Source organism: Lutra lutra, chromosome 10 (assembly GCF_902655055.1).
Source record: "Lutra lutra chromosome 10, mLutLut1.2, whole genome shotgun sequence".
In the NCBI taxonomy this organism is placed as follows: Eukaryota; Metazoa; Chordata; class Mammalia; order Carnivora; family Mustelidae; genus Lutra; species Lutra lutra.
Window position 1 is genome coordinate 113,864,020 of NC_062287.1, and position 68,453 is coordinate 113,932,472.

Sequence of the window (68,453 nt, forward strand, 5' to 3'; positions counted from 1 at the left end):
GGCAGTGCCAGGAGGGGCCTATGTCACCCTGGCCAGCAGACCCCAAGTTCCCTGGCTGGCTGTGGACTGAGGGGGCCATGGGCCCCTCATTGGACCGTTCCGCTCTCCTGGCCTCCCTGGACTCCTTCATTCCTTCCTCTGCATCTGTCCCACAGTGTTGGTGGGTCTCCGCCCTCTGGAGCACGCTGGGGCTTGGGGACAGACTACTCACACGCACTGGCAGTGTGAAAGGGCAGATTCAGGTCAGCACTGGGAGCAGGGGGGACCCTGACCCCGGAGAGTCCTCGGGAGACTTGAGGCCAAATTCCTGGCCCCAATCGCTGGACCTGAGCTGGGTGGACGCAGTGTGTTCTGAAGGGCTCCACCCCATGGGGCCGCAGGCCTGCTGCATGGGCCTGTCCCTGTCCCTGGGGCAACCTCACGGACCACGCGCACCTGCTCGGCCCAGAAAGTCAGCCCTTTGCACCCCTCCTGCCTCCCTCCTGGGCGCTCCGTGGGGACTTAGTGCTGCTGAGTCCACACTCACAAACCGTCAAGCTGGTAAAGTTTTTGTTAAGTGGTTTTTGCCTCAATTAAGAGAGAGAGGGAGAGAAAGGGAAAGCCCGGCCACCCCATCCCCTCTGGCTGAGGCAGAGGGTGCAGGCATGGAAAGCACCCGCTCGGGACGCCTGGGTGGCTCAGTTGGTTGGACGACTGCCTTCGGCTCAGGTCATGATCCTGGAGTCCCGGGATCGAGTCCCGCATCGGGCTCCCGGCTCCGCAGGGAGTCCGCTTCTCTCTCTGACCTTCTCCTCGCTCATGCTCTCTCTCACTGTCTCTCTCTCAAATAAATAAATAAAATCTTAAAAAAAAAAAAAAAAAAGAAAGCACCCGCTCTGCTTGGCACATGACTCATACCGGCCGCCGTCCACACGAGAGGACAGGACCGCATGGGGCTGCAGATCGAGAGGCCTGGGGACTTGGGGGCTCGGCAGACACGCATCCAGGCGGCCGTGGGTGGGACCACTCTCCTTCTCTCGTTCACCAAACACAGGTTGAGCTCAACCATGCAGCAGGCACCGCTGTGCCCAGGGAAGCGCTCGTTCTGCCCAGAGCCCTTGACCCACAGGGGGGGCTTCCTGGGGAGCCATCTGAGCAGGTGCTCTCGGCAGAGGGGGCCTGCCTCTGGGAGGCTGGCCCCAACCGTGGCCTTTGCTGCGGGTTGAGGTGGATTAGCGGGTGTTTGATGACAGCGCAGGACGACAAAGCCGAGGGCTCCGGCCCCGGGGCTAATCCAGGATCTCCACGGGCGCAGGGCACAGCGGTTCCGGGTTCCCTGGGGAAGCCTGAGTCATGGGCTGCGGTCCCGCAGGGTTCACAGGCCTGTTAGCCATGTACTTGGCACCAGGACAGCAAAAGTCACGTCGGAAAATACGGTCTCTGGTCCCCTCCTCCCTGGGAAAACAAAGGCCTGGTTCATCTGTGCCTTCAGGGACATGCCCGGGGTTGGAGAGGCCAGGTCCTTGCGGGAAGGAGGAGAAACATGACTCAGCCGCAACTGAGCCTTGGGCCATCGGAGGCTGACCAGTGACCCAGCAGCCACTGCTCAGGCCTCAGTCATGACGGGGCTAGGGCGCTGGGGGCCAACAGCTGGACTGAGGGTTTCCAGATGCCCCCTTCTGAAGGACCCCCCCACGATGCCCCAGGGCCGACCTCAAGGCCTGGGCTCTCGCCCCTGCTGGCAGGTCGGGCCTGGTGGGCAGAAGCCCGAGGCCCAGAGCTAGGTTTCCCCAATGGCCAGACTGCCTCCCACGCACCGTCCCTGGGGCTGGGCTGCCCGGCAGAGCACATCCCAGACGAGGCCCAGGAGGACAAAGGACAGGCAGGGGGTGACCCCGCCCCTGGACCTCACAGCTCAGGGGACAGGATGGCAAGTAGTAGTCACACAGGTGGTGACCAGAGCAGTCAGCATAGAGTCTCAGACTGCCGCCGCCCCAGGCAGCCCCGGTGCAGGGCACTGGACCGCAGGATACTGGGCTCAGGGACCTTGTCCTGCCAGGGGAATCCCAACAGCCACCCACGCAGGCCCACTGGGCTGGAGACCATCCCTTTGCTGTTTAACGACCGCTGTGTGGGTCGCTCAAAGCAGAACTCCCTTCGGGGCACCGGTGAGGCAGGGGGGAGGCCACTGGTCCACCTGCAGACCTCACACCCACCCTTTCCAGGGCCCCCATGACCAGGCCCACAGGAGCGGCCCGGGGAGGGCAGGACCTCGCTGGCCCTCTCTGTCGTGTTGCAGGACAGGGAAGCCTGGGGTCACCAGAGCAAGGCTTCGGGTTTACGTGAGCAGTGAGGAGCATGTGGTCTGCCCCGCCCGGCCTTCGTACAGCCCTGGCTGCGCCTGGGGCCTGAAGGAATGGTGGGGGGCTGCTGGCAGGTCAAACAGAGGCAAGGGCCCCAGATGTCAGGTCACGGCGTTTGGGGCCCAAGCAGCCCTGCCTCGCCTGCTCAGCTGAGGCCAGGAGGTCCGTCGGAGGGACAGCCCCGGCTTGCCCCTATGCCCAGCTTGCAGCCATCTGGGGCAACGTGGAGGGGCAGAGCCTGCCGGCCACTGTCCCTCCCCAGCAGGGCCACCGCCCCCAGAACGCACAGGGTTCGCTCTGCCTCGGCCCCCACCGCCCACGAGGGGTGGCATTGGTGGGGACAGGCCAAGGTCAGGCATGCCACACAGGTTCCTAGCTGCCCTCGGTGCCAGGGCAGAGGACGGACGCCCCAAGGTGCAGGCCGAGGATGGTGGAGAACAGGCCACACAGCCCTTCCTACAGAGCCCCCGGCCGCCACCCCTGCCACGCCCCGGGATCCGGTGGAGACGCTGGGGAGCACGGTTTCCACAGGTCTGACACTCACCATGCCCCTGTCATATGACCCACGGGGCTGCCACGAGCGGAACAAGCCGCCGGCATCCCCAGCATCCCAGGCAGGAGCCGGACCAGCAGGGCCCCCAGCCCCAACCAAGCCAGACCTAGGATGGAGCCAGCACAGCCCCCAGCCCCCAGCAGGTCACACTGAGTGGCACCCGCAAGCTGCTGCCTCCGGGTCCTGGGGCCCGTCCCCTCCCATGGCCGCTCGCCCTCCTCTTGGCGAGTCACCCCGTGGGCCGGGCCTGTGCCGGGCAGCAGGGATGAGGCCGCAGTGGTCCCCGAAGCCCCCTGCCCTATCTCCGGGACAGCTCGACCCCAGCCAGGCCGGGCCACTGTCCCCTTGCACTTGGAAGGGACCCTGGGTGAGGACGTGTTGGCGCAGCTGGGAGGGATGGTCCCAGAGCTGGGGCTTGCTGGGGGCTGTCCATCCCCATCCCCTGAACCGTGGGGTCGTCCACACGGTGCTTCCTGTTTGCACACGGGGCCTGGCCAGACCGCCCCGTTCGGTTCTGAGATTGATGGATTTTAATGAAACCCCACCTGATGACACACTCGCTGGTTAGCACCAACATGGGGACTGGTCTAGGAGACAGACACATAGAGACGCAGAAGGGCGGAGAGACAGAGACCGAGGCTGCTTTGCTGGGGGGCAGCTGAGTGGGGGGGAGGCAGCAGGAGGCCGCGGGGACGAAGGCCAGTGAGGGCCTGCCACTTCTCCCAGCCTCATCCCGGCCAGGCTCCCAGCTATGGAGGTTGGCGGTCGGCGGCGGTGCCCGTGGGCCGAGGGGAAAGATGTGTATCGGGGTCATAATGGCAATAACCAGCCAGGGCCATGGGCCAGACACCCCGGCATTTGCTCCTCCCAACCTCCTGCACGCAGCTGGGTCAGAGGCTCCCACAGCTGCCCAGCCCAGCTCCAGCAAGGGCCCAGCCGGGGGGTCTGCTCAAGGGGACACATCAAGGTGGGCCTGAGAGCCTGGGCTTGTCGCTCCTTCCTCCCTAAGACTCTGGGATCCCCCAAACAACTGAAAAGGGGCTTCCGACAAGCCCACGTGGTCCACCCACATGCCGGACTGTCCCTCAGCCTGAACACGGAGGGACATGCTGACACCTGCCACAGCTGGATGGACCTGGGGGACGGGATGCGGAGTGAATATGACACAGAAGGACAAATACTGCAGGACCCCACCCAGATGGGGTCCCTAGAATCTCCAGATTCGCAGGTATAGACAGTGGACGGTGGGCGCCAGGAGCCAGGGGAGGGATGGGGTCGGTGTCTCAGGGGACAGAGAGTGGACGGTGGGCGCCGGGGGGCAGATGGGTGTCAGTATCTCCTGGGGACAGAGTCTCCATTTGGGAGGATGGCAAGTTCTGGACACGGATGCTGGGACGGCTGCACAACAGTGTGAATGTGCTTCGTGCCCCTGAGCCGTGGGCTTAGAGACCATGAAGATGGTACATTTTTTGTATATTTTACCACAATCAGAATTTTTTAATTTCCTGAAGAGGAACAACAATGGGGCAGTTACGGGGGTACTACCCCAGCAGGAAAAGACAACAGGCCTCAGAAGGGAGGGACCTGCTGTGTGGGGTGTGGTCTCATTTGGATGCTGCTTTCACACAGGAGGCCACGGTGAACACCGGTGTCCTGGTATGGGCTGCCTGTGCTGGAAGCCCTGTCTGGCACCCTTCCCCAGGAGGGTCTTGGCCAGCAGCACTAAGTGGGGTCACAGCGGGGCCCACACTCACTGCAGGGGTCAACCCCCCGGGTTCTCAGCATGGGTCCAGGTCCCTCTGGGGTCCTCAAGCAATGGTGGGAGTTGACTCTGCCAGCAGTAGGGGGCAGCTCGGGCAGTGGAGGGGGGCAGGCACCTGGGGTCCAGGCTGCAGAAGGGGCGGCGTCCAGGCTCCCTGGGGAGGGGGCTGGCCAGAGCTCAGGGACGAGGGGCAGGGAGGGGGCATGGCGGCCCCATAGACCACTGCTCACCTTGCAGAGCGGTGGCAAAGCCCGTGTCTGTCGTGGGCAGGCCAGGAGCGCCTCGCAGCCGTGCAGGACAGTGGACAGTGGCTTGGAGAGCTCACTGAGCCCAGACAGGCAAAGTGCAGTGAAGCTGCACTGGCCCGGGGACAACCCAGTGACCGGCTCGGGCCGCCGGGAGGAGCATGCTGCCTCTCTGGGGCCCCCGCAAATAAGCCGGCTGACAAGTGAGAGCAGAGGTGGACGCACCCGAGCTCCCGCTGACCATGAGGGGAGGGCGCCCAGGAGGAGCAGGGCGGAGGGGGGACCACGCTGGCCACAGGGCGTGATCCAAGGCCACACTCCCGTTCCCGCCAGCTCGCCCTCTGTGAAGTGAAGGTGAGGGTCGACCCCCCAGCTCGCCACGCAGACCCAGTGGTTCTGCCCTTGGCACAAGGCGTGAGCGGGTGTGCACTCCCCCTGCCCCGTCCCCGCCTGTCCCCGTGAAGCGCCTGGGATGTGCGGAAACCGCGCGGCCGGCTCTCGGTTCGGCTGGCACCCGCTCCTCCCTCCCGCGTCGTCGTGGCGTGGGGCAGCCCGTGAGGGTCCGGCAGTGCCACCGCCTCCTGCGCTCCCTCCTGGGAGTGACTGGGACACGCCACGAGGACCGTGACCGCGCGGTGCCCGAGAAGCACCGACAGATCCACCAGCCACGAGAGGGTTCCCGCTCCACCCACATGTCCATCGGGAGAGAAAGCGCTCCAGGTCCCCACGCTGGAGACCGGCCGCTTCTTGTCCGACGACGTCGCTCAGGTCTGCTCGGAGGCCCACGGGTTTCTCCTGAGCCTGCGGGTGCGACGCTGCCCGTTGATGCGAGCCACCAGCTCCCCCTGCCGCTCCCCCACGGCACTGCACCTCCCGGCCGGCACACGCGGCCAGGAGTGTCCTTGGATCCTGAGAAAACCCCACTTGCTTGGGATCGTTGGGACACACGGTGCGGGGGGAGCTTGGTACGCAGCAAACCCTCCCCAACCTGAGTGCTTGAACCGTCAGAAGGTAGCGAACAGTCTTGGCCGATTTGGGCAACGGTCAGACTCCTCTCGTCTGGAAGTAGGATTCACCGGCCATAAGCCACCTCGGTGACAGCTGTCTGGTAAATGCCAGCCGTGCTGTCCTGTGCCCACCACGGAGCGTGTCCGCGCCACCCCGCGGCCGGTCCCCGCCCCAGGCCCCCATCCCAGGAAACCATGGCTCCGCCCTCTGCCTCCGTGCTGTGTCCGCTCCGGACCCCTCAGCAGGACCCGCGCGGTCGTGGGTCGCCCGGCGCCTGCGAGAGGCACCCGTGGTGCACGCCGGCACGAGCCCGTGTTCCCCACTCGGACGGCCGACCGGCTCTGACTCCAGACGGACACTCCCCCCGGAGAGCGAGGCGGGGCGGCAGCTGGGCGGGCAGCGTCTTCTGCTCAAGGAAGCGCTGCTCAGGGTTGGTTCTTTCCACGGAGGCCCCATGACTGAGGGCGCGACGGTGGGACCCGGGGGTCCCCTCACCCGTGGTGCCTGGCAGAGCCCAGGAGGAGCACCAGCGTCTGGCTGGACATCGCGTCCCAACAGGGTGGCCCCAGAGCCCCTTCGCGCTCTGGGGCCGGGCAGGGGTCCGGGCTCTGCCACCTCCCTCTGTGGTGAAGAATGAGCCCCCGGGAGGCCTGGTGGGCAGCAGGCTGGCCACTGTCCGTTTGTGGTCATGGTCACGATCCCACTGGGAGGGGAGAGGCTGGGAGGGCGTCCCAGGCCCTCAGCAGACCGAGGCTGGGGTGTAGCTGGAGTCTGAGCGGGACAGACCTCTGGAGGCCGCACCAGGCCCGTGAGGCCCGCCTGCTGAGAGCGTGAATGCCCCTGCCCCTGCCCCTGCCCCTGCCCCTCGGGACGCGGTGGCCTCCCCCAGAACCGGGCGCAGCAGCACCATGAGGCACGCATCTAATCTAGGGGACGCGTGTGGACAGAAACGTAGGCCAGTGTGGCCAAGACAGGCCCTAACCTCTGGACACCATGTCAAGCCCTGGGTGGCCTGGCCCCTGTCCCCAGAGCTCCTCGGGCAGCAGCAGGGACAGCGTGGCCCAGCATCTGAGCTTACAGCAGGAGCAGCCGCCACCTGGCCCTTGATCCTGGTCCCGCATCCCCACCGAGCCCCAGGACACCGCAGCTCAGGGACATGGCCGATGAGGAAGAGAGAAGAGCCGGACGGGACTGGAGCCCCTCCCTCACTGCCTCTCACCCCCACTTCCCCTGCACCCACCCTCCTCCTCTGAAGAGGACGCTCCAGCACCTGTCCGTCTGGTTCTGGGCAGAGGGACCCCAAAAAGAGCATCCTGGCTGGGCCGGCAGGGCGAGGGTCTGGGGGACCTGGGGCCCCTGCTCTGCTGAGCCCTCACTGAGAAGCCCCAGCTTGACAGAAGGGCACCAGGCTGGATCCCCCACACACGAGATCGAGCACATCTGAGGCCGGGCCCCTGTGGTCTGCTGCACCCAAAGGCTGCGAGAGGCAGGGCACAGAGCCGCATCTCCAGTGGGACCCAGGCTGTCAGGGCACAGGAGGAAGGCCCACGGCGGGGTTAGGGTGGCCTCCACACTGGGGTCTCCACACGGACCCCTCCCTGGCTGGAAACCAGACCTGGAGCAGTGCAGGGCCCCCACAGAGCAGGCTCGGGGACCCTCTGCCGGAGAGCCGAGGCCGGGAAGCAGCAGAGAGAGGGCTGGGTGGGCACGGCCAAGGCGCTTGCTTCTGGGCAGAGGGCATCCCCAGCAGGGCCCTCACAGACACAGAGGGAGCGGAAGGGGCATCGGCGTCCTGTAAGATGCGAAGAGCTCCCCCAACCCACGGGCTCGGGCAGGGCCAGACTGCCGTGCAGGGCACACAGCATCCATGCGTCTCTCCGGGGAGCGCCTACCCGGCTGCCCCTTGCCCGCCACTGGTTGCCCAGAGCCCCCGCCTCACAGCTGGAGAGCCAGGAGGTGGATGAGGATGCTGGCCCGAGGCTGACCGTCCTCCCAACCGGATGCAGGCCACGAGCCCCACCCCGTTCTTGTCCTGCAGGTGGTCCGGCTGGAGGGGCTCAGCCAGGCAGGGCAGAAGTGACCCACCGCCAGGATAGGCCAGGAGCCCGGCTCCGCGTCCACGGAACACACCACGCTCCGGGAGCTGCGGGAGCTCAAGGCCCTGGAGGCCCCGGGGCTGGGGGTGGGGACCTTGGAACAGGTGCGGGCCGCAGGGGAGACACGATGACCGACGACCACTTTACAGAAAGGCTGGTTCTGACGCTCCCAGAGCCCCCGCGCGGCCACGCAGCAGAGCCTGGGAGCCCCCACCCCGCGCCCTTAGCAAACCTCCTGCTCCAGGAGGCCACTTGGCGGCTGCAAGGCCGGTCCAGGCCACCAACCCCCGGAAAGTCCATAGGTCTTGGCCAGGGACCATGCAGGCTCCTGCCATCAGCAGAGGGAGCTGTGCCGGGGCTTCTGGGCCCCACCCCCAGGCCAGGAGGGCCTTGGACTGTCCCCCGGGTCCCAGGGTTGTGGGTCCCAGGGTCACATGCAGACGAATCCTGACCGCCCATCACAGCCCTCCCTGGGTCGGGCAGGGGCAGGTCGGGGAGGGCTCAGCTGGCTCCTAGGGACGCAGTGAGTGCAGAGGAGGGGGGCTCCGGTCTCCCCAGTGCAAGCCCTCACTGGCCTCCAGCATCGCGGAGCCCACCGTGGGCACCAGCCTCCCGGAGAGCCTCCATTCGGTCAAGGTAAACTGCAGTGGACTCGTGGGGGGACACCCTGGGGGCCTCCCCTCAGGCTCTGGGGGAACACGCAGGTGACTTCACCCCACGCCCTCGCCTGCCGGTCAGGCTGGGGGTCTGCCCCCTCAGAACACACAGCGGGCCCCCGCCCGACCTTGTGAGCTCTGGCTCAGGTCCAGCTCTCTCCACGGCCACCCAGACAGCCCAGCAGCCTGGCACTCTGTCGGAAAAGGACCAGAGGAGCCCCTTCCTTAAAATTCCCATGTTGGTGGCTCAGCTCCCACAACCGCCTCCCAAATACCCACGGGCACACACAAGGCCAGCCCCCCGCCGGCATCCGCAGGGCCAACCTGAACTTCCACAAGTGGGGTCTAGGGGCTGGTAGCCCTGTGGGCACGCCCAGCAGGAGGAGACCCTCCAGGCCTGCCCCGGTCGTGGACCAAGAACAAGGCTCTTCGCGTCCGAGAGACCCCGGGCCAGGCACGGCCCCTCGCGCAGGTGCAAACGCGTGCACATTCCCACTCGAGTCACACGTGCACACACGCCCCGAGCCTATAAGACACCACACAGCCCTTTTGTGCAGTCAAAACTGGAAGTCCTCCCAGAGGGGCCACCTGCTCTGCCCCGGCTGTGCGACGTGCCAAGAGCAGGACAGGACAGGGCTTCCGCAGGTGACCTGGGGAAGGCGGTCACTGGGGTTGTCCCCCCGGGCCTTCTCACCCGCTCGCCCCACCGCAGCCACCCAGAGCCCGGCCCCCACTGAAACACACCGGCACAGCGTCTGCCCGAGTTTATTTGGGAAAGCGAAGAATCAAACAAAGACTCAGAAAATAAATATCGGCCAAGAGGAGGCCGCTTGGTGAGGGAGCTCAGAGGCCAGCGGGAGGGCAGCGGGTGGATGGCGGGGGGTGGTCCTGGCGGCGGGACCGCACTCAGTCCCTCCCCGGGTGCAGGCCCCGGGGGCTGGCGCGCCGCTCGCGGCCGGGGGCCCTGCGCTGAGCCCGCGGGAGCCCGCACACGGTGTCCTGGCAGGAGCAGCTCTCGATGTGGGTGTAGCTGTGCTTCCGCGAGCTGCCGTCCGGGCAGCTCAGCTCTACCTCCCGCTGGCTGGTGCGCCCCTCCTTGCAGCAGGAGCACTGGTGGTCCAGGGCCTGGGCCTCGGCCGAGTACCTGGGGCGGGGGGGAGAGCCGCGGTGAGGAGCCGCTCCCAGGCGTGGGGGCCCCGCCCCGCCCCCCCAGGGCCTGGGCCTCACTTGACGGAGGTCTCGCAGGACCCAGAGCAGGAGTTCATCACGACTTTCTTGGTGCAGCCGGAGTGAGAAATTTCCTTGGTCACGGGGACGGTGGAACAGAAGATCCTGGTCTCATTCCGAGGGATGCCTGGCAGGAGGGGGCAGAAGCTCTGGGAGAGGGTCTGGGGGAGCTCGGGGCAGGGGTTCTCCACACCTTCAGGGGCCCACGGCTTCCTCCCTACCGCTGCTTCTCCCTCCCCAATCGCGCCCGGCCTCGGCTGCCCCCCAGCCCGCAGGGCACCCCGGATGATGCCCTCAAATTCAGTGTCCAGTGGACAGAGGCAAAGACGCCATCCCCCGGCCTCTCCCGCTCCAGGGTCCCGGCCGGACCGCCCCGCCCGGCCGCTGGCGCTCACATTTCCTACAGCATCCATTCGGCATGAACACGATGGAGCCCTGGAGGGAAGGAAAGTGAGCCTAGGACCCAGCACCGCCCCCCAACAGTGAGCAGCCCCCTCCTGCCACAGGGTGTGGAGGGACGAGGACGGACTGGCCCTGGGGATCCCCACTCACTGGGAGGCAGATGCTGGGGTCGAAGTCAGGGCAGGTGATGTTGGACACGGAGGAGATGAGCTGGTTGTGGACGTTCACGCAGCTGAAGAAGGTGCAGTTGTTGGTGGGGTCGTGACGTATGTCCCCGGGCTGCAGGGCAGAAGGCAGTGTGGTAAGGGACAGCAGGACACCCGGCCGGTGGGCCCCGAGCCACTGGGCAGGGGACACCCAGGAGGGGCCCCGGGACAACTTCCAGCCTGCAGTCCACAGACACATCCACACCCCCGGCACCTGCCGATGGGCCCTCGTGCAGAGAAAGGTGTTTCTAGATGTGATAACGTTAGAGGTCAGGAGAGTAGACCATCGTGGGTGACATGGGCGGCCCTTAATCCAGCCACCAGTGTCCTTGCAGAGAGCAGGGATCCACGGGATGGGGGGCAGACAGTGCACGGATGTGGCCACGAACCCAGGGCTTCCTGGAGCCCCAGAGGCTGCAGAGGCAGGAAGGTCCCCCAGAGCCTTTGCCGGGAGTAGGACCCCCCGTGTGGAGAGGCAGGACGTGTGCGCTGCGAGCCGGCAGGGCTCCCTGCGCACCTTCAGGATGATGGTCTCCGTGCCGGGTCTCTTGACGATGCAGTGGGTCTGCTGACACTTGCCGCAGCACTGCCCGGGCACGTCCACCAGCTCGAAGCCCTGTGGGACACACACGCTCAGGTCGGGGCGGGCAGGAGAGGCACCGGGAGCCGGGCGGGGGCCGTCAGGGGCAGGGGTGGCTTACGGGGCTGCAGTTGTCGTCGCAGGGCACGTGGGTGCAGGAGATGACATTGAGCTTTGTGCCGCCGTCCGTGCGGTTGGTGCAGACACAGTCCTCGCACTTGGAGGAGTACACTGGAGACCCCGGCTGGGGGCCCAGGGAGGCCGGTGAGGCCGGGCCCTGCCCACGCCTCCCGCCTGCTGCAGGAGGGTCGTCCACAGGCCCGACGCACAGCGTGGAAGTCCCACGGCGGGCACCCCCGTCCCCCGGGCACTCTGCCTGCCCCTCCACCCGGGGCTCACCTGGTACTCAGCCTTGGACCCCCCCTTGGCCCAGGACCACCCCTCAGCCCGGGACCGCCCCTCGGCCCGGGGCTCACCTGGTACTCAGCATTCCCGTGAACACACACCCCCTTGGGCACTGGAGGAAGAGAATGGAGACGGGGGTGAGGTGGGACCACCTGACCCCGCAGCCGACACACAGGCCCTCAGGCCTGGGCTGGGCGTATGTACCATGTGAGGTGACCCCCCGCGGCTCCCCGACCGCCAGGCCCCACTGACCACAAGAGTAGGACGGGCAGCACTTCCCGGGTCTGGTCTCGCTGCTCACGTCAAAGCCCAGCGGGCACTTGGGCGGCTTCCCCTGGCACAAGCTGGTGTTGCACTCTGTGGGGGACGGAGGACGCGGTAGGAAGGGCAGGGCCTGCAGGCTGCAGCCCCCTTCCACACGCAGCTCGGGGGGACGCGCCCTGCTGGCCCAGCCCCCGCGGGCCCCCAGGTCAGAGGCGCGTGCTCGGTGGGGAGGTGAGGACGGCGCCGGGGCCCTTACTGCAGGACGTGATGTTACAGCAGGTGTCGGCGGGGTTGACCTCGGTGAGCGGGTAGGTGCCGTCCTCCGTGCACGTGACCGGCTCCTGGTGGCACTCCTTGGGCTCGCAGATGATGCCGCGGCCGCCCTCCAGGCACACACAATCCTTGCAGTCGAACTCAAAGTGCTCTCCGAACTGGGGGGAGAAAGTAGGCGGGCTGGGGTCACAGCGCCTGCCCCCTCACCCCCCTCTGCACGCGCTGGGGCTGCCAGCCAGGCGAAAGCACTCAGCCGGGAGTGGTGCCGAGGGTCCTGGGGGACACCTGTGCCCTCCCCGCCTCCCCGCACACGGGGCTGCATCACTGACACCACAGCCATGACCCACTCCTAGCATTTACCCCCACGGGCCTGGCACGTGGCAAATCGTCACATGTGTGTAGGGGGTTCATGGGATAGAACTAAGAAATCCACCACACGTGGAAGACACGGACAACACCGCCGTGGCCAAGATGTCATGTTGGGTTTGGACAGAGCATCTGACGACCGAGGTGTGGGTGGACAGTTGGACAGACAAAGGGATAGAGGATGGCTGGGTGAGGGCGTGGATGGGTAGAAGGAGGGAAAGAAAGAGAGGGAAGGAGGAAGGGGGGATGGAGAGGCAGGGTGGGAGATGGGAGATGGCTGGGGGGTGGGAGCACCCAGGGGACACCCCTGCTGGCTCAGCCTTCTAGGACTTGAACGACAGGACTCAGGGTTTGAGACTCCCAGGTTCCTGTGTGCGACCTGCTCTAGCCCCCAGACTCCGGGTGTGTGGGTGAGTCCCATCCCAGCACCAGAAGGAAGGGCCGACCTTTCTGGGCACGTTGTCAGGTCCCACACAGCCTGAGGAGGAAGAGAACACAAGTCCGTTAGCGGAGCCCAGAGCCACAGGACCCGGGGGGCTTCGCCGAGCCATGTGGGCAGGCGCCGTACCACACATCTCCACACAGACGTCGAACCCCGGGGCGTAGTTCATGGTGCCCTCAGGACAGAAGCAGCCTTCCACCAGGCGGGCATTCTTCTGCGCTATGGGCCTGGAGGGGAGGACATCACGAGATGGGTGTGTGCACAGGCAGGGGCCAGGCACGCGGGACCACGACACCCCGACAGCGTCTGCCACCCTGACGCACGCCCGTAGGGCGAGCTGGCTCTCCCTGCGTACCTTAGAGCAGCTGCACTAGACTCGCAGGAGGGCTCATCTGCAGGGCGGCAGGCCCGGTACTCCCTGTGAGGCGGGCACGTCATCACTGCGGGAGGGAGAGGGGATCAGAGGAGCCGGAGTCTGGAGGGAGGGCCCGTGGGACCCCTGGCAAGGGACAGGCCTGCCCAGCCTCTCCTGTGCCCACCGAGGGTGACCAGCCGCCCAGCGCTGCCCACCTCAGCCCCCCACGCCATCCCTGAGCTGGGACGCAGGTGCCCAGGTGCCTAGCCAGGTTGGCTGGAGCCCCAGGCCCCCGGCACCCCCAGCCCGCCCTTCTTCCCGCCCCAAGGCCCAGGCCTGCATGCGCTCCCTGCCCACCCGGCCCTCCCGCCCCCCCGTGTAGCTTCAGGCCAGACACGGCATCCAGGGAAGCTGGAGACCCGTCGGGTCCACGGGCCACAGGTCTGGGGCGGGGGGACACGCACAGCAGACCCCGTGGGTGTGGTTCCTCCAGTCGACACAGATGTTGGCCTGGGCACAGAGGGCGGCGTAGGCCTGCAGGCTGGCACACTCCAGGCCTGAACCGGGCACAAAGCAGCTGTCGAACACGCAGGCCTCGTAGTAATGCTTGGGGGGCACCACGGCGTGGCACGGGGCAAACAAGCTGTGGGGGAGGGGTGGGTCATGCTCCGGCCAGCCCTCCCCACCCACCCAGTGCCTCCACCCGGAGGCCCTCTTGGAGCCTGGCTCAGCTTGCATCCCCCCAAAACAGGCGCCCATGGGAGGACAGTGCCCAGGGAGTGACTGCGCAACCTCAGGAAAGGGGGGCGGCCTGGGGGGTGAGGGGGCTCCAAGCTAGGTGGCTGCCAGGTGCCGGGACCCCCACCTGCAACCCCAGGGAGTCCCCCAGACTCAACTCGCGCAGCTCTGGGGACAAGGCCCTCACTCGCATGGCCGCTCGCTCTGGGCTTTCTCCCGGATCCCAGCCCTGAGCGCTCTCCCTGCAGCCTGCAGCTCAGCCAGTCCCACCGAGGCAGGAGAGATCAGGAGGTCAGAAAAGGCGCGGGGCTGTGTGACAAGACAGCTCAGCCCCGTAGACATGAGAAGCCCCGGTCCTGGGCCCTCCGCAACCTAGTACCTGCCCACGGCACCCTGACTGCCCCGGACGTCCCGGCCCCGTGCTCAGCCCTGGGCCTCAGCTCCTCTTTGCAGACGGGGGTACAGCACGAGAGGCCACCGCTCCCCGAGACCCCGACCCCGACCCTGCAGCTCGCAAGGGACCAGCAGGGGCACCTGTCTCTGATGAGCTCGCAGAGAGGAGAGGCACAGTCCTTGCGGGAGGTGGTGCTGGCCCCTGGTGGCGTGATGGCCGGACGCTTGGTGGTGACGCTGGTGTGAGGACAGTGTGGCTTGGAGGGGTCATTCACCACCCACTGGTCAGCCGCCAATCCGCAATCGGACACGATCTCCCCGCTGGGCAGCGTGCAGTCGTCTGCCGTGTCATTGGTGCACGTGCCTGTGTGGGGAAGGAGCCCACGTCGTACACACCCGCCCCCGGACCCTCCCCTTCTCCAGCCTGGGGCCCCCGGAGACCGTCAGGCCGGGGCCAAGGGCACCGATGGGACAAGACTCCCATCGGCCTCTTCCCAGGGGGCCCCGAGCTGGGAGCAGGAGAACCACGGTGGGGCCGGCAGGAGCTCTCACCCAGCCCCCACCTCCGAGCCGCCCTCCAGAGGAAGGAGCCCATGGGGCCGGGGCTCACCGCACTGGCCCTTGGTGTTGTTGCCAAACAGGCGGTGGGGCAGCGTGATGGAGAAGGAAAGTCCGTTGTAGGTGATGAGGGCGCCCAGCTTGGAGATCTCCACCACGTAGTTGATGCCCAACTGGTACACGTGCAGCTCGTTCTTCATGTAGGGCAGGGCCACGACTTGCCTGTTGACCTGCACCTGTGACCGGACACGGGGTCAGGACAGCCAGCGGGCAGGTGGGGGACCCTCAGCTGGCCTCAACCTGGCCACTCGGGAAACAGAGCCTCGTGGGTCTGACAGGGGTGAGTCGGGGCAAGCCGAGACCTCCTCCCAGGGCACCTGGGATCATCCCTCCCCTGCCTGTTTTCAGGCCGGTGCGTCCAGTGGGCGGACCTCAGCCTGTCCCCTGGCTCCCTGGCGCCTGCCCTGGTCCCTTTCCCACTTTGTTTCCATCGCTCTCGCCAGACTTGTCCTGGCCAGTCCCCGGGGGGAGGTCACAAGGACACTGCACTCAGAGGCCCGGGAGACGCCGGGGCTGAGGGTGAGGCTCCCGGCTCCAGGACACAAGCAGCCCCATGCGAGTGTGTGGCCAGCGCCGTGCTCGGGAAGGGGACTCCTCCCAGAGACCTGGGGCTCAGGCTGGTGGTGGAACATGAGCTGGGAGGTCAGGGGACAGCGTGGGCCACCACGGAATGAGGGCGCGGGCGCACGGCGCAGCCTGCGTGGGTGTCCCCGACCTGGCCGCGCACCTGGACCTTGATGGGCCTCATCTGCAGGGTCTTGATGAGAACCTCCTGGGACTGGTAGCGCACCACGAGTGTGCGGGGGCAGGACACCCGGTCGTTGACGTCACAGTGGTAGTTGTCGATGTAGACGCCGAAGTTGCCGAGCGTGGGGGTCACCTCCTCCACGAGCACATACGTGCAGTTCCCTTGGTAGCTGTAGTACAGCCCGTCGAACGTGACATAGTGCGGGTCCCCCCAGCCCGTGCAGTAGCCTGTGGAGGGTGCGCTGCTGAGCCACGCCGAGCCCCAGGCCTAGGCGGCACTGGGGGCAGGAGCCGGCAGGAACCCCGGCCGGACGGGCACTGCGAGCAGGAACCCCGGTTCCTGGGGCGTGCGGGGCATCCAAGCCCGTTCTGTGGGACAGAGTCTCGCTTTGGAGCCAGAAGACCCAGGCTCTGAGCCCAGGAGCAGCGCCGTTCTGCAGGGGTGGCCGTCCCTCCCAGGCAAGCCCCTCCCGCCCCCGGACCCTCTGCCGAGGAGCGGCAGCGAGCAGGAAGCCCACCGCAGGCAGCCACGGCGTCCAGCCCAGGCCCCGCACCCAAGGGCCTCAGACCCTGCAGCCACCCCCCCCCACCGAGGGTCCCGCGCCTCGGGGGGACCTACAGTCGCACTCCCAGTGCGGGCAGCACTCGTCGGGGCTGTAGACGAGCGTGGGCTGGAGCCCGTTGGCACAGGTGGGCTTGGGCGGGACCTCGCACTCCACCTTCACGAGCTCTACGGTGTTGTTGTACTTGCAGATCGCCATGGTGCAGTTACACAGCCACCACTTCTCATTCTCCTGCGGCGGGAGGGCGCGGTTCAGGGGCACCGGCCGGGACCCCCTCCCACCCCCGCGGGAGGCCAAGCCGCCGGGCACCCCGTGCGGGACGCCGGCTCACTGCCAGCCAGCTCCCCGCAGCAAGGGAGGCTGGGGGAGACGCGGGGGCTCCAGCGGATCCTGCGCCCAGGCCAGTGGTGCAGCTGCAGAGACAGGGGCGCCTTGGGGTGACCCGCGGAAAGGCAGCGCCTGGGCTCCAGACGCCTGGTGGCCCGGTGCGTGTGCTTGGTACCAAGGGGACAAAAACCTGCCCACGGCACACTGACCTGTCTGGGAGGATCAAAGTCCGGGCACCCAGGGGGCTTGGTGGTGGCCACTGTGCTCGATGCCGTGGGCGTGGGTGGTTTGGGTGTTGAGGTGGGTGTCGGCTTGGAAGGGGTGGGTGCCGGGGAGGGCGTGGACGGGCATGACCAGTTGAAGATCTCAATGGTGCAGGACACCGAGCAGTTCGCATAGTAGCAGGTATCCCCGTGCGTGCCATTGTACACCATCTCGCCTGCGGGGGGAGAGGCCGGTCCCCCACTGTCCAGACAGGGCTGGCTACCGGGGTGTTCAGGCGCGTCCCCACGAGGCCACCCACCCCCACGTCCCTGACACACGGCTGCAGCAAAAGGGGCTGACCACAGGGACAGCTGCCCACACCCAGCATCCAGCTTCCCCCACGAGCTCCTGGTTTCGACTCACACCTGACCCCTCAGCCCTGGTAAAGCAGAGGCCGAAGCCCCACCAGCCAGTCACCAGAGAGCCCGAGTGAGAAGCTGGGCTACCTGGTGCGAAGTATGTTTCGTTCAAAACGCAGCAGCCGACCTGAGTGGAGGACCTGACCATGCTCGTGCTCGTGCTCACGCCGACGTTGGGGGTGGAGATCGGAGTCAGGGTGGGGGTGGGCACATAGGAGGTCGTGGTGCTGGCGGTTGGGGGCCTGGAAGACGTGGGCGGCCTGGGGGTTCCTGTGGTGGTCGTGGACGCAGTCGTACGAGTGGGTGTGGAGGGGGTTCCCGGGGTGGGCGAGGGGGGCCCGGTGGTGGTCTCGCTGGTAGGCGTGGTCTTCAAGGAGGTGGGGCCAGAGGTCTGCGGGCCTGGAGGAATGGAGACTTCAGGGCGGAGCTGACGGCACCACTCTCTGAGAGGCCCCAGGAGCCTGATGGCAAATGCCGCCTCCTTGCAAAAAACCCGCTCGAGGCGTGGCACGTGGCATGGAAAGGCCATCGTCCACTCTCCTGGCTCTCAGCCTCGAGGGAGGGCAAGGAGAGCAGGGCCCACCATTCCACAGTGTTAGGTCCCCGGCGGGGAGGCGGAAGCCATGGTCACAACATCGGTCCCGCTGAGATCGTGCTGACCAGCTTCCCTCCGAAGCCCTAGTGGGAGGTGCAGACACAAGTGGTGGCAGAAGGAGGGTCCCTAGGGCACCTGGCCGGCAGCCGCCTTTCCCCACGGCCCCACATGCCACAGTGGGGCCCCCTCCCTAGGCTGCTTTGCCCTGGTGCCCATCACTCTGCCAAGGACCGAGGAACAAGGACCTCAGGCAGCTGTGCCTGTGGAAAGACACCTTAGGGGGGCAGTGGGGAGCCCTTAGCTCTGCCGCTCACACACAGCCTGATGGTCAGCAGCTCCCTCAACGCTCAGTGGCCAGTCTGCCATGCAAGTGAGGAGTGCCGGACCCTCGCTGGGGAGCCCCCTCCCCGAGCAGCGCGGGGAGCAGCACCTCACATGTGAGAAGCCGTACGGCTCCCTGGCAGGAAAGCTCGTTCGCCTAGACTAAGGGGTCTGAGCACACCACAAGCACACAGTCTCCGTGCCCATTACGTGCCTGGAGTGGTGCTCCCGGGCAAGGGCGGAGGGGAGGCCGAGGTGCCCCCAGTGGTAGTGCCCTTCGGTTCGGTTGGCGGAGAGGGAGAGAGTGTGCTGGAAATCTCCACGATGGCTGTCCTGCTGGTCAGAAGCGTAGTTGATTCTGTGGAAGCAGGAAAGGTGAACTGAGAGTTTGAAGGAAAGGAGGGCTCAGGTCTGGGTTTGGGGATGGTGGTCTTACCTGCAGGTGTAGAGCCCACGCTGGTGCTGATGGTGGGGGTCGAAGTCTGGGTCACTGTGGTGGTCGTGGTGGTGGTGGGGGTGGGCGTTGTGGTCTCGGTGCCCGTGGTGGTGCTGATGGTGGAGGTCGAAGTCAGAGTAACTGTGGTGGTGGTCGTGGTGGTGGGGGTGGGTGTTGTGGTCTCAGTGCCCGTGGTGGTACTGATGGTGGGGGTCGAAGTCGGGGTCACCGTGGTGGTCGTGGTGGTGGTGGGGGTGGGCGTTGTGGTCTTGGTGCCCGTAGTGGTGCTGATTGTGGGGGTTGAAGTCGGGGTCACTGTGGTGGTGGTGGTGGTCGGGGTGGGCATTGTGGTCTCGGTGCCTGTGGTGGTGCCAATGGTGGGGGTCGAAGTCGGGGTCACTGTGGTGGTCGTGGTGGGGGTGGGGGTGGGCGTTGTGGTCTCAGTGCCCATGGTGGTACTGATGGTGGAGGTCGAAGTCGGGGTCACCGTGGTGGTCGTGGTGGTGGTGGGGGTGGGCGTTGTGGTCTTGGTGCCCGTAGTGGTGCTGATTGTGGGGGTTGAAGTCGGGGTCACTGTGGTGGTCGTGGTGGTCGGGGTGGGCATTGTGGTCTCGGTGCCTGTGGTGGTGCCAATGGTGGGGGTCGAAGTCGGGGTCACTGTGGTGGTCGTGGTGGGGGTGGGTGTTGTGGTCTCGGTGCCCATGGTGGTGCTGATGGTGGGGGTCGAAGTCGGGGTCACCGTGGTAGTGGTGGTGGTCGGGATGGGAGTGGTGGTCTCGGTGCCCGTGGTGGTGCTGATGGTGGGGGTCAAAGTCAGGGTAACTGTGGTGGTGGTCGTGGTGGTGGGGGTGGGCGTTGTGGTCTCAGTGCCCGTGGTGGTGCCGATGGTGGGGGTTGAAGTCGGGGTCACTGTGGTGGTCGTGGTGGTGGTGGGGATGGGCGTTGAGGTCTCGGTGCCCGTGGTGGTGCCGATGGTGGGGGTTGAAGTCGGGGTCACCATGGTGGTCGTGGTGGTGGTCTGGGTGGGCGTTGTGGTCTCGGTACCCGTGGCGGTGCTGATGGTGGGGGTCAAAGTCGGGGTCATTGTGGTGGTCGTGGTGGTCGGGGTGGGTGTTGTAGTCTCAGTGCCCATGGTGGTGCCGATGGTGGGGGTCGAAGTCAGGGTCTCCGTGGTAGTGGTAGTGGTCGGGATGGGAGTGGTGGTCTCGGTGCCCATGGTGGTGCTGATGGTGGGGGTCGAAGTCGGGGTAACTGTGGTGGTGGTCGTGGTGGTCGTGGTGGTGGGGGTGGGAGTTGTGGTCTCAGTGCCCGTGGTGGTACTGATGATGGGGGTCGAAGTCGGGGTCACTGTGGTAGTTGTGGTGGTCGGGATGGGAGTGGTGGTCTCGGTGCCCATGGTGGTGCTGATGGTGGGGGTCGAAGTCGGGGTAACTGTGGTGGTGGTCGTGGTGGTCGTGGTGGTGGGGGTGGGAGTTGTGGTCTCAGTGCCCGTGGTGGTACTGATGATGGGGGTCGAAGTCGGGGTCACTGTGGTAGTTGTGGTGGTCGGGATGGGAGTGGTGGTCTCGGTGCCCGTGGTGGTGCCGATGGTGGGGGTTGAAGTCGGGGTCACTGTGGTGGTCGTGGTGGTGGTGGGAATGGGCGTTGTGGTCTCGGTGCCCATGGTGGTGCTGATGGTGGAGGTCGAAGTCGGGGTCACTGTGGTGGTCGTGGTGGTTGGGGTGGGCGTTGTGGTCTCGGTGCCCGTGGTGGTACTGATGGTGGGGGTTGAAGTCGGGGTCACTGTTGTGGTCGTGGTGGTGGGGGGGATGGGCGTTGTGGTTTCGGTGCCCGTGGTGGTGCCGATGGTGGGGGTCGAAGTTGGGGTCACTGTGGTGGTGGTAGTGGTGGTGGTCGGGGTGGGCGTTGTGGTCTCGGTGCCCTTGGTGGTGCCGATGGTGGGGGTCGAAGTCGGGGTCACTGTCGTGGTCGTGGTGGTCGGGGTGGGCGTTGTGGTCTCGGTGCCCTTGGTGGTGCCGATGGTGGGGGTCGAAGTCGGGGTCACTGTGGTGGTGGTGGTGGTGGTGGTCTGGGTGGGCGTTGTGGTCTCGGTGCCTGTGGTGGTGCTGATGGTGGGGGTCGAAGTCGGGGTCACAGTGGTGGTGGTGGGGGTGGGCGTTGTGGTCTCGGTGCCCGTGGTGGTACTGATGGTGGGGGTCGAAGTCGGGGCCACTGTGGTTGTTGTGGTGGTGGTGATGGTGGACGTTGTGGTCTCGATGCCCGTGGTGGTGCTGATGGTGGCGGTCGAAGTCGGGGTCACCGTGGTGGTTGTGGTGGGGGTGGGCGTTGTGGTCTCAGTGCCCGTGGTGGTGCTGATGGTGGGGGTCGAAGTGGGGGTCACCGTGGTGGTCGTGGTGGGGGTGGGCATTGTGGTCTCAGTGCCCGTGGTGGTGCTGATGGTGGGGGTTGAAGTCGGGGTCACCGTGGTGGTCATGGTGGTGGTCGGGGTGGGTGTTGTGGTCCTGGTGCCCGTGGTGGTACTGATGGTAGGGGTCGAAGTCGGGGTCACTGTGGTGGTCGTGGTGGTGGTGATGGTGGGCGATGTGGTCTCGGTGCCCGTGGTGGTACTGATGGTAGGGGTTGAAGTCGGTGTCACTGTGGTGGTGGTGGTGGCGGTCGGGGTGGGTGTTGTGGTCTCGGTGCCTGTGGTGGTGCTGATGGTGGGGGTCGACGTCGGGGTCACTGTGGTGGTGGTGGTGGTGGTGGTCTGGGTGGGCGTTGTGGTCTCGGTGCCCGTGGTGGTGCCGATGGTGGGGGTCGAAGTCGGTGTCACCGTGGTGGTCGTGGTGGTGGTGATGGTGGGCGTTGTGGTCTCGGTGCCCGTGGCAGTGCTGATGGTAGAGGTCGAAGTCGGTGTCAATGTGGTGGTGGTGGTGGTGGTCTGGGTGGGCGTTGTGGTCTCGGTGCCCGTGGTGGTGCTGATGGTGGGGGTCGAAGTCGGGGTCACTGTGGTGGTCGTGGTGGGGGTGGGCATTGTGGTCTCGGTGCCCGTGGTGGTCGTGGTGGTGGTCAGGGTGGGCGTTGTGGTCTCGGTGCCCGTGGTGGTGCTGATGGTGGGGGTCGTAGTCGGGGTCACTGTGGTGGTGGTGGTGGTGGTGGTCGGGGTGGGTGTTGTGGTCTTCGTGCCTGTGGTGGTGCCGATGGTGGAGGTTGATGTCGGGGTCACTGTGGTGGTCGTGGTGGGGGTGGGCGTTGTAGTCTTGGTGCCCGTGGTGGTGCTGATGGTGGGTGTTGAGGTTGGGGTCACCATGGTGGTTGTGGTGGTGGTCGGGGTGGGCGTTGTGGTCTCGGTGCCCATGGTGGTGCTGATAGCGGGGGTTGAAGTCGGGGTCACCGTGGTGGTCGTGGTGTGGGTGGGCATTGTGGTCTCGGTGCCCGTGGTGGTCGTGGTGGTGGTCAGGGTGGTCGTTGTGGTCTCGGTGCCCGTGGTGGTGCTGATGGTGGGGGTCGTAGTCGGGGTCACTGTGGTGGTGGTGGTGGTGGTGGTCGGAGTGGGCGTTGTGGTCTCGGTGCCCGTGGTGGTGCTGATGGTGGGGGTCGAAGTCGGGGTCACTGTGGTGGTCGTGGTGGGGGTGGGCATTGTGGTCTCGGTGCCCGTGGTGGTCGTGGTGGTGGTCAGGGTGGGCGTTGTGGTCTCGGTGCCCGTGGTGGTGCTGATGGTGGGGGTCGTAGTCGGGGTCACTGTGGTGGTGGTGGTGGTGGTGGTCGGGGTGGGTGTTGTGGTCTTCGTGCCTGTGGTGGTGCCGATGGTGGAGGTTGATGTCGGGGTCACTGTGGTGGTCGTGGTGGGGGTGGGCGTTGTAGTCTTGGTGCCCGTGGTGGTGCTGATGGTGGGTGTTGAGGTTGGGGTCACCATGGTGGTTGTGGTGGTGGTCGGGGTGGGCGTTGTGGTCTCGGTGCCCATGGTGGTGCTGATAGCGGGGGTTGAAGTCGGGGTCACTGTGGTGGTCGTGGTGTGGGTGGGCATTGTGGTCTCGGTGCCCGTGGTGGTCGTGGTGGTGGTCAGGGTGGTCGTTGTGGTCTCGGTGCCCATGGTGGTGCTGATGGTGGGGGTCGTAGTCGGGGTCACTGTGGTGGTGGTGGTGGTGGTGGTCGGAGTGGGTGTTGTGGTCTTCGTGCCTGTGGTGGTGCCGATGGTGGAGGTTGAAGTCGGGGTCACTGTGGTGGTCGTGGTGGGGGTGGGCGTTGTAGTCTTGGTGCCCGTGGTGGTGCTGATGGTGGGTGTTGAGGTTGGGGTCACCATGGTGGTTGTGGTGGTGGTCGGGGTGGGCGTTGTGGTCTCGGTGCCCATGGTGGTGCTGATGCCGGGGGTTGAAGTCGGGGTCACTGTGGTGGTGGTGGTGGTGGTGGTCGGGGTGGGCGTTGTGGTCTCGGTGCCCGTGGTGCCGATGGTGGGGGTCGAAGTCGGGGTCACTGTGGTGGTGGTCGTGGTTGTGGTCGGGGTGGGCGTTGTGGTCTCGGTGCCCGTGGTGGTGCTGATGGTGGGGGTTGAAGTCAGGGTCACCGTGGTGGTTGTGGTAGTGGTCAGGGTGGGTGTTGTGGTCTTGGTGCCTGTGGTGGTGCTGATGGTGGGGGTCGAAGTCAGGGTGCCCGTGGTGGTGGTGATAATGGGAGTGGTGGTTGGTGTGCCCTTGCTCGTGGTAGGGGTCGGCGTCGGGGTGCCTGTGGTGGTGGTGGTAGGGGTGGTGGTGGTCGGGGTTCCCGTGGTGGTGGTTGTGGTGGGGGTCGGGGTCAGGGTACCCATGGTTGTAGTCATAGTCATTGTGGGGTTCAAGATCGAGGTGCTGGCAGGAGGCAGCGTGGAAATACAGTAATTTATCAATCCACAGCATTGGACATTGATCTCATAGTTGAAGCAGATGGGCGGTGTGATGCCCCCCGGCTCCTGGTCTTCATTTCTGCACACCAGCCCAACAGAGGTGTTGCATACCAACTTTTGCCCAAGTTCTTCGATGGGAATGTCGGGAAACATCACAGCTCTGCAGGAGATGTTGGCTGCCCAGCCTTCATTACAGAGGCCCTGAATCGATTCAATATCTCCACCTGGTCTAGAAGGGTTCGGTTTACCGGAATCCACCCAGCCTGTCCATATGCACTGAGGCACACACGGAGTACTTGGTGGCGCTGAGGAGGTGCTTACTTCTTGGGTAAGCGTGCTGGTGCTGGTGGTCGGCGGCTCTGTGCTTGTGGTGCTGGTGGTTGGCATGGTGGTGGGCGTGGTGGGCGGCGTGGTGGTGGGCGTGGGGGTGGGCGTGGTGGTCAGCGTGGTTGTGGTGGTAGTGGTGGTGGTAGTCGGGGGTTCTGGCGTAGGTGTGGAGGTAGTGGTGGTGGTGGTGGTGGTGGGAGTAGTCGTGGGGGCCGTGGTCGTGGATGGGGGACACTCATCCATCGGCACACAGCAACTGACGCGAATCTCATAGTCGTAACAGACCTCAAATGGCCCATTTCCAAACTGGTCTTCATTGTAGCAAACGAACCCGAAGGTGACATTGCACTGCGCCTTCTGGCCCGCCTGCTCCCAGCTGAGGTGAGGCTCCACAGCCAGCCTGCACTCGATGTCCTCAGGGGCCCTACAGACGCCGTCAAAGGTCTCCCGGTCGCCACCGCTGCTGTGCGTGCTGGGGTGGTTCTCATTGATCCAGTCGGACCAGAAACAGCATGGCCCTAAGGAAGGAAGACCCAAGATTGGTCCCCACCCTGGACACCGCTTCCAGGGAGCTCCCTGGGACTCAGAGAGGCCAGAGTCTCCATGACTGCCCTTCCTATCATGGCCAAAGAGCCAGCTTAGAGAGTAGAGAGCCGGACACGGTCCCGCGCTGAACGCTGAGCCCCAGAGACAGAACAGCCACTCGTGCCACACCTGGGTGACAGGCCCCGGCCTCAGTGCCCAAAAAAAGTAAATCCAGGAAGAGTCACCCATTGTGGTGAGGAGGCCCATGGGAAGGGGCCTGGTCTGGACTCCTGCCCGACAGAGCTCTCACCCAGAGCCAGTCTGCTCCCAGCGCTAAGCCCGGGGACCGCTGAGGGCACTGTCTCTGCACAAGGGAGTGGCACCAGCCACCCAGCCCCACAGCTGGTCTCCCGGAAGGTTCCCTTTTCCTCCTGGCCCACCCAGCATGGGGGCTGCCTAGGACCTACCTGGAGTTTCTGGGGTGGAGGGCAGACCCACAGAAGAACGGGGAGGGAAAGAAGCCTGTCAGCAGCTAGTTGGACATGTTTAAAAATCTTTTTCATTTTTACAACTTCCTCTTTCCTCCTCTTTCCTCTTTCCATGCATGCCCCAGTGGCTTGTCCGGCGGTGGCTGCCACCTCAGCAAGACTGAGTGCATGGGAGTCTGGGACATTTGTCTGCTTTCTCAGAGACAGCCTCGGGGGTATTCCCCTGCTGGTCCAGGAAGTGTCCCCAGGAAGTGTCCCCAGGTCCTTCACTGCAGTCTGGGCTCAGGGGTGTGGCTGTGATGCCGGCTGGCATCTTAAGGTGAAAGGCCAGGGGCCCCGGAACACCCCCTGAGCTGAGACGCCCATCATTGTCACCTCCAGCCCATAAGCAGAGGTGAGAGCCCACTGCGACCCATCCCCCTGCCCCCCTCTTGGCCCCTAGAAGGGCCGCTTCCACTGGGCTCAGGGCAAGGCAGGTGCTCTAGGGGTGAGGGATGCGTGGCCCTGGGGCCTTACCTGTACTGGGGGTCAGGGAGGGGGTGGGAGTCGGGGTGGTGGTGGTGGTGAGGGGGCTGCTGGAGGTGACTGGGATCGTGGTGGAAGGCGGCCGGGAGGTGGTGGATACACAGATGTTGAAGTGTCTCTCCACCGTCCCGTTGGGGCCACAGATCTCCCAGTAGCAGAAGAAGCCATCCTGGGTGTAGTTGAGAATCTTCCCTGGAGAGCCGGACAGAGACCAAGGTCAATGTGGCAGGAAAAGGACAGAGACTGTCAAGAACCCCCCAGGCATCCCTTAGCCCCCACAAATGCCAGACCAATGCCCCCTCGGGACTCCACCGACAGGGCCCCCCATCAGGGCACAGAAGCCGGACGGCACAGAGGTGGCCTCAGCAGCCGTCACAAGCCTGGGGAGGCTGCTGCGAGTCAGAGCCAGCCGGGAAAGGCCCCTGGGGAGCCCCAGGCCCAGGGAGGGCGAGACGGAGCCCTGCCCCCAGAGTCCAGAGCAGGCAGCCTGGGGGCTCTCCTGGGGGCCGCTGCGCTGGGGTAGACACGGGGGGCAGCTCACCTTCTTCTGGCTGGCAGACGACTTTCGAGGCGTTGGTACACACGCTGGAAAGCAAGAATCCAGCTGCAGAGCACGAGGACGTGCCCTTCCTGGCCTCCCGGCCTCCACCTCCCACCCTCAGCGCCCCAGGCCCAGCCCCAGGTCCTCTGCCTGTAGATGGGAGCTTGCCCGGCTCCCACGGTGTGCCCGTGGGGCTCTGTGTCGGCCCACGCGTGTGCGCGTGCATGTGGCTGTGCGTGCATGTGTGTGTGCACGCGCGTCTGGCGCACCCCCGGACCCCAGCGGGCTGAGCTCGGGTACCAAGACTGGCAGTCCTCCTCGCTGGGAACAGGTGCTCCAGGTGGGTAGCGTGTGTCCCCGACATAGCAGCCACATTGGTCCGCCGTGACGCACTGCTTCAGGTCCTCGTCGTAGATGGGCCTGTCCTCCGGGCACCGGGGATAGCAGCCTGGCAGGCACAGGACACGGGGCATGGGGCTTGGACCATGGCAGAGGATCCCACGGCCACCAGACCCCACCCACTGTCCCCACCATGGCAGGTCCTTCTCTCCAGGATGCTCCTCCGGGAAGGCCAGGGAACAAAAGGACAGGGGACCGGACCCCCTCCACACAGGGCCTCACACACTGCCAGATGGCCAAAGAGACAGCCAGCACCCCCTCCCAGCCTCCTGACCCCGCATTCCTCCCATGGGATAGGATGCTCCCTCCCCATAGCAGGCTCACTCCCTCATGCCCCTGGTTCTCAGCTCCAAGGCCCTGCAGAGTCTGCCAGACCTGGAGTCCGAGACCCCCTGTCTTGGGCTGATCTGCAGCTTCCTGGGGGCCCGTCCACTCCCGGATTCTTTCTGTCTCTCTAAGCTCGTGGGACACGCTCTGCAGCACGGTGGGCCTGGTCCACCTGGACCTCGGGTCCCCAGCCGCATGGGGACAGCGTCCCTCCGCGCCGAGGCCCGCTTACCCTCCAGGTAGGACACGGAGATGTTGGAGTGGATGCCGTTGACGGTCCTGCAGGTCTCGAAGCTGCGGTTCCCACAGGGCTCATAGTGCCACTCACACTTGTCTGGGGGGTTGTAGTAGTCACAGAATATGGCTGCAGGGGCGGGGATGGGGGTCAGACTCAGGGAGGGCCGAGGCCAGGCCAGCACAGCCTCTGAGGAGCGACACTCAGCCCCTGGGGCCAGGGAGGCGGCAAGGAGACCCCGATAACCCATCACTTCATGAGTGAGGACTGCTGTCCCCACACAGCATAGCCCCCCTGCTCCAGGACAGGCGGACACTCACGGCACAGGTCCGGCGTCCTCCAGAACACGCAGGCTTCCTCCTTAGTACACTCCTGAGCGTAGGAGGCCACGGCTGAGCAGAAGCACTCACAGTCCCCACCCACGTCACAGGAGCAGGAGTCGTGGACACAGGCCTCGTAGAAGGGCTTAGAGTCCACCTGCGGGAGAAGGCTCTATGTGCCCTGGGCCTGCCCCCAGGTCCAGCCCTGCCCTCAGTCCGCCCGGCCCCGCCCCCAGGCCCAGCCCCCCACCTTGCTGTGACAGACACTGAAGACAGGGCTCTTGATGATGCTGCATTGCTTCTTGGCCCAGGAGAGGCGGCGCGGGTTCTGGGTGCAGGGATCCGGGGTGACGCTCACGTCCGGACAGGTGGGGGCCTCCTTCCAGCTGTTCCCAAAGTCCATCTCGCTGTCCACCACCATGTGGTCTCTCGTGGTGAAGTCGTTGCTGGAGCGCTGGTCAAAGTTCCCGCACAGCCCGCAGACCCGGCCCTGCAGAGACAGAGAGCCGTGGGACTGGGGGGCTGGGGGTGCTCCGGGAGCAGGCTGGGGGGACAGGGGGACTGAGTGGGAGAGGGTGGGGGACTGGGGGGGATCTGGGGGGGCGGGGGGGGCAGGTGAGGGCTGCCGCGCACCTTGTAGGACGGGGCCAGCTTGATGAAGATGGTGGTCTTCTTATCCCAGATGACGATGACGCCGATGCTGGCCTCCACCACCAGGTACTGGCCTACCTCCCTCGTGGTATAGGCCACGTGGTGGCCCGTGTCCCGCTGAATCACCAGGCAGTGCTTGTCCTCCAGTTTCAGCTCCGTCCTCTGTGCCCAGGGGAGAGGCCCTGTCACTGGCCACGTCCAAGGAGCCGCGAGGGCTCACGCATTCCCCAGGGTCTGGAGGCACTCACCCCCAAGAAGATTTTGATGGCCTTGGAGCAGGTGACACCCGTGGTGCCACAGGGGACATTCTCAGTCATGATGCTGAAGGAGCCCGAGGAAGAGTTCTGGCCGCAGTAGTCCTGGGGGCCCACAGAGGACGTAAGCCAGACCGGCCAGGCCACCGGTGACCCCGGCCCCACCCCAGCTGGGCTCCACACAGACGCAGCCCTCCTCGGTAAGAGGGGTAACCACGAGGCGAGGGCCCTTAACCCCACGCACAAGCCACTCGCTCCCCGTGTGGCGCGAGAGGGTCAAAGCATAGGAGTCGGAGGCAGGGCTGGGCCCCAACTGTGCCCCTCCAACGGGGCCCCCTCGCCGGGCTGACGGCGGCTCAGAGTGCGGTGCGGGGCCGCGGGACGAGGGCCGGGATGGACTGGGCCTCACCTGAGCCGCCACGTAGGAGCAGTGCCCGTTGAAGTCGTAGTACTTCCCGTCGAAGGTGACGTAGTGGCCACTCCCGTAGATGGAGCAGGAGCCGTGGCACACGGACTCGGTGCACGCCCAGCGCCCTTGCTGGCAGGTGCTGTGGAGAGCGGGAAGGGGGCCTGAAGAGGCCGCAGGGGCCCAGATCCTCCCCGCTGCTCAGAGGGCGGCCTGGCTGCGAGGGCGCCACGGGAACGACCCCACCAGCAGCGCACGAGCCCGGCCTCCACGCCCTCGTCTGTGTGCAGCATGCCCCCCCGCGCCCCCATCGCACACTCCCGCCAGGCCAGACCACGTACCAGGTATTGCAGTCCACCTTGATCTTGTCCCCGGGGGAGTACAGGTCCTTGTTGTGCACACACGGGCACTCGTCCTCCTTGACGCAGCCGCCACGGCCATCATCCAACAGCCCGTCTGGGCAGACACAGCCGCTGACACACTCCGTCCGATACTGCAGGGCGGGACAGTAGGCTTCAGGCCCCAATGGCCAAGCCGGCCTCTCCTGGAGACGCCCCCTCTTCTCGCACTGCAGACACCCCTTTGTCCCTTGCCCACCCGACCTCTGTCCTCTCTCTCTCGGGCTCACCACTGGCCCGGGAGATAGGCGCGGGCTGCCGGCCAGGGGTCGCCACACGGCCCCGAGCCCTCCATGGACTGGGCGGGGACCCCTGGGACGGGGAGGGCCGAGTTGGCCCATGCATGTGCGGGACCCGGCAGCCAGACCCCAGGGCCAGTGAGGAAGCTTGCGTCCGCCCTCCCCCATGGCGGACCCCCGCACACACGTGGCCGGCAGCCCGAGTCTGGCAGCTGGTGGGCCGCGAGCTCTGGACGGTCAGGGCTGTCAGGTTGCTGCAGTCCACGTAGATCTTTGGGGCCGAGCAGCCTGGGGGACAGAGGGGCCACCTCAGCTCAATGGAAGCTGGGGTGGGGGCCTGCGAGGACAGGGTGGGGGCGGGGCCTACTTACTCTGGCCGAGCAGCCTGACCTGCCTGCAGTGCAGTCTCCCGTTCTGGCACACGCTGACGGGAAGAGGGCGGAGGTGAGCGGGCCTGGCTCCTGGCGGGCAGGGGACGGGGTGGGGGGGGGACACGCCAGTGGCGCGAGGACGTGGGCCCTCCCCCTCCCAGCCCGGGCCACCTACCAGCGCTCCTCCTGCCTCAGCACCACCTCCCCGGCCTCCAGGTAGAGGCCATGGTGGTAGCAGGAGCACTTGGCCAGGGGCACACAGCGGCCCTTCTCGTCCAGGAAGGTGTCGTCGGGGCAGCCGCAGCCATCCACGGGTGCGAAGCCCTGTGGGCAGTGCGCGTCGGCCTCGGAGAGCGAGCGGCAAGTGGGCTGGCAGGTGGTCAGGTTGTACAAGAACACCTGGGAGTTGGGGCAAGAGCCCACGTCCTCGTCTGCAGAGATGGGAGGGGCGGCGTGAGGCGCGGAGAGGCGACCTCAGCTCCCTTCCCCGCCGGCCGCTCCCGAGCATCCCACTCCCGTCTGGGAGAGGCAGAGGCCTGTCCAGCCAAGGGGCCCACGAGGGTCCCCGGAAGTCCCCACCCCCAGGGAGCCCCTCACGAAGAGAGCAGTGGGCCAACCCCTCCTGCCCCAGGGCACCCGGATGCCTCCAGGGACGGCACTCACTGCAGACTTGCTCCCGCCAGCCCCACAGCAGAACACCCTTGGCGGCACAGGCGCGGGCATAGGAGGACAGAGCGGCACACATGCAGCCCTCGCTGTTCTGGCAGTTACACGCGTCATATTTGCACCTCTGGGGCGAAGGAGACAGGCCGTGATGGGGGAAGCAGGTGGGCACACCCTCGCGTGCACACACAGCCACCTGCACACACCGGCGTGCACACACACAGGACCCCGCGTGCACATACAGACACACGCGCACACAGGAGTGCACACACAGATACCGCGAGCACACAACCACAAATGCACTCACAGGCACGCACACACAGTGACACCTGTACACATTTACACACAGACTGACATTCCTGTGTGACAGGCAGACACACGCATACACACACACGCATGTGCTTACGCGAACATGCTCAACACTCCCCAGGAGCAGCCTTGCAGGCTGGGGTCAGGCCCAGCCCGGGGCACACAGCACACTGTGCGGGCCCAGATCAGGTGGTGAGTGGTGTGTGTGCGGGACCCACACACCTTGTAATAGTCTGAGGGGTCCACGGCCGAGTGGCATCTGCCAAAGGGGGTCTCCGTCTTCTTCAGCAGGGAGCACCAGTGCTCAGCGTAGTTGGCTGGAGGGGGTGTCAGGACCTTAGCAGGGGCGGTCCCCTCCGGCTCATCCCCTGAGCCCAGCTGCCTGGTCACCCGGGCCCCTCCCTCCAGTGCAAGACCACCCCCTCAGAAGGTGGGGTCCCCACCACCTCCCCTCCCGCGACCTCCCCTGGCCTGGGGGGGGACACGGCACGGCACCAGCCCCGGGACGAGGGCCGCCACCCAGCGATGAAGGAGCAGGCCCGGCCCCTTTGCTGTGTCTCCTGGCGGGCAGCCACTGTGGGCCACCATAAACCAGCCACGTGGCAGAAGGCAGCAGGTGCGCGGGCTGGCCACCGGCCTCCACCCACCCCCACCCCTGCCGCACGCCCCACAAGGCCGAGCCTCACCGCTCTCGATGTTGAGGGAGCAGGGGTCGTCGAGCCAGTCCAGCTTGTCATGGCAGTTCCACTGGGCCTTCCAGGTGTTGGCAAAGCCAGCCCCCGTGGCCTCCACCAGCCCGCCGGCCGTCCTAAAGTCGTCCCCTTCCAGGCCGTTGAAGTTCCCGCAGAGGCCTGAGGGGCAGCACAGGGTTGGGAAGGGGCGGGGGGGGGGAGGCGGTCCCCGAGCAGGGCCTCTGAGGGGGGCCAGCCGAGCGCGACACTTACCCTGCACACGCCCCTGCGCGGCCCGGTCCAGCGTCACGAAGAGCTGCATGACGGGCTCCAGCTGCACCTGCAGCCTGAGACCCACAGCGGTGCTCACCATGAGGTGGCGGGAGGACGGCCGGAAGACAGAGAGGCTGGCTGCGGGACAGGGGCGTTGCGGCCGGTCAGCGGGGGCTCTGGAGCTTCGGGGCCGCCCTCCTGCCCGCAGCCCCCGACCTGCCAGGCGCTCCCGGGGAGGGACTCACTGGTCACATGGGGCAGGTTCACCGGCCGCTCGTTCAGCAGCACGCCGCCGTCCGACTGGAAGGCCACGACCTGCAGGAGGGCGGGGGGACGGCTGCGCTGAGAGGGTCTGGGGGGCCCTGGGGGGCCCTGGGGTGCCAGAAGGGGGTGGGGGCACCCACGTTCTTCCTGTTGTCCGCCAACAAAACCACCGTCTTCAGGCAGGTCTGCTTGTCCGTGGAGCCGCAGGGGGCCAGCTCACCCAGGAGGGCGTAGGAGTCGTGGTCGCCCTGCCGGGCACGGGGCGATGGCAGTGACTGGTAGGGAGCCCGATGCGGGGCCGAGCCCTACCTCAGCCCACCCACCCGCCACCCGGCCAGCTACCTTGATCAGCACGTAGTAGCAGTCCCCGTGGAAGGTGTACCTCTTCCCGTCGAAGGTGGTGATGTGGGAGCCGCCCTCCAGGGCACAGGTGCCTGGACACGGCAAGTCTTTGCACACCCAGCGGCCGGCGGTGCAGACGCTGTGGGCAGTGGGACACACAGCAGGCTCAGCGCTGCCCCCCAGCCCCTCGGACCGCCAGCCCTGCCCCCAGCCCTGCAGCCCTGCCCCCCAGGCCCCCGGGCCCCGGACCCACCACTCCTCGCAGTCACTGCTGAGCTGCTGGCCAGGCGAGTACAGGTGCCCGTGGAGTCTGCAGTGGCAGCGGCTCACAGGGATGCAGCCACTGCCTGCAATGTCATCGTACACGGTGCCTGGACGGTGCGGGACGCGATGTTACACTTGGCCGGCCTCAGGAAGCCCAGAATCCCCACACTGGGACTCCCACCGGTGGGGCCAGAGCCCCGGGCTGGTGTGTGAAAGGTGGGGTGACCCCGAGGTGGGGCCCCAGCTGCTCCTTCCCCTGTTCCTGCTCCTTTGGGTAGCACCTGTGCCCCCTCCCCGTGCTGCAGGAGCCTGGCCTCCGGACCGCCTTCCGGGGGACCTCCAGGCTCTGAGAGTGGGGCAAGAGGGCGAGAGCCCACAGAGCGATGACCAGGAAGGAGCCCCGCCCAGACTCCCCAAAGCCACCACGGCATGCGTTTAAGGGGAGGGGGGTCTTTCACACTTGCCAGGGAGGGGGGCATTGCACCTCACTTCTGGCGCTGTGGCCGGCCCCCCCAGCCCGGTTCCAGGGTGCACCGGCCTCAGGGGGCCACATCGGGGCCACGCCCCCACCCCCAAGCCCGTCCCGTGGCCTCCGGGGCGCACACCTTCCGGGCAGAAACAGCCGTCCATGCGGTGCTCCTCGCACAGGCGGCTGCTCTCCAGGTGGGAGCAGGTGTCCACGCAGGGCAAGCCGCTCTCCAGGTAAACCATGTTCCCGGGGCAGCTCTTGGCTAGAAGGGCAAGGGCAGGTCCCTGAGCGGGCACACACGCCCAGGGTAGGGGAGTGCGGCGGGCAGCGGAGCAGGACGTCCCCCCGATAGCACCCCACTTAGGGCCATGCCGGCCACCCCGTGGAGCTTACGGCAGAACTCGGCGGTCCTCCAGTTGCCAGGCCGGCCGCCGGCGTGGGAGCACTGGCGGGAGAACTCGGCCAGGGTGCTGCAGGCGCAGGAGGGGCCGTGCGGGCAGCGGCAGCGGTCCTGCACACAGGCCTGCACGAACGGCAGCCGCGGCACCAGCCCCTCGCAGTCCTCGAAGGCCGAGGCCGCCAGCAGCTCCTCGCACTCGGCGCGCTACAGACACGTGGAGCGGGGCTCGGTGACGGCCCACGCCCACCCCTTCCCTCAACACCCATGGCAGCCCCCCCCCCGGCAAACCCCCCCGCCCTGGCCCTGACTCACGTGCTCGGAGCAGGACTCTGGGGCCGGCCCCTCCTCAGGGTCGTCACACACCACCTCGGGCTTATGGACCTTCTGCAGGTTCCCAAACTCAATGGCACTGAAGAGCACGCCTGGGGGCATGGGGTGCCGTCAGCCGGAGGCGCCCAGAGCCTGCACACCTGCCACCCCCACCGCACCTGCCACCCCCACCGCCCCCGCCAGGCCCCGGAGGAGGCCCTCACCGTCGGACAGGAACTCGGAGTAGGTCTGCAGGCCGTTGTAGTCCCCGCAGAGGCCGCACGTGTGGTTCCGGAACTTGCTGTCCAGCTCCAGCTGTTGGGGGAGGAGGGGCGGGTGAGGGGCCGGGGCCCAGCAGGACCACAGCCACGGCGGCCGGGGTGAGCCTCCCACGGCCGGGCTGGCCTCAGCGTCGCCTCCGAGTGGCACTGGGCACGGTGGGAGGGCTGGAGTCAGCCGGGCGGTGCTGGAGGCAGGGGTTATCGAGGACCAGGAGGGGCTTGGGCGGGGAAAGGGCGAGCCCAGCTCCCCTCTCCCTGAGATTCCCCACCCGGGGAGGGCTGCACGGCCCCACCAGGGCTCCCCCACAGCGCTGCCGGCCCACACGGAACCCACCATGACAAGGGTTGGGCCCCGGGCGCCTGCGCTCCCCTCGGACCCCAGAGGCCTGCAGGAGGCACCTGGCCCCAGGCCCCAGGAGGGGCCGCACCCACCATGAGTGAGTCCTCGCGGTTCCACATGAGGGTGAGTCCTGCACGGGAGTAGACCTTGGTGTAGGCGTCATTCTTCTCGATGAGCAGCCCGGAGCTGTAGTGCGGCATGCTGACCCTGGGGCAGAGGTTCGGGGCAGGACTCACTCGCCAGCCCACCGAGCCGCCCACCACAGCAGGCCCTCTGCCATCCCTCCGTCCCAGGGGACGGGAGGGCCTGAGGCCGCGCGTGGGAGTCCTCAGCTCCCAGCCGGTGTGTGGGGAGCACAAACAGCGTGGCCGCCCTCTGGGCCGGCTTGGACCCCGGCGGCACAGCCCCCGTCCACCCCCTGCCTGCCTGTCTCCCTGTCCGCACCCCCTCTGCAGGGGCCTGTCCTCAGAGCCGGGCTCTGCCCACCCCCTGACCAGGGCTGGCCCAGGTGCTAGCTCGCCCCCGGTCTGTGCCCAGCCTGCGGGGACTGGGGGAGACAAAGGACAGAGCCGTGGAGGCCGGGCAGGAATGCAGCTTACAGCCTCATTGTTCCAGAGACAATGGGGGACAATGGCCTGGGAGTGGGAGGGGCTCCCACCGGCTCCCCCTTCTGTAACTGGAGCTTGGGTGCTACCTGGGGCCCCCAGGGGAGGGGCAGGAAGCCCCTCACCCCCACTGGGGGTCGCCGCCCAGCCACACTCACATGGCCCCGTTCACTACAACCAGCTGGCGGGTGAGGTAGATGGTGTCATCCTTGATGGTCAGCAGGATGTACTCGAGCCCGGGGCGCCCCCCGTCGCGGCCAGAGACCCGCTTCAGGTGCACCGTGAACTCCTTGTAGGAACCCCTGCAGTCGGACGCGAAGTTGTAGTCGCACAGGCCGGGGAAGCGGAAGAGGTCGCCGTCGAAGGTCTTGTAGTGGAAGTCGCCCCAAGTGCTGCAGACGCTATGGCCGTGGTTCCGGGTCCTGCCCTCTGGGGGAGCAGGGGCGTGCGGGGGTGAGCAGCCTGCACCCCCAGGAGGCCTATCACGAGGCCCGCCCAGCAGCCACCCTCCGAGCGCCCTCCGTGAGGCTGTCCTGCTGGAGTGGCCCCTGCTGGACCCTGGTCACCCCGCCCGGGGGGTCTCAGCCGCCCGAAAGGACATCTCCTACTGCCACACCCTCACGTCCCAGCCTGGCATGGGATCTACCAGGCAGGCAGTGGGGACAGAAGGGCTTTCCGGAAGCCCACGTACCCTGTCCGCCCAGCCCGGGGTCCCCTGCCCTGTCATGGCCGGAGTCCGTGCACCCTCAGGCGGTGCCCACATCGCATCTGAATATTCAAGGCCAGCTCCCCTCTGGGGGCTTTTTCCCCCAACCCGCGTCAGATGGAGACGTCCCCTGCCTACGTCACCAGTCTTTTCTGGAATGACCCCTTCATCGTGTGTCCAACACCCCACTCTGCAGAAGGGCCGTCTTGGCCTCGGCCCTCCGAGGGTCCCTGGCAGCCGGCCCCTCTTGGCTGCCCCTGCCTGCCGCACGCAGGTGTTTCCAGAAGGCACCACATTCCAGACACACGCTCTGGCCAGGAGATCGCCATCAAAGGGAGGGCACGAACCCAAGACCACCCTCCCTCCTTCCTTCCCTGTACCCAAAGTCTGCAGGGCTTGGTGGGCAGGACCCCCGACCCCAGTGGTGCACCCCAAAGGCTGGGCAGGGAGGGACACTACTCCCAGGTAGAGCCTCTCCTCGGGGCCGCCCTGGCCTTCCTGTCACCTCTCACCTCTCTGGAGCTCTGCGGCCCCGGGGGAGCTCAGGGCCAGGCCCACGGCCACCAGGAGGGCGAGCGGCAGCCCCATGGTGGCTCAGAAAGGTGGGAGGGAGAGCAACTGGGGCAGGGGTCCGGGCCTTATATGGCCCAGCAGGAGCGGCAGAGGCGGGGAGAGCAGGGGAGGGGTGAGGGGAGGGTGGGGCATTTGCCAGTTTATCAAGAAAACAGGTGTGGGGGCTCCGGAGGGGCCACTGGGAATATTGACTCAGGCTATCTGTGGGTTATCTTTATTGAGCCCTCAGTAAAGCCGCCCTCCTCAGGATGCCTCAGCACCCAGGCAGGTGCAGCCCCTCCCAGCCCCGGCCCACCCTCCCCGGCGTCCCCACAGGGCCAGGCTTGAACAGGGCGCTGCGCCGACGGTGGCTCCGGACAGGACCCCTGCCCCACATGAGCTCCTCTGTCCCATTCTGGTCCCCCAGCTTTTCCCCAAGCCAGGGGACATGTGGGCACCTCGGAGGTCCTGGGGCTGCCCCACCTCAGTATGGACTCGGTTCCCTGGCTCAGGTCAGCAGGTGGCTCCACGTCCGGCCCCCCCGGCCCTCCCGCCCCCCCCACGCCCAGTACACCCTCTAATCCCCTCGTGTTCCCAGGCTAGGCCAGTCTCTGGAATTACCTGTAACTGGAACTTAGGAAGCCCAGCCAGGGGCCGCTTAACTGAAACACATCCTCTGGGGCCTGGGAGGCCTGGCAGGAGGCTGGGAGCAGACGTCCTCTAGGGGAATGAGGCCCAGACGCAGCCCCCGGCTGGCAGCCTCCCCTGCAGGCCCAGAACGTCATCTTGTGGGAAGTAGGGGGAGAACTGAGGGCTCGGACGCCACAAATTATAACCTAGTGGTCCCCAAGCTTCAGGGCAAGTGGGGAGGGACTCGCGTCAACAATCAGCGAGACTCTGGGGAAGGTGGATGCCGCAGGTGGGTGCGTGGGACACCCTGTCTCCCTGACCCAGGCTCCCCTCTGAGGGGCACCCGAACCCAGTCAGCACCGTGGCCTACCGTCTCACCTCCCGGTGGCCCTTCCCCTGCAGACAGGACCTCCATGCCACAGTGACAACATCTAAGGACGAGACGCTGCTCACACCACCTGACGACTCCTGGGGGTCCCATCGAGGGTCCAGGGTCGGACAGGGTAACCGGGAGCCAAGGGCAGGGAGCCTGCCCCTCCCAGGGGGCCTGCGATGAAGCCCCTTCTCCCATCTCAGTCTGACGCCAGCTGCAGGACTGGAAACTGTTCTCATTCAGGAACCCAGGGACCCGGGCACGAGCATGTGGTCTGAGCCAGGAGCAACAGGGATTAGGAAACCAGAGCCAGATGGGCCCGCCGGCCCACTATCCACTTCCCTGTGGGGCCAGACAGGCTGGCACCAAGCCCTGGGGAAACCCAAGGACAGGGACTGCGATTTTCCATGACAGGCTTCCTCTGCCCTAGTGGGCTTCAGAGAAAATCCTGGCCCCGCAATGGTCACCCGGCCCAGCCCCTCCTGCCCGGAGCATTAGAGGCAGGAGTCCTCCCCTGGGATTGAGAATGTGGGGTCCTCCCCTGGGACTGAAAGTGGGGTCTTCCCCTGGGATTGAGAACCTGGGGTCCTTCCCTGAGACTGAGAAGTTGGGGTCCTCTACTGAGATGGGGGAGTCCTCTACAGGGACTGAGAAGGTGGGGTCCTCCCCTAAGATTGAGAAGGTGGGAGTCCACTACTGGGGTCTGAGAAGGGCAGCCCTATGTGTCCTATGTGTGGGGCAGCTACGCTGACCTGAGGCCCAGAGGTCTGAGCCAAATCCTCCTGGCCCAGCTGTGGGGTCTCAGGCGGCACCCTGAGCAGCAGTGACATCAGGCCACCAGGCACGGGACAGAGGCTCAGAGCACGTGGGGGGAAGGAGCCTGCAGAAGCAGGTGGTGAATGCATCAGGCCAGGGTGACCAGCGCCACCCCACTGGCCCCAGCAGACTCTGGGTCAGCTTCCCACGCTCAGTGCGACTCTCAGAGCCCTGCTCGGGGGCCGGCTGGGTTGCCTCACTGTGGCCGTGGGGCGGCTCACAGGTGAGTCGGTGGGATGCAGGCTGTGCTGCGTACGGGACGGAGATGCCCATATCGGGCCGCGGGCGCCTGGTACGCTGTGACACAAACCCCCACCACCTCTACCGCGGGGACAGATGTGCCCCTGGAAGTGTCCCGTCTGCAGCTGGAGGCGCTCTCCCCAGGGCCCGGGGGGGACACAGCCCGGCCCAGCGGCAGTGGGAGGTTGTCGAGGAGACACTGACTGCCCGTCCCCAACAGGTAGACCCCCAGCACGGGGCCGGGATGCCCTGAGCCTCCCTGCGAGGCCCCACGCCCAGCAGTGTTTACCCTGACAAGACACCGTCCCTGAGGCTTGCATGACCTCACCACAGGGAGACCACAAAGACGTCACAAAACAGCCTCAAGTGACTGTCCCACCGCTTTCTGTCCACAAACCTGACTCATCAGGAAGGGGGGCTGTGGGGGAGGGGAGGAAGAAGGAAGGAAGGCTGTGGAGAGAAGAGGGAGCCTCACATCTGTCGGAGAGACCTGAAGATAGCAGGTGTGTCCCCAGCCCACCAACACCCCGTTTTGAGTCACCTGGTGTGAAGGTTAATTTTATGTGTCAACAGGGCTAGGCCATGGTATCATTGAAACGCCAGTCTAGATGCTGCCATGCAAATGGATCACCCTTCACTGTGTGGGTGGGCCGCACCCAAGCAGTTGAAGGCTGTCGGAGGGAAAAGACAGAGGGTCCCACAGGAGGAAAGAGTTCTGCTTCCAGGTGGCCTTTGGTCTGGAGCAGCAACATCAGCTCTTCCCTGATGTCCAGCCTGCAGCCCCCCACAATTCCTTCAAATCTCGGTCTCTCCCTCTCTCTCTCATATATACGTACATGTGCCCTTCTCAGACCCTACGCCCAAACCCAGCTCCACAGCTCTGGCCAAGCCTGGTCAGGCAGATGGAGAGTGCGCCCAGAGACATCATGGGTTCTCATCCCATGGACACCCAGGGAAACCCCAGCCCCAGCCAGCCACGGGGACAGAGCCCCTGGCACGTGAGCGTCTGAGGACCCAAGAGCAGGAAACAGCGTGCCAGCCGTGCCCATGTCTGCCCGTGTCCTCCCCAAGACATCAGAAGGGGGAACTCAGACCCCACCATGTGCCCACTACACGCACCTTCAAAGATTCTGAAAGATCTGGGGTGCGCAGGCCCAGGCCCCACAGCCGCCTTTGGGCAGTCACCCACACCTCGAGATCTGGTCCAAGTGTCATGCCCTTGCCCTGATTATTGTCCTCACCACACCGGCCAGAATGTGTCCCACTGCTGGCCTTTCTGCTATAAGTGCCTTGAGGGCAGCTGCCTATGTGGCCTCCTCAATGGGCCATCTGGGTGTGCTCAGTGATTTTTGCTTCTGAGGGGCTGAGTGCTGGTAAAGGGAGGAAGGGGGGAAAAGAGGGAATAGGGAGGATGGGGTGGGTGGATGAAGAGTGGACGGACGGATGGATGGACCGGTGGACAGATGGATGACTGAATGGTTGGATGGATGGATGGATGTGGGCAGGTAAAGAGATGGGCGTGGGGATGGGTGGCTGGTACGTGGGCAAACGGGTCTGTGGCTAAATGAGTGGTAAAGAAATGACATCTCCGGGCTGATGGGGTACGCCCTCCGTACCGCAGAGCTCACGCGTCGCAGTGCCTGTCATCTACAGGCAGTGGCCGGGTGCTGAGCTGCCACAGCTCATCGAAGCCCCCACGGTTCTGGGAGGCTCGGGCTCACATTACTCCATCCTAGAGGTAAGGAAACCAAGGGTCGGGGAGGGTGAACCATCACCGTGAGCTCTCGAGCCAGGGAGCGGCAGAGCTGTACAGTGGATCCCGGGACCGTCTCTGCCCTGAGCCCACTGTGTCCGCAGAGGGACAGAGCCGTGGCCATGTTTTGCAGAGGGCTGATGGCGGCTCTTTGGAGAAACCCGGTATGAGTGACAGGAAATCAGATGTTCCAGGTGGTATCGGGTCCCTTGTGGAGCCCCCAAGGACAGCACCCTGTGCCCTCCCCCAGCCCCTGGGGAAGTCACTTCATGTATGTGCAATACAGTTGGATGGTCTGTAACGCTCACGCACGCACCCCGGGATCCCCGACGTCCTCACTCGGCTTTCCTTTTGCGTAGAAGCCTCAAGCGTGTGAAGTTCTGTGAGTCGGAGCGAGCGCGTCCCCCTGACTCCCACTCCCTCAGCCCACTCAGCCCTCCGTCGAGACCACCGCAATCACTGGCCTTCTTTTACTGTCATTACAGTTTTGCCTTGAATGTATTTTTATGATTACTTTCAAACCTCTAATTGCCAAAATAATTTTAGCATGTCGTGTTCCTCTTATAAATTACAGCTATGGTTTTGTGAGACACTCTCGATTTCTGCTCTGGAAAATTCAGAACAAAATTTCATCTAATAGCTGCAACTCAAAATATTTTAAAACGGCTTTACTGAGGTGTAGCTCCTATACACACACCGAGCCTGCCTAGGGTCCAGGCCGTGCATTGGACATAAACACGCACCTGAGGCGGTCGCCGCAGTCAGGCGACCCTGCGTACGGCCGTCACTCGTGAAAGATTCCGCGTGCCCCTTCCCGGCTCAAGAGGTACCTCCGACCTCTTTTCTCACCCTACAGGTTAGTTTGCCTCTCCTGGGAGAGGAAATCCAGCAGACATTGAAGGAAGACTAAAGAGCCTGCTCGGACTTGGGCTGAGACCGCATTGTATCTCCAACCGAGTTCAGGCAGAATCCGTCTTACCGACCCGCGTCTTCCAACCTGCAGACGTGGTCTGGCTCTCCCCGGCTCATGCCTTTCACTTGTCCAGGCAGAGTGTGGCGCTCAGTTGCAGGGGCCTTTCGCATCCACTGTCAGATTTTTTTCAGTATTTTATGTTCTTCACGCTTTTGAAAATGGGGTTTTTATTTCGGTGTTAGATTGTTGCTGGATTATAAAAATATAATTTATTTTTGCACATATTTCTTGTGCTACCTACAAGCTTGATAAACTCACCCACTAATTATAGCAGCTTTTTGTAGATTCTAGGTTCCCTACGTGGAAGGTCATGTCACTTGTGAATAAGTCTTACTTCTTCCTTTGCCAGACGCTTCTCATTCCTTAATGCGCCCACCGTGGTTTCTGGCACGCATCGCCCAGACGAGGTATGAGCCTGGGTCCTGGTCACGTTTCCGCTTTCAGGGAAAAGCATTCGGTCATTAAGTATGATGTCAGCTGTGGCGTTTCATAAATGCCCTTTCTCAGGAAAGTCTTTTCTACTTTAAGTTTGCTGAGAGTTTGTATAGGAATGGGTGTTGAATTTTGCTAAATGGGTTTTTCCAGCATCTAAAGAGAGGGTTATATGGTTTTTGCTGGTTAGTCTGGTAATACGGTGACCTGCATGGACTTTGAATTCTCAACAGCCTTGCATTGCTGGAACAAAACCCAGTGAGGCATGATTGTCACGTGGTTAGGTTTGATTTGCCGAATTTTAGTTCGGAATTTTTGCAACTATGTTCGTGAGGGATGTTGGTCTATAGTTTTGTTCCACTGCACGTCTTTGTGTTGGTTTTGGCATCAGGATAATTAATACAGCCTCGGAGAAAAGGGCGGGAAGTATTCCTTCCTTTTTGATTTGTCTGGAAGAGCCTGTGCAGCACTGGTGTCATTCCTTCCCTAAATGTTCGATGGATTTCACTAGTAAAAACGAATCTGGGCCTAGAGCTTTATTTGTGGGAGGTTTTTAGGTTTGTTTTCTCTTTCTTTAATATAAAGAGCTTTTCAAATTATTTCAGTTTGAGTGAGCTTCAGTAAATTATGTCTTTCAAGAAATCTCTCCAGGGGCGTCTGGGTGGCTCAGTGGGTTAAGCCTCTGCCTTCCCCTCAGGTCATGGTCTCAGGGTCCTGGGATGGAGCCCCGCATCGGGCTCTCTGCTCAGCGGGGAGCCTGCTTCCCCCTCTCTCTCTGCCTGCATCTCTGCCTACTTGTGATCTCTATCAAATAAATAAAATCTTAAAAAAAAAACTCTCCATTTCGTTTCAGTTGCTACGTTTACTGGCAGGAAGTTGTTCATAATGTTCCCATTATCATCATCCCAACATCTGTGGGCTCTGTAGTGATGTCACCTCTTGTTCTTAGTGTTCACACTTCATGTCTTCTCTGTTTCCTATCAGATTATCAATCTCATTGATCTTCTCAAAGAACCAGTGTTCCAATTCATTGATTTTCCTCTGGTGCTTCATTTTGTTTTCTGCTTCATCTTATCTGTGATATTTTTTTCTTACTCTGGGTTTAATTAGCTCTCTTTTTCTTTACTAATTTCTCAATGTGGAAGTCATCATGTCATTGATGCAAGACCCTTCTCTCTTCCTCTCTGTTCTGTTTAGTCCTATGCATCCCCGAAATCCTGCTTTTGTGGCACCCACAAATTGTGAAGCCCCTCCTCCTGGACGCTCAGTGTCTGGGGACCCACTTTCCCCCCTCACCTGCTCTGTAGTCTCTCTCCAGCCCTTGCACCCTGGGCTGAACCAAAAATCCACCCTGTATCAATTACTGTCCCAACAGAAAAAGGAAACCACACTGGGTGTTTCAAACAGAGAGAATTGGTTACTCAGGTGCTGGAGGCTAGAAGAGCAAGCAAAAAGGGGTCCTGAGGCACTGACATTAGCAGCAGCAGAGAACAGCTTCCACTCCCAATGGTTGGGAGGTGGGCTGCAGAAAGGGGCCCTGAGGGTTTTGGCATGGCTAGTGGTGGGACTGCCCAAGAGAGCTGTGGTTGGAGGGGCTCTGGTGACGCTGGAAATGGGAAGGAAATGCATTCCTGCTCCCCACCTTTCAACGGGGACTTCCAGAAGCCAGCTGGAAACATAGTTTGCAAAGTCCCAGCTACATGTATCAGTCAGCTATTGCTGCATAACAAAACACCCAACCCCAGTGGCTTCAAACAATACGCACTGGGTAAATAGTTGGATGATGGATGGATGGATGGATGGACAGACGGATGGACAGATGGACAGACAGAAGGACGATGGACAGATGGACGGACGGACGGGTGTATGGACAGATGGATGGATGGACAGGCAGACAGATAGATGGATGGATGGATGGACGGATGATGGATGGACGGATGATGGATGGATGACGGATGGATGGATGGATGGTGGATGGATCAATGGATGGATGGATGGACAGATGGACAGACGGACGGATGGAGGGATGGATGGATGGGACAGATGAATGGACAGACTGACGGATGGAGGGATGGATGAATGGACAGATGGATGGATGGATAGATGGATGGATGGACAGATGGATGGACAGATGGACGGGTGGACAGATGGATGGAGATACATAGATAATAGAAATAGGTAAGTGGACGACCATGTGTATGTAGTTAATATACATACATGTATTGTTCTAGAGTGGCCCACTGAGAGGACCTACACCCCCTGAGCAGCTCACCACACCCAGGACCCAGGTCTTGGTTTTTATTATTTTTATTTTTTATTTTAAGTAGCCTCCACACCCAATGTGGGTCTTGAACTCATGACCCTGAAATTAAGATTCGCACGCCCCTCCAACTGCGCCGGCCAGGCGCCCCTGGCTCTTGGTTTTTAAGTACCGTTCTCCAGTAGAAGGAACAGGGCTCCTAGGAGGAGGAATTGACTTCTAGGCAAGGAAATTATGAGATAAACGTGGAGTGTTCTGTGGCAGCAGGAAATAAGGAAGTGTTCAAAAAATGATGGAGGAGCGTCAGGAGGGCCCAGGAGGCCACCTGGGCCGCACCCAAAGGCCGGAGCTGGAGCAATTTAAGCAAAAAAATTAGTGGCTGTAAAACGAGATTATCACCTGGAGAACAAAACAAATATCAATGATCCATTGTGATACAAATGACAAGTAAACACGCGAGAAGGAACGGCTCACTCCTAGGGAGGAATCCCAATTCCAACGCAGGAGAGAGGGAAGTAGAAGTCAGCACCACACCCCGTGGGACGGATCGCTGCGGCGTCCACGGACCGTCCTGCCATCAGCGGCCACGTCCAAAGAGGAACGAGTTACAGACTCAAAGTAACTTCCTACAGATATTCATCTGTTAAAAAGTAGAAAAAAAGGTAAATTAGTCAAGAAGCAGGAAAATGGTAAGAAGCAGAGGTGCTTGGGTGGCTCAGTCAGTTAAGCGGCCGCCTCGGGCTCAGGTCCTGATCTCGGAGTCCGTGGCGGGGTCCAAGTCTGCTTCTCCCTCTCCTTCTGTCTCTCCCCCAGCTCATGCTCTCTCTCAAATAAATACATAAAACCTTTTGAAAATAAAAATGGTCAGAAGTAGCAGAAGTGGTAGAGAGACCCGGCAGACACCCCGTCACCCCCGCGGGGGAGGTGAGCCCTGTCAGGAGCCCACCATCGCCCTGGTCACCCCCATGGGTATGGAGCCCCGAGAAGGGCACCTCACTTCTGCAGAGCTTCCACTCGGCCCTGAGAAATCGTCCGCCAGACTCCAGCTGAGGGACGCTGACAAGACGCCTAACAGCGCTGCTGCGAAGCATCAAGGTCAGAGGGACTAGGAACGAACAAGGAGCCGCCTCCCAGCAGAGGAGCCACGACCATGAAAGGGCCCAGCACGCTGGAGCTGAGCTCCGCAGGCCATCCTGCCTTATCAGGCCAGCGCCTACGGGTGTCGTGTGTCTCGCTGTCCGGCTGCCCTCACTGCTCCAAGAGGAAAGCACCCGTGGGAAGCTGGGGAGCCGGGGGGGAGGGGCACACGGCCATGAAGGAGATACGGCTGGGTCTACGGACGACAGGCCAACAGCAGCTCTGTGGGCAGGAAAAGCAAATCCACACCCAGGAAAACTGTGGGGACCGGCTGCTGGACAGGAACCTGGCCACCGGGGAGTGGCCCTGTGGTCAGCAGGGGGGCTGTGCATTCCGCTGTGCAGAGCCTACAACCTGCCAGGAGGGCCACTTTGTTTCTGGGCCACCGAGCAAGCCCCGGGGAGACCCAAGAAAGAGGTCTGGGCCCCTCGGACCCGGTCATCCCTCTGCCAACCACCGTGACACCCGTGGCAGGCACTCACACGAGACACCAAGGGCTCTGTCCACCTCCAGAGGCCCATCCAGACCCCCATCCACGGACCTCCCGGCCCTGGGCTCATGACACTGTGTTCCAGGGCCAGGGACATTCAGCCAAATCTGCTTCAGCTGCTCTGGGAACCAGCGCAGAACCAGACGTCAGGCCATGCCGCAGTCCAGGCGAGCAGCGAGCAAGGCCCAAGCCAGAGCTCTGTCCTCAGGGACCGTCACCCCCAGTGTCAGCAGTATACCCGGCCGGCACCCACACGGGCACACCCTGGGGGACGTTCTGACCCATGGGGGAGGGTCACCAGAGGGCAAATCCTCCCCTCCCCCCCACCAATGGACCATGAAGAAATAGTATTTGCAGCTGCAGGGACCAGCCCCAGGGTGAGTGACCCCCACACCCCCCACCAACCTGATCAGGGCCGCATCAGCACCGCACACCCCCACCCCTGCAGATCCCTGAAAGACAGCCAGGCTCGATTCTGTGCCTCAGACTCTGCTCTCAGGCAGCGAGCTCCCTAGGGTCACACCCGCATGACCCCCGAGAACCAGGCCCCGGGCCTCGGCCAAGGGACCACAGAAGACTACAGGAGAGTCCATGGCCAGGGACGCAGGCAGGGGCGCCACGGCGGCTACTGCCCTCGCATGGTCTTCCCGGACCTCCAGGAGCCACTGCCCCACTTCTCCTCCTCCACCCATCAGAGCTCCGCGGGGCCCTGCAGCCGGCCCGCAGCATTGTGGGCTGCGGACCCCGCTCCCAGGGCAGGAGGGCTCTGTCCCAGGACGCCCCACAGGGCCTGGGGGCGAGGCAAGGCCTGTCCTTCCAAAGCAGAGCAGAGGTCATAGCCTGGGCTCCCGCAAACAGCCAAGGCCCCGAGCTGCAACCGCCCCAGCTCTGAGCAGCTGGCTGGAACGTCGGCCTGTCAGCCACAGAGACTTGGAGCACATCGGAGAGACCCGAGCCGTAACAGCTGTCTCCAGCAGAGGCGGATTCACAGAGGGGACTGTCACTCGGTGCTGGAAGGCTGAGATGCCGAGAGGGACTCCAGGGTTTCATAAATGCAGGCTGGGAGCCCCGAGAACGGGGAGGCGGGGGTCACCAGGTCACGGGCGCTTAGACACCTGGGCTCCTGGACACTGAGGCTGGTGTGTGCAGGGCTGGAAGGAGCAGGAGCCCCACGGCTCCCGCTGCCGCCGATGCTCCCACACTTCCCACACCCTTCCCTCCACACTGGCCCTCCCCCCGCTGACGCTCCCCTACACGGCCCCCACCACCACCCTGATGCACCCTCCACATCCTCCAATGCATCCCCCCAAACCCCTCAGCCCCTGCTCTGGCCGAGGACCCCCCCCTAGGAAACAGCTGGAAGGGGGTCTTAGAGGGCCCCAAAGAGTGAGTGCAGAGGGGTGGCTGGGGGCTGAGAGGCAGGAAGAAGGCAGTTGCCCAATCACGGGTCTGTTTGGGGAAGGGGGACTCATCGCCCCAGGCCCGTTCACCTTCCTGACACCTCTGAGCCACACGACACCCAGCACAGAGCCTGATTCCAGAGTCTCGGCCACGCACCGGGCACGCAGCTCCTGGCTCCAGCAGAGCAGTACCAGCTGAGGCCACAGGACTGGAGAGCCCGGACCGGAGCACCTTCTGTGCGGCACCCATCCCTGGGACCTGGGGCAACACTGCGCCACCACAGGCCCTCCACTCCGAGGGAAAGGGGACGTGAGCAGGACCGTCCTCCGTCCTCCACGGCCCCCAGGTGGCTCCAATCCCCCATTACCTCCAGCCCACCGCATCCAGGCCACCAGGGGACAGGTGGCATCCCCTTCCTGCCACCTTGCCTCTGGGCCAGGGTGAAACTGTCACCTTGTGGTGTGCTCACTGCGGCGGACTGTGCTGAGAGTAACCTGGGTCCAGACACGTCTCAGCCATCCCCGGCCTGGCACCGGAGTCGGGGTGCGACCGGGCTAGTGCGGGGGACGCAGGATCCTTACGTGCGTCCCAGTGCCCTGCAGTGGTTCACGGTGCCCCAAAAACACGTCCACCTGGGGACCTCGAGGGTGACCTTATTTGGAACAAGGGTCTGAAGGACGGTGAGACGTGACCACCCAGATTTACGGCCTAAATCAAACAAAGGTGTCCTCACCAGAGCCCGGAAGAGACACCCAGAGACACAAGGATGACGGCCACGTGACCACGGTGGCAGAGGCTGGAGCAACGTGGCCACAAGCCCAGGGACCACCAGAAGCCAGCAGGGCAGGACAGACTCCCCCTGAGCCCCAGAACCATGAGACGCACTTTCTGTTGTTCTCAGCTCCAGGGTCCATGGGCCTGGGGGCCTGAGCAGCTCTGGGCAGCGGTGGGCGTGGGACCGCTGGCCGGGAAAGCTGCTACCACAGGCTGCTGTCTGAGTTCTCAAAAAACAAAGGCAACAATTTCAAATTTTCTAAAATAGTGTTTCTAAGAGTCTGATACCATGAGCAAGGCTCAGGCAGTAAAAATAAAATGATCTTTAGGGGCGAGCGCCTCCCTGAGCAGGAGAGGGAAAGACGCCACGAAGAATGTCCCCTCCAAGTCCTGACAGAAACAAGCTCCTTGCCGGGCTCCCTGCTGCCCCCCAACCCCCGCCCTCTGCAGCGCATGCTGGGGGGGGGCAGCGGGGGGCAGCGGGGGGGGCAGGCCAAATTTAGGGGCGCAAATCCGCGCCCACGGGGCAGGGAGCCCGCAGTCCACGTCGCATGCCTTGTGGCCCGGTTGGTGGAACTACGGGCCAGGGAGGCCCAGAGGCATGAGGGGGTTGACGCCAGTGCCATCTATCGGGGGAGCCTCTCACCCAGGCCGAGGGGGCCCAGACATGCCTGTCGCACCACGACCCAGGGGGCCCCCCATGCAGGCCCGCGGGGGTCCGAGGTCACTCTTCTCTGCGGGGGACGGCAGCCTCTGACCTGGAATGTAGACGCCGTGAGAGCAGCTGGATCCCGGGGGCGGGGGTCCGGCAGGGCCCTCAGCCGCCAATGCAAGCTGGACGTGGCCCGCAGGATGGACAGCCGAGTGCAGGCGGCAGGCGGCCCAGTCCGGCAGGCAGAGACCCATGGGACGGCTGGTGGGTCTTGGCATTCCTAGCAGGGAAGTCGACCGGGGGCCCCGGGATCCGTAGCCCACCTCTACGAGGGTGCAGCGAGCAAACCTCCCCCCGAACCCCGCCCACAGAGACACACGGCCCCCCACTCCGCTCAGCTCCGAGGCTCGAGCCAGTTCATGGACCCCGACCCATCTCTTGGAGGGAGGACCCCGGGGCCCTGCTGGTCACCGTCTCCCCGCCTTCCACAAAGGACCTGCAGCATTGGCCAGGGTGACTGTGCCCCAGGGGAAGGCGGTTTGCAGACATTGGGGACCGTGGGACCCTGCTCTGAACCAACCCCGATTCCCAGAGACCCTGAACATCCCTGTCCCCACCAGGCAGGCCAGGGCTGGCGCAGGCCAGGCCGTCCATGCAGCTCTAGCCCAGGGCCACCTCGCACGGGGGCCGGGGGTCCTGACCCCACTGCGTGGCAGGCTCTCTCGCTCCAGGTGCACAACGGGACCCCAGCCTGTGCTGCCCTGAGCCTCACCAGCCTCAAGTGTCGAGGGGCCGTGACTAAACCCACAGGAAGACACACAGGGAGTGACACACAGCTCGGGCTGTCCAGCCTTCCAGCAAGGGCCGTAAGCGCTCTGGCCAGTGACCGAGTCAGGTCACAGACACACGCGTGCCCTGTAGCCCAGCGGGCTTCTGTGCTCTCCAGCAGGACACCCACGTGTTTCCCAAACACCAGAGCTGCCAGCCCCCGCCGTTACTGTTCTCAGCAAATATTTCATGTTAAATTCATTTAGGAGCGCCCACGTGCCCCAGGGCCAGCGCAGGGGGACCCACAAAGGCTGTCCCAGCCCCATTGCACCCCAGCGAGGGCAGCACGATGGCCAGCCCACTGTGGAAGAGACTCTGCGTCTCCAGGAGGACAGATGTCCGCCACCCTCCGGGGCAGGGAAACCTTGCCTGCCTTCCCCCCTCAGCGCAGCCCAGACAGTGTGCACCTCTGGTTCTGGGGGCCCACGGGCCTTCAGCAAGGACCCCCCTGTGGGTGGGGTGCTCGTGGGTGGCCTGTGGTCACCCCCGTCCTCCCAGCCTCTGGCCCTGCCCCTCACGTCACTCCCCCGCTCAGGGAAGCCAGCAACGGCAGGCGGGCACTGTTATCCCCATGTCCAGGGGCCTGGAACTTGGGGCTCAGATGGCAGACGCCAGGGAGCCCTGTGTTCCCAAAGGCCCATCAGTGGGGACCAGGATGGGACCTCAACGGAGAAATTCCTAACGTGTCTGAGCTGGTCGCATCCTCGGGCACAAAACGGGCTTCTGCTCGGAGAAGTTACTGTTACTAATGAAGAGAATCAGGTACACATCGTCCCTGAGAAGGTCCAGAATGGAAACGCTGGGCAGCACAGCCTGGAGCGCTCTGTCCACGTGTCCCCGCTGCCCCGATGCCATCCAGGACCGTGCTGGGCGCCTCTCCAACCTCCTGCCACGTCGGGGGCGTCCGAGCGCCTCGTGGGGCAACCGAGGGCAGGGCTGACACAGACGCGCCTCACAAAGCAAACACGGACGGAGGCAGGCGGGCTCCGGGCGAACCCACAGCCATAAAGTCCTGCTTCCGGCACCTCGGGCATCAGCTCAACGCAATCAAACAGCATGATAAAGGACAACTATAAAGTCACAAATGTCAGCCCCGGGACCCACATCCGGTGTCCAGCTCCCTGGGTTCCGGCCGGACAGGGAGGCCCGGGCCCACATCCCAGCCAGACGTCCAGGCCTCGGCTCTAACCCACGGACTCGCCGGGCATTCCAGGGGCAGGAGGCCTCGGGGCTCCCCGATCCCTGGGTCAGTGCCCCCAAGACAGGTGTGTGGCTCAGCCCCTCTGCCTCTGACCAAACAGGAGCCAGGGATGGTCTCCCCAGGGAAGAGAAGGGTAGCAAGCCCGGGGCTCAGGAGCCGTGCGGCCTGAAACCCACCTCGGGCTCCGCGCCGTCCTCGCCAAGCCCCTCAGCCTCTGAGAATAGACTTGAAGCCGGAAGACCGTCACCTCACAGCCACCAGGCCGCATGTGACCAAACAGAAGAGAAACACAGAAGAGAAAATGGCAAGCGTTAGCAGGGGTGTGGGGAGACTGAGCCCTCGTGTTCCACTGCTGGGAAGAAGAGGCAGGTGCTCTGGGACACACTGAGGGGGCCCCTGGGGTAAAACATGGAGCTTCCATGTATCCCGCCACCAAGGGCTGCCCCAGAGCACGGGAAGCAGGGATGCGTGTGGACGCTCGCACACCCGTGTTCACATCCGCTGACCCACGGGAGCAGCCCCCCGTCCATCAACGGACACGTGGGTACACGTGGTCCATCCACATACCATACTGTCCCTCGGTCCCACGGAGGGACACGCTGACACCTGCCACAGCTGATGGACCTGGGAGACGTGATGCGGAGTGAATATGACACAGAGGGACAAATACTGCAGGATCCCACCCAGATGGGGTCCCTAGAGTCTCCAGATTCGCAGGGACAGAGAGTGGACGGTGGGCGCCGGGGCCAGGGGAGGGATGGGGTCGGTGTCTCACAGGGACAGAGTCTCCGTTTGGGAAGATGGAAAGTTCTGGAGACGGATGGTGGGGACGGCCGCACAACAGTGAGAATGTGCTTCGTACCCCTGAGCCGTGGGCTTAGGGACGGGGAAGATGGTACGTTTTATGTTCTGTGTATTTTACGACGACTGGAAACGAAGACGACTCTGGGAGTGGCCTCGCTGGGCGGCCGGGCTCGGGCCCTGAGGCCGCGTCGTTGGCCCCCTTGACAGGGGCGGGAGTCACCCCGTACTGACCGACCCGCGTGGCCACGGCGGGAGCCCCGTGTTTGCAGCCGTGGGTGCCTCTCCACGTGTGGCCGGCCCCTGTCTGCAGCCTGGGGCTGGGCCACGAGAGACTTGCCTGAAAACACGTCTCGCGTGGGGCTCCACACGCCTGACGCGGACGCTCCGACTCACCGTGGCCACGACGCCGGCCCCTGTGCTCCTTGAAGCGACGGGGCCCCTCGTTCATTTCGGGGAGAAGGGCCGCCGGGATCCCGGGTCCGAGCAGCCACGGCACGGAGGCCGGGTTCTCCCGAGGGGCCAGGGCGGCGGGCGCGGCGACGGAGAGCGCTGCCTGGGGCGGCCTGGCCGGGGGCCTCAGCTCGAGGCCAAGGCTGGGTGGAGTGAGATGAGGTGGTTGTTCCCCAGGACTTTGCACCGGACCGGGCGCGCGTTGGGGGAAGGGGTGCGCCAAGCCTGATCCTTGCAAAGGAGCCAAGAGACCCCTCCCCACGGCAGCTTTAGCACCAACGTGAGCCGGTGAAAAAGGCAAAGTACTTCCCCGTCTTGTCATGAAGAGAGTCCGGAGCTCACAGGCCCCCAAAGGGTCTCAGGGCCCTCAGGGAATCGCGGGCCTCGCTAGAGAGCGGCCAAGACCGCCCATGTGGGGCGATATTATCAGAATCACCTGGTGAATGTGGACGCCCGGACAGGGACGTGGGCTGGGGACAGCTCTGTGGCCCAGCCCCCAGGGGTCCCTCCAAAACCTGAAATAAATCGCAATGGTCAATTCTGCCACCATGGGCCACGGTCTTCCTCAACCCGAGACGAGGCCAGGCCACGCAAAGGGTGAGCACGGGTTCCTGCTCCCTGCTCGGGGCCAAGCCAGTAGCCGCCTGGGGGTACTGGACACCACAGCGTCTTCTCTGGGCCCCCGTTTCCCTCCCTGGTCACTATGCCCTGCTGGTGGGAGGGGTGGACTGTGTCTGCAGCCCCCAGGGCCAGGGCTCAGGGAGAGCCTGGCCTCCCACCGGCCCACCTCCCAGGGACCCAGTGAGGAGCCTGCCGGGGCTCAGACAGGCAAAGCCACCACGCTCCTTCGAAGGACAAACAAGGGTGCCAGTTCCTGGGAAGCGCTGACAGCTGGGGGCCAGGCTGGGGCGAGAGCTGGCTGGGGTCTGTTGTCCACACCGCGGCCCCACCCTGTCCCAGTTTATGGCCAGGTCCTGTTGCAGGCACGGGTCCAGCGCCAACACACTTCCTCCTCCTGGCATTGGCCAGAACCAGCCTCGGTCCGGGAATGAGGGCGGTGGTGTCAGCTTCTCACTCCCCCGACACGGAGGACATGGGCAGCCGTCCCCTTGTCTGGACCCCAGAACCAGGCAGTGTCACAGGGAGTGGACGAGGATGCGGCATCCCCAGCCCCCACTCGGCGCACCCCTCCCCCAGAGTCCAGGCTGCCCTCTGGGCCAGGGCAGACATGCCATGGGCATCTCAGACATGGCCAGAGAGGGCCGGGGCTCACAGCCTGCGTCTGTCTGACACTCACACTGGGGTCGCAGCCTCAGTGGGGACCCACCTGCCTCCCCTGAGCCCCTGTGTAACCAACCAGCTGTGGCTGGGGGCATAGATGGGACAAGAGTCTGCAAAACTGGGGGGTCAGCCCAGAGGGGTTGGGGGGCTTCCTGGAGAGAGGTTAGGCTGGGCTCAGGGCTGGGTCTGTGGACACAGGGTTCGGTCTGAGGCTTGGGAGAAATCAGGACAGGGCTAGGCTGGGTGAGGTGTGAGGGAGGGGAGCTAGGGTCAGGGAGCTGGGACCACATCAGGAGCCCCCTGTCAGCCACCAGACAGGGCAGGACGAGGTACCCTGGGAGGGCCTTCCCCGGTCCTGCATCTGTCCCCAGGTGGGGGGACCGGCCGCACCCAGCCCACCACTCCCTCCAGTGAGGGCCCAGGGGACCCCGCGTGGCCCTGCCCAGCCGCGGTGGGGCCCAGAGACACATGGCGGGAGAGAGCGGCCAGGCCGCCCTCTGCTGGGACCCACCTCTCCAGACCCAGGTAAGGTCCCTCAGAGTCATCTTCTCCCAGGTCCAACATGGGCTAGGGGAGGGAGGGGCAGTGGCCACATTCACTCGGCCCCCAACCCCCTGCAGCAGCTCAGCCAGGTGCCCTGGGGGACCCCAAATAGCTGGAAGGTGGGGAGGAAGAAGGAAGTGGGGGAGGGGAGGACGAGGAGTTGGGCCCAAGCCCCCAGGGCTGGAGGTGCCTGTTTCTGGGGCATCTGGAGCCACAGACCCTCACTGGCCTCTTTGGAGCCCACCCACTGTTTGCTCTGGGGCCTTCCCCCGCTGCAGGCTCAGCATACAGCTGGTGCTCAATAAAAGCTCACAGTTGTTGATGGCAGAGGACAGTTCCTGTACCCGTGTGGGTTGCTACTTCCTATCTCCATCTCTACCCTGAGGTCAGCGAGGGCCCTTGGGGGGCAGGAATGCAAGCTGCCAGGGGACAGCAGGGTCCTGGGACGCACAGGCTGCCCACAGCTGGGCTGCTGAGGACCAGGCCATGGGCGAGGGTCTCATCATCCCATGGGGGCCTCCGTGGAGGGGTCTGCCCACGAGGAAACAGGCAGTGACTTTGGGGCCCCCAAAAGGGGCCACCTGGGAAATGGGTACGTGTCTGGCTGGGAGTTTGGGGGCCTCAGGCCAGACATGGCCCTCAGCTGCTGCCCCCAACAGCACCCCCAATCACAGTGACCACCAAGATGACTGGGCCTGAAAGGACCAGCCCGGGCCAGGCTCCTGAAGGGCATGACCCAATGTCACCCGATTCCCTGATGTGGTTCGTCCCCATCTGGGGTGCGTGAGGAAACAGGCCATGATCCCACCAGGGGCAGAGCTGGACCAGGCAGGGTCCGCTGCCAGTGTTCCCAGGAGTGGGGGCGCCAGGGGGTCCCATCCTGAAAAGCCTTGTGGAGAGAGCCCTCCCCCTGGGGCCGGGGTGCCCGGGCCTGGGGTCTGGGGCCCACCACATTGGGCTGATGTGCCCTAAGACCACTGACCTCGCCCTCGGCTCTGACAGCACAGAGACTGACCACCAGGGTGCTTTAGGGGTAGCAGGGGGTACCTCAGATTTTGGAACCTGTGCATCATGACCTGGAGCCCCCACGAAGCCAGGAAGGCTGGCTGGGGAGGCAGAGACCAGCTCCACCCCTCCAAGTCCACCCCTGGCTGAGCCACCCCATGTCCCCAGACTTGACAGGTGCTCAGTGAACAATGCAGAGTCTCAGGTCAGGCCCCAGACTGCAGAAACCCGGATCCCCAAGGGGCCAGACAGCACACAAGGCAGCCCCCCAGGCTCTCTCTCCCGGGGGCACAGAACGGTGGGTCTGGGGGCCACCAAAGCTTGTGGACATTTCCCAAGGGGCATGATCAGATCTGGGGGACGGGGAACAAAGCCCCAGGGGCGGGGGGGGCACCCATGGAAGGTGAAGGGAAAGCAGAACTGGGTTGGGATGGTGATGGGGGAGGGAGGGGGTGTCAAGGAGGCCGGATAGCACCCAACGTCGCAGAAAGATACGGGGGAAGACCCCACCCAAGTCCTTGGGGACGGGTCCCCCAGGGGCTGGAGGCTAGGTGACCTTCCCTTTGATCTTCAGGAAACTGCTCCTACCTCCCGGGTCATCAAGTCACCCGGTCCTTGTGGGCAGCAGGGGTAGGAAGCGGCTGTCCGATGTCTGGGGTCTTGAATATTTGCAGCAGGAGAGGGCTCTCAGTCCCTCAGGTGCAAACTGGCCTCCGCCCCCCGGAGCCATGCCCAGGCCCTGCCGGGCCCCGAGGTCCCAGGCGCCATGTGCCCACCTGAGCAGTGCTCTGGGCCCAGGGGCTCCGACAGCCTGATGCGCAGAGACCTGGCCCCCAGGCCCCCCGAGGCGTGTCCGGGTCACCCTGCAGCCCCTCCGCCCACCCCGAACCAAGCTGGGTCCAGCCGGATCCCTGAGCCAGGCCGCTGGAAGGTTCCTCAGGAGGGCGGCCCACGAGGGTGCTGAAGCCACCAGCAGGTGGCGCCAGTTCTGGCCATGGGGGGGGGGGGGGTGGTCGCGAGATGGCAAGGGCAAGCAGGCGTGTGAGAGCCCCAGGGGCGTGGGAGCAGCGAGGCCTGAGTGCGTGAGCGTGTGACGGTGCGTGGCCCCGCCGTCGCGACCCCCGCCCTCAGGGGTCAGGCAGGCCAGCAGCCTCACGGCCCTGGAGCCGGACTGGAGGACAGCCCACTGTGACCTGATGCCCTCTGTCCTTGTGCAGCGTGGCCCCAGGGAGCGTCTTCCACGGCTCTGGCCGCCTGCAGGCCCCATGGCCACGGGACACGCAGGTCTGTGGCCTGCACGTGGGGTAGGTGTGTCCCCTGTCTGTGCCTGGTCTGTCCGTGGGACAGTGGCTCCTTCTCCCTCTGCTGAATGCACAGTGATGGTCACTCGCAGCGCAGGGACCCATCGCTCTGAGAGTCCCACTCGGTGGGGACTCTGCCCCAGGAGGCCAACGATCCCCTGCTCTGTCACGGCCCTGGACCCTCCTTGCCTGGTCCCTGTCCCACGGAGGGCCACCTGCTTCCAAGCCCTGGGCCACTGGGCCACGGTGACCGAGGCTCGAGGGAATTCCTGAGACTCCACCTGATGAGCAGCAACACCAGTCCTCGGAGGGGGTCCCAGGCCCCACCCAGAGGCCCCAGGGCTCAGCACACCTCCCAGAGGATGTTCAGGGCCCATCCTGGCAAAGCCGGGACCGGGCTGAAGACGAAGGGCGCGTCCTGGCAGTGGGTCCCTGGGGCAGGGGACACATGATTACCGAGTCCGAAGGCCGGTGAGGCTGGGGCATGCCCAGAATGACCACTGGGAGGAGATGGGACCTGTCTGGACCCGCCACACAGCCCCCCACCCCAGCGATCAGCCGAGCTGCTCAAGCGCATAACGCCAGCCCCAGGAAAAGGGAGGCCGGCCAGCCTCAGCCACATCCACGGACTGGGGACCCACACCGGGAGAGCTTCCAACAGCCCCATCTCCCTGAAGAAGGAGAGGCCGTGGCCAGGGAGTACAGCCGGCCAGGGATGGCCACCCCCAGGAGGGGACAGGGCCCCACAAAGCAGGGCCCACAGCTGGACCAGGGGCCAGGGTCCATGGTGGCCCGGCTACAGCAAAGGTGGGGGGGGGGGGTCTGCCAGTGGCCACGTGCACAGGCCTCCAGGAAGGAGATGTGGCCTTTGACCTGCAGATTACAGAGGGGGCTGGGTGGGAAAGTCCACGGAAAGCTCTCGAGGAGCAGCTGGTAGGGGCCTGCCTGCCTGTTGATGCAGCACGGGGTCAGCACCAGGGGTGAGGTTCCTGGGGGGCCTATCGACCCGGTATGGGGTCAGCCGTCGGCGATGGGGCTCGTGGGGCTGCCTGTCTACCCGGCATGGGGTCAGGGCTGGGTGTGGAGATCCTGGGGGGCCCAGAGAACACCAGCCTCAGACACGCGGGCAGCAGAGCCCGGTGGAAAGTGCAGGCTGCCCTAGTTAGCGGTCATGGGCACCCTTGTCCCATAGACTTCAAGGGCCCCAGGGAGGCTGTGGGGCCTGAGGGCTGGGGACGGACTCTGGCGGCAAGGCCCAGGCCCGGGGTCCCACATTTATCTCGGTGATCTCCAGGACGAGGTGGGGGAGAGGGAGAGACTCATACCCTGGGTGGCCCCGGGGGAGGGCGGCCTGTGAGCAGCTAGCTCGGGAGGCCTGAGGGAGAGAGGACTAGCTCAGGGGTACCCACAGCGCAGACGCCTCTCGGGCAAAGCGGGGGCCTGCATTTCCCCCAGCAACAGCCCACAGGGCCTCCGGAAATGGGCTTCTCCTTCTGTGACAACAGCCTGCAACGGAGGGCAAGCACAGAGGCCTTGGGAGGATTGGCCCACCCACCCAGTCCCTGAAAGATGAAAAAGCCGCACCACACAGCCACCAAAGAGCAGAGGAATTCTGCACAAAAGCGTATGTCTGGTGCTTGGTCGAGCCCCCCGCATTCCTCAGGGGAAGTCCTGACCCCAGGACCTCAGAACGGGACCTGACTTGGGAATCGGGTCCTTGCAGGTGAGGTCATTAGGGCACGCCCCCTCATCTGATATGACTGCGTCCTTACGAGAAAGGGAAACCTGAACTGGGCTAGTTTGCAGGGAGAGGAAGGGGACCCAGTGAACGGAGGCAGAGGTGGCATGCAGCTACAAACCAGCGAGCCCTGGGAAGCCTGGGCCACCAGCAGCCAGGGAGGGAGACACCATAGCAGGAGCGAGCCCTGCCCACGCCGGGATGGGACCCCCAGGGCCCGGATGGTGGACACTGCTGGTGTCGTGACTACCCCAGGACAGTTGCAACGGCCCACAGACAAGGTTCATGGGTTTGGACAAAGGGCATGTCTATCTTCTTGTAGCCTTTCTGCATCTTTCCACATTTTACTGAGTGACTCTCAGTAAAAAAGTGACTCTCCACAGTACGATTTTTTTTTTTTTTTTTTAATTTAAATTCCGCTTCATCAAGGACTTCCGTCTCTGGCAAGGAGAGCAGCAGAGTCTGGTTCTCCTCCAGCCTGAGTCTGGAAGGTGGAACAGAGTGTGGGGAACAGTCATCCAGAGGCTGGGACTCAGCAGTGAGAGCCATAGTCCCAGGAAAGGGGAGACAGCAGGAGGGGACCGGAGGAGTTCGTCTGCCGTCCAGGAGAACAGACGCGGGGTCCAGGCAGGAGGCCCTTGGTCCCGCCTGGCAGGGCATGCAGTGGGGAAAAGGCTGCGTGGGGGGGTGCCGGGGGGGCAGGGGGTTGGCTGGGTCCCAAAAAAGCCAGCTGGACACCAGCCGCCTGCTCCAGTCGTTGGGGGACGTTCCCGGAGCCAGGGGAGACCAGGGAGCGCGTCACCGCGGAGGCTCAGCAGCGCAAGGGGACGAGCTGAACCCCAGCGACATCCCTCAAGACGCAGAGCCAGGTTCGCACACCAACCTGGTGCGACTCGTGTGCACATCTCTTGTGCAGCGACCGCTGCAGGTGGCTATGCTCTGACGCGCCCGAGGCCCCAGAGGGCACGAGGCCCTGGGCACAGGGGAGCAGCCCTCCGGGATGGCTGTCACAATGGCGGGGACATCTGCTGGCATGGAGAGGCAGGGAGCACTGAGCCAAGGCCGGGGGGCCACTGGGTGGCCGCTCCCAGCTGGTCCCCAGCTGAGGGACAGCTGCTACAGCCGCAGCTGCCGGAAGCGCTCACGCCCCAGGCACTCTGGGGAGTGAGCCAGTGACAGACCCGGGAGAGCCACACAGGGTCCCCCAACAGAGGGCTGGGTACTCTGAGGACCCCTGACCACGGGTGGGAGGCATCAAGGGTTCTGGCGTGGGTGTCCCCGCCCATTGTCCCACCTGAACCTGGCCCTGGTGGAAGAGGAGGGTCGGCCAGGCCCATCTGGCCTGTGCTGCTGGCGTCCAGCCCCCAGACTGCTCTCCCAGCACTCCCAGCTCAAGCTGCCCTGGAGCTCCTCCAGCAGGGCCTCAGCCCAGGGTCAGGCACAGCAAAGGGACGGAAAGTCAGGAGCCTGGGAGAGGCCACACAGGGCACTCACCACCCTGTTCCAGAACACGGTTCCACCAGGCCTGCGGCCACCAGCCAAAAACTCGGGCGACAGTTTCCCCTGCCGGGGACTCCCTGACCTGCCCTCCAGGCCCAGGGGCCTCCACGACTGCCTCCTGCAGACCCAGAAACGACGTCTGTCCACCTGACGGCCACACAGGGGGGCCACAGGAATCGGTGTTAAGGCTGCCCCACCGGAGGCCGGGGCTGGGCGACAGCCACCCCAAACCCAGGCCCAAGGGCAGGAAGAGGCTGAGCGTGCAGACGAAGCAGGCTCAGTCGCGGGAGAGCAGCAGGGTGACCCGGGTGTCGAGAATGACACTTGGGGGGAGAAAGAAGGAAGGGCACTTGCTGGGACCTGCTGGAACCCAGCTGCCCCTGGATTTGGGGGTGAAGACGGAGCCGGGGTAGACATGTGACTCTCACTGCAGGTCTGAGGTCCTGGTCTGCGGGTCCCCTCTAGGCCCAGGGTCTCCTGGCCTCCACCATCTGCCCAAGCAGCGGGCACCTAGGGGCTGGGCCTGACCCCCGGGGGAGCCACAGGAGGGGCGCCCTGCCCCCAGCCCCTCGGTCTTGCCCGATGCCAGGGGTCTAGACTGCCCCGCTCTGCGCCCGGCAGCAGGGCACCTGGGGCCGCACACACCAGCCCGCCACCAGCTGCCGGCCCACCACTCCCACAGGTAGTGGCAGCTCGCCAGACAGGGGCACGGCTGCCACAAAGCCACCCCCTGGCTCCCACATGGAAATCTTTCCCTAACATACCCCGAAACCATGGCTTTCAGTCCTTCAACGTGACAGGGATCGGGGGGCCAAGCCTTAGGGGTGGAGCCGTACCCGCCCATCCCCAAAGAACATCACACTGACAGGTGGGGCCCAGAGGGGTTAGCCGACCACTGTGCACTCGGGATCCTCTGGAAACCGGAGTCCAGCAAACCCAGGGTCCCAGGGGCTCCCTGCTTGGGACGAGAGCCGGGCCCCAAGCCTGGGCAGGAGCTTTCTGGAAGCACCAGCCAACAGTGAATGCCAGTGTCCTCAGGCAGGCTCTCAATCCCACACCAAGGTCAGGTCAAGGCTGCTGGGATAGCCACTGCCTCGGGGCCAGCACCCACCCTCTCCACTGAGCCCTGAAGCTGGAGACAGTGGGCAGGGCCCCAGTGCCTAGACACTGGGGCTAGGGGCTGGTGCTAGGCCCGCCCGAGCTCCCTGCACCATGTCAGCCAGGCCTGGATCCAAGGGTGCGGCTCAGGGCCCGGCCATGCAGACAGAGGACAAGGGCAGGGGGTCTATGCCGGGCTGTGAGGCCGGACAATCACCCACTTGTCCGGCCCGCGGGTTCCGCTGCCCAAGGCTGGCCAGCAGGAGGGGCCTCTGTCACCCCCACGGCCAGGGAACAATGGCCGCACACACACGCTTATCTCACGCTGTTTGCTCAGCACACACATGCCTCCCGGGGTGGCACCGGTGTACAGAAAGGGACATGGGGCCCACCGCCAAGGAGCTCCCACCCCACCGGGATGGAGCCGGACCTGGGCATGGGCAACGCTGGAGGCCAAAGGCCGTCCGCTAACCGTGCACACGCAGCGTGACCAGCCCCGCGGTGATGGGCGCTGGAACACATAGTAACATTTTCCAGGAAACTCAGTCTCACACGTACACACGTGCCCAGGCTTCTCTACTCCAGGCCGCGTGGACAGCCCTGTCCCAGTCCCTGTGACCCCACCCCTGCTGAGACCAAGCCTGAGCCCCTTGAGCTGCTGGGGGGCTGACACTGGGGATTCCAACATGGGGACCCCCGGCCTGCCACAAGCCCTGGCCCCTTCCCCAGAGTGTGCACGTGACCACAATTCCCCTGCCTCTGGTTCCATCCGTCCCTGTCCCCTGGTGCATCCCGAGGCATGGGCACCCTCGAGGCCATGGGACACCTGGACACATGGAGGACAGGAGGGGTCAAGGCACTGCTGGGAAACAGGACAGCACACTCTGTGCAGAGTGTTGAGTGGAGAGATGGAAAGAGGGGCAGTCAGCAGGGAGGCAATGAGTAGACCATGCCAAGGCCCTGTGGTCGGGTGCCTGCTGGGGGTGCTGGGGTGGGGACACCACTAGCAGGTAAAGCAGTTGGGACCAGCAGGGTGTGGGCAGAAAACAAGGCCTGGGGCTCCCTCAGCCCTGGCCTCAGGGGACACGAGGGGCACAACCTCAGCCGCCCACCTTAGGAGGTGGTTTAATCGGTGGGAGAGGACCCTGGCAGCCCAAGGACATTTTCTCAGCGGGGTTCTGGGCCTGACACGTCTCCTCCCCACTGCCCTCCAATCTGGGCGCCACCCACCCAGCACCCTGGACAGGACTGAGGTTCAAGGAGGGCCCACCCCGCTCCCACCCATGGTTCAGAGCTTCGGGAGCCCCCCGATGAGAGAGTGAGCTCTCTGAGGTCAGGGAGAGCACACAGCGGCCCTATGGCCTGTGGACCAAGAGCCCAGGCTGTGTCCCCTGGCCCTCGCCGCCGTGACCCCAGCCAGGGGTGCCAGAGCATCCAAGACACGTTTCAGAACTATGCCCTCCCCACCCACCTCTGCTTCCCGTGAAGTAGGGGACAGGAGCACCGAGCGCGCCTGGGGACCTCCCATCCACCTGGCCAGGGCTGGCCACCCGCTACGCGCCGATCTTTGTCCAAATGTTCTATCAAAACTAAAGTTTACAGGGTGCCTGGGTGGCTCAGTGGGTTAAGCCTCTGCCTTCGGCTCAGGTCATGATCTCAGGGTCCTGGGATCGAGCCCCGCATCAGGCTCCCTGCTCAAGCGGGGAACCTGCTTCTTCTCCCTCTGACTTCTCCTCTCTCATGCTCTCTCTCTCTCAAATAAATAAAGTTTAAAAAAAAAAAAACTAAAGTTTATTTAAGGTAAACACAGGGCATCTACTGTTCTCCGTGGCTGGGCTGGGCGCTGGCGGGGAGGGGGTCTGTGAGGCAGGGTGCAGCCTTCCCAGCCCGGGGGGGTCCTCAGGTGCAGGAGCCCGGGGTTCCTGCACCCCAAGTCTCCGTGGGGCCAGAACCTCAGGAAAGGGGGAACCCCTGGACCAGGGACCCAAACTCCCACACGGGGTCCCACAGAGGCTCCCACTTAGGACCAGCCTGCCCCAGAGTCACCAGACCCACACCTGCTCCCCACCTGCGAGAGGATCCCACAAGATCTGAGACACTCACACCTGCTGACCTCATCTCACTCTGACCGTAACCCTCCCCGATCTTGACCCTCTTCCTGACCTCACCTTGACCATGATCTTGACCTTTGCCCTGATCATGTCTCTCATCCTGGGCCTCACCCTGGCCCCTCATGATGCTGGCATGTGTCCTGCCCACTCCCTGCTCCCCAAGATGCTGTCCCCCAGGAACCATGTTCTTCTCCCAGGGGATGGCAGGCACACCCCTGCTCCCCCACCTGGGAGGTCGGCACCCTGAGGCTGGCACCCAGCCTCCAGAAAGATGCCCTCCCAGACAGGACGTCCAGCCCCCTGGGTCACTGCATCCCTCTCCTGTGCCCACGAGCAGCTCAGAGCCCTGAGGGTCAGAAAACAGTACTAGGGAGGTGCTTCTGGGTACAGCGTGACTCTCAACGCTCCCGGCCAGCCCTGCCCTTGGCTGTGCCGTCAGCCTCACCCTGGAACCTCACCCCCAAGGGCACTCTGCATCGGCTTCCCCTCTCGGGGAGTCCTCCCCTGGAGGTGTCCCTCCTCCAGGTGGGGTAGGGCCCAGCATGCGGGCACCTTTGGGGGCCCTGGGGTCTGAGTGAGGGTTGAGCTCACCCCAGGAGCTGTCCCGGCACTCTGGGATCCCCCCACAGGGGCAGAGGGGGTGCCCAGGGGCCTCACCCACATACCCTGGACAAATGCCCCTCGGCCCCAAGCTACGGCTGACATGCCACACAGATCTTCTCGCCCTCAGCATGGGCCCGGCCGTGCCAGCCTGGAGCAAACCCAGGACGTGTCTGCAGGGCTCCGGAGGGCCTGTGCCAACCACTGCCCGGAGGCCCATGATGATGCGGCAACTGCGCCCGAGGACCTTTCAAAGGCAAGTCCTGATAACACGTAGCCCAAGATCCTGCTTGGCACCAGTGCACCCTGTGGGTGCGGCCAGGGCCGGACTGCAGCCCCTACATAAGGCGTCTAGGGCCGGCCTCTCGGGCCGGTGGAGCTCACACAAGCCCGCCCATTGTCCTGCTGCGGCAGGGGCCAGGGCCAGCGGTGACCCCTCTTCTCCACCGTCATGCTCGGGGCTCGGCTGCTGCTTCTCCTGTCCTATGGGGGGGCCCTGCTCGGCACTGGTGAGTGGGGGCCCGCAGGCGACACTCTAGGGGTGGACAGAAGCCCTCAGAGGGTCCCTTGTTGCCTCATAGACTGGGCCGGAGTCGGGCTGGCCTCCAGGCAGCTGATCGACGACAGGCCCCTCCCTGCCCTGTAGCCATCCCACATGGCCAAGGCCGGGGTCTCTGAGCCCAGCCCAGCCCAGCCTGTGCCCAGGCTGCCGCTTACCCCCACCTTGGGCATAGTGGCCAGGGAGGAACAATGCTGGGCTGTGGCGGGCAGGCATTCCTCGGAGACATACAGCTCTCTCAGCGACAGTGAGTGTGTAGGCCAGGGGCGCGCTGGGGGCCCAGCACCCAGAGCCCACTGTGTCCCTCTCCCCACTGGGCCCTGGGCCCTGGGAGGGCTGTAGGATGGATGGGGCGGGGCAAGGGCCACACGGGCTCTGGGCCTCACCTTCTGCGCATCTGTAACAGTGGAGGAAAGCTGCCCCCTCACATGGCTACCATGGGGTTAAACAAGAGGGCTGAAGGGAACACATGTGAGGGTCCAGGACCCCCACCGTTTTACGAGGCTCAGAAGGGACCGCCCCTCCCAGAGCCCGCCGGGTCTTGCCCACCAGGCCCACAGAGCAGCATCCCCGCTCTCCCCGCCGTCCCCTCAACCAGCTGGTCCCTTCTGCTAACCACTCCAGGCCCCATGCATCCCCAAGCATGGGAGGCAGCCAGCCCCGAGGGGTCCCACGGTGGGCCAGGGAACAGCCCCTCCTTACTGATGGCAGGCACCAAGCCCTCTGCGTCTTCTCTATTCTGCCCAAGAGCCCAGTAGGACGTGCCTGTCCTGCCCCCACAATGCTTCCCCACTGCCCCCTCCTCGGTGGCCCCAGAGCCTTGGCCCCCAAGCCTGCTCTCTAGCCTTGACCCAACCACTGGGGCTGGGCTATGAATGGCTGAGCCGAGTGGGTTTCCCCTGGGCCCGCCCCACCCCTTCCCTCCCACGAAGCCTGTGGCTCTGAGCACTCAGGACTTGGGCTGGGCCTGGACCCGTCCCTCTGAGACCTGGACCCAGAAGCAGGACAAGAAGGGAGGCCCCTGGAAGCCCGCTGGGGTGGGGTACGGGTGTGGCAAGGGGCTGCAGCATGGCTGGGCCGTGGGGGTCTGGCTGTACCTGTGGCGGAGGGGGATGGCCAGAGTCCGGCCACATATCTGCCAGCACCCTCTGAGGACCGGCGGGCTCTGCCCCCTGAACCAGAGGCTCGGAAAGCATGAATTCAGATGCAAGAGCCCTGGGGAGCCTGGAGCTTGAGGCAGGTGGGGGGCAGAGCCCGCCGGCCAGGGCGGGCAGGGCAGCCAAGTGCGCAGGGGGGGCAGCGCAAGCTCTGGCAGTCGCCAGCCTGTTCCAGGGCTGGGAAGGGCTGGAGGAGGCGGACCAGGCCACCTTGCAGGCCCGGTGGGGCCAGGGCAGGACTCCGCGCTTGTCCTGACATTCCGAGCGGGAGGTACACAGAGTCCCTTGGCCGGTCCCTGGAGCACTGCTGCTGGCAGGCGGCCGGGCAGGGGCCAGCAGCGTTCTGACAGCCGGAGACGCACAAGCGTGAGGCTGGCGCCCGGAGAGCGGGCAGAGGAGCCACTGCGAGTGGGGCCCGAGCAGTGAGCCACTGGGGGGCGGGTGGTGGAGGCCACTGGAAGTGTCCTGGGGGTGGGTCATGAGCTGAGGGCGGGCAGAGACAGGGACCCACGTGGTGGACACCGTGGAGGGAGGGGGCCCAGGGGCAAGCGTCACTGGCCCACTGGAAGCCTGTGTGCCCCCCGCCCCACCCGGGGACCCCCCCTGGCAGCGGGTTATTTTCCCTGTTCCCCGACATCACCCAGAGACCCAAAAACACCACTGAGCAGAGTGGGGAAGCGGGCAGGGTCAGGACCCCCAGGGCCGGGTGGGAGTCATGGCAGAACTGGGGGCCCCGCGCCGGTCTGCAGGATGGGAGTGCCAGGACACCGTGAGGCCGGGAGGAGAGTGAGGAGGCAGTGACCCACGGGCGAGTCCTCCCCTCTCCAGCCGCCCCGAGTCACCAGTGAAGTCATGATTCCCGCCCCTGCAGTCACAGGACTGACGTGGCCTGGCCATTTCTCTGGCAACGGTCAATTCGCTCCCAGGACTGTCTAGGAAGGAGAAAGCAGGAAAACAGCCACTTTCAGAGCCCGATAGAGGGAGATGTCCACTGGGGAGGCTCAGACCTCACCCTGGGAACTCGGCGGGTGGGGTGCAGCCGGACAGATGGACAGCTCGGACAGCCACACGCCAAACCCAGCCCTGTGCTGTCAGGTGGCCGCACACCGTTCCCCAGGTCTCCCATGACCTCTTGCTCAAAGCCCGCCAGGCCCCTCCCCACGCAGGGCCCCTCCCTCCTGTGGTCCACAAGAACCACAGACCCCTGGAGCCCGGGCTGTTGAGGCTGCTGGTCTGTCCTACATGGGCGGGGGGTGAGGTGGGGGGCAGGAGGGACCACTCTGTGTCACAGCCAGTTGTGCTTGAGCAGGCAGAGTAGGGCGCGCAGCGGGCCCGGGGCTCCTCCCCCAACTCCACCCAGAGGACCGGCCGATGGGGACACAGAGGCCCACCCTCTCCCCCGCCGCCCAGGGGCCTCTCCACCCTTCCAACACCAGCAACTGCCACCCTCTCCCCCTCAGGCCCCACGCCCTGCCATTCTGGGCTCGCAGATGGGCCCAGCTCATGACATCTGAGGCGCTGAACCCAGCCAGTGAGAGGGCGAAGAGCGCAGCCAGAGCCGGAGCAGCCCCAAGGCCAGCGCTGCCCTCCCCACCCCTTTGCTCTGGGCCCACACGCTGCACACCGTGGGCTGTGCAGAAGCAGGCGGTCCCAGCGCTGACCACAGTCCCTGTCCACACAGGTCTAAACAAAACGTCCTCTATGCACCCAGACCTCCGGAGGCTGCAGGACTCCCCACCCACAGGTGAGGGCCACAGGCAGCCTCCCGACCTCCAGAGTCACCCAGAGCCCCTGCGCCGCGGCCCTACCACAGAGCGGCCACGGCTGGGGCTTTCCTTGAGGCGACTCCAGCGACTCCAGCAACGCCTCGCCCAGAAGGAAAACTAGCCGGGCTTCCCGGAGGGTGGGGGCACAGGCTTCCCACAGACCCCAGGCAGGACGGCGGTTGAGCCCCTGTAAGGCCTGGGAGTGGGGAGCAGACCCTGCCTGCAATGGGGCTCGCCCTAGGGGAAGGGGCTCTTTCCCGCCCAATCCGGAGTGCCTGGAACTTGGGAAACGAGCATGAACTCCCCAAGGGCCCAGCTCATGGGGTGAGGGCTCCCACACCTGCCCCACCAGCCGGCAGGGGTGGGGGGGACACAGGGCTCCAAGACTCTGCCCACTATCTCCACAGCTCCAGACAAGGGCTGGTGCTCCACCTGGGGGGCCGGCCACTTCTCCACGTTCGACGGCCACGTGTACGACTTCCTGGGAACCTGCAACTATGTCTTTGCGGCCACCTGTGAGGACACATCACCCACCTTCAGTGTCCAGCTACGGCGTGGGCCCAGCGGGAACATCTCCCGGATCATTGTGGAGCTGGGGGCCTCCGTGGTCACCGTGCAGAAGGCGGTCATCTCCGTGAAGGATGTGGGGTAGGCCACGTGGCTGGGCTGGGAGGCTGGGAGCCAAGCGGGTGGCCCCTGACCACTGTGCCCCCGCAGGGTCGTCAGCCTGCCCTACACCAGCACCGGGCTCCAGATTACACCGTTCGGCCGGAGTGTGCAGCTGGTGGCCAAGCAGCTTGAGCTGGAGCTGGTGGTCATGTGGGGCCCAGGCAGTCACCTGCTGGTGAGGACGCTGGCGGTCGGGGAGGCTGGGGTCCCGAGTCCGGCAGTGGGCCTGGGCTCTGTCGGTGGCTCTCGGCCCTCCCCCTTGCTGGGCAAGGGTCCTGGGACGCCCGGACAGCACTGCCCGTCCGCCCGCAGGTGCTGGTAGAGAAGCGGCACATGGGCAAGCTGTGTGGTCTCTGCGGGGGCTTCAATGGCAAGCAAACGGACGAGTTCCTGAGCGAGGAAGGTAGGTGGGGGCCGGGCCCAGAGCCCCTGCGGCCCGGACCGCAGTGCTGACCCCACCCAACCCCTCCCCAGGCAAACCGCTGGAACCGCACACGTATGCTGCCCTCCAGAGGCTGGATGACCCCAACGAGATCTGCACCTACACACCGGTCACCAGGCCCCGCGTCCCACAGGCAGAGCACGTGCGTCAGGCTGCAGGGGCCCTTGAGCCATGAGGGGGCGGGGGGCCGCGGGCGGCTGGCCCCCAGGGTGGGACAGGGTTTCCGGCCGGCGTGGGAGGCAGCCCCGACCCCCGTGACCCCACGTGGTCCTCTGGCCAGGCCCAGACTTGTGCCCAGCTGCTGACCCGGGTGGCCCCCGAGTGCAGCGTGCCCAAAGAGCCTTTCGTGCTGAGCTGCCAGGCGGACGTGGCCAAGTGCGAGCTGCGGGGCCGGTGGGACTGCGCCTGTGCCTCACTGTCCGAGTACTCGCGCCGCTGCAGCATGGCCGGCCAGCCCGTCAGCCACTGGCGGCGCCCCGGCCTCTGCTGTGAGTCCCGGGGAGGGCGGTGGGGAGGGCCGGGAACCTTGCCTGGGAGCTGAAAGGAGACCGGGAAGGGGGCGGGGCAGGGGGCCCTGCCCCCGCCTCCCCCCCCCCCCCCCCCGCCCCCGGCCCTGTCTCAGAGCCCCTGTGTGCCTACAGCCGTGGGCCCGTGCCCGGCCAACCAGGTGTACCAGGAGTGCGGCGCGGCCTGCGCCAGGACCTGCTCCAACCCACAGCACACCTGCTCTAGCTTCTGCACCTTCGGCTGCTTCTGTCCCGAAGGTCAGGGCAACCGCGGCCCCAGGACCCCTCGGAACTCACCTAGAGACAGAGGGGAGACTCCGACCCAACTCCCAACACGTCAGAGCCAGGCCCGACTCGCCCCAGGGGAGGGAAGGGCTCGCCCCCCTCCCCACAGGCCCTGCAGGCAGGGCAGGGAGATTGGTGGCCCTGGAAGACGTGGGACTTGACCCAACTAGTGGCAGTGCATGGGTCTGGGCACGGTGGCTCAGGGGCGCGAAGCTGCAAGTGCAGGGGGCTGGTGGGAGGGCACCGAGCCACACGCCCAGGAAATCTGTGTCCTACAGGTATGGTTCTGGATGACGTCTCCAAAAACCACACCTGCGTGCCCGTTGCCCAGTGTCCCTGCGTGCTCCATGGCGTGGCCCACACCCCCGGGGAAGTGGTGACAGCCGCCTGCCAGACGTGGTAAGGGCAAAGGCAGGAGGGAGCGAGGGGTCACGGGGGGTCCTGGGGCAGCCTCAGCCCAGCAGCGTCTGGGGATGCCGTCTGGGTAAGCCAGTCCCCGCCTGCAGCCGCTGCTCCCTGGGCCACTGGGTGTGCACAGAGCGGCCCTGCCCCGGGCGCTGCTCCCTGGAAGGCGGCTCCTTCATCACCACATTTGACGCCCGGCCGTACCGCTTCCATGGCGCCTGCACCTACATCCTCCTCCAGGTAGGACACGCGGCTCCCGGGGGGCAGGGGGGTCATGAGAAGCACCCCCAAACCCCTGGACTAAGCCTCACCACCCCCCCAGAGCGCTCAGCTCCCTGATGGGGGCTCCCTCGTGGCCTCGTACGACAAGTCTGGATACTCTCACTCGGAGACCGCCCTAGCTGCCATCATCTACATG

At 64.7% G+C, this 68,453-nt stretch overlaps 1 protein-coding gene across 1 annotated transcript; it reads right to left on the minus strand.

The window, feature by feature from the left end:
• Positions 1–9,411: 9,411 nt before the first annotated feature.
• MUC2 (mucin 2, oligomeric mucus/gel-forming) lies at positions 9,412–35,930 on the minus strand. Its single transcript, XM_047692670.1, has 52 exons — positions 35,816–35,930; positions 34,756–35,026; positions 34,085–34,199; positions 33,596–33,686; positions 33,375–33,484; positions 33,056–33,266; positions 32,799–32,924; positions 32,183–32,300; positions 31,930–32,068; positions 31,728–31,835; positions 31,569–31,638; positions 31,324–31,461; positions 31,066–31,230; positions 30,602–30,696; positions 30,071–30,197; positions 29,583–29,838; positions 29,408–29,460; positions 29,224–29,324; positions 28,741–28,892; positions 28,403–28,541; positions 27,988–28,098; positions 27,722–27,901; positions 27,339–27,578; positions 27,089–27,245; positions 26,766–26,897; positions 26,108–26,255; positions 25,808–25,851; positions 25,258–25,458; positions 24,721–24,747; positions 23,728–24,246; positions 23,318–23,694; positions 22,652–23,260; positions 22,177–22,306; positions 17,279–17,605; positions 16,778–17,007; positions 16,298–16,472; positions 15,659–15,906; positions 14,924–15,107; positions 14,455–14,677; positions 13,647–13,825; positions 13,183–13,267; positions 12,954–13,054; positions 12,832–12,863; positions 12,003–12,177; positions 11,735–11,839; positions 11,554–11,594; positions 11,199–11,321; positions 11,015–11,113; positions 10,442–10,570; positions 10,285–10,324; positions 9,890–10,016; positions 9,412–9,806 (listed from the first exon to the last, which is right to left on the minus strand). Exons 1-52 carry the CDS (start codon positions 35,889–35,891, stop codon positions 9,569–9,571), a joined length of 8,397 nt encoding a protein of 2,798 aa, XP_047548626.1. The 5' UTR covers positions 35,892–35,930; the 3' UTR covers positions 9,412–9,568.
• Positions 35,931–68,453: the final 32,523 nt, after the last annotated feature.

Bases quoted from the DNA above. Each gene is read 5' to 3' on its own strand.
- MUC2 (XM_047692670.1), bottom strand. From the start codon at position 35,891: ATGGGGCTGCCGCTCGCCCTCCTGGTGGCCGTGGGCCTGGCCCTGAGC. The intron at 26,898-27,088 runs GTGAGTGTCCGC...CCGCCCCTGCAG, and splicing joins GAGGACGCCGGACCTGTGCC to CCATATTCTGTGACTACTAC. The intron at 13,268-13,646 runs GTGCGTGTCCCC...TCCCTCCCGCAG, and splicing joins CCACACCCACGGGGTCTGCT to TGATGACGTGCCCGCCTCAC.